At 45.6% G+C, this 70,815-nt stretch overlaps 6 protein-coding genes across 7 annotated transcripts; 3 read left to right on the top strand and 3 right to left on the bottom strand.

Moving 5' to 3' along the window:
- Positions 1-6,985: 6,985 nt before the first annotated feature.
- LOC125542333 (DExH-box ATP-dependent RNA helicase DExH3) lies at positions 6,986-16,647 on the bottom strand. The gene is made up of 19 exons (XM_048705325.2): positions 15,952-16,647; positions 14,926-15,083; positions 14,761-14,848; positions 14,427-14,672; positions 13,594-13,689; positions 12,859-13,047; positions 12,425-12,584; positions 12,216-12,346; positions 11,743-11,910; positions 11,396-11,668; positions 10,415-10,609; positions 10,019-10,222; positions 9,856-9,925; positions 9,598-9,746; positions 9,194-9,502; positions 8,814-8,873; positions 8,541-8,693; positions 8,353-8,463; positions 6,986-7,737 (listed from the first exon to the last, which is right to left on the bottom strand). The coding sequence occupies exons 1-19, from the start codon at positions 16,414-16,416 to the stop codon at positions 7,228-7,230; spliced, it is 3,735 nt and encodes a 1,244-aa protein (XP_048561282.1). The 5' UTR covers positions 16,417-16,647; the 3' UTR covers positions 6,986-7,227.
- Positions 16,648-19,677: 3,030 nt separating this feature from the next.
- On the top strand, positions 19,678-20,794 carry LOC125542334 (putative glutathione S-transferase GSTU6). Its single transcript, XM_048705326.2, has one exon. It carries the CDS (start codon positions 19,788-19,790, stop codon positions 20,505-20,507), a length of 720 nt encoding a protein of 239 aa, XP_048561283.2. The 5' UTR covers positions 19,678-19,787; the 3' UTR covers positions 20,508-20,794.
- Positions 20,795-24,833: 4,039 nt separating this feature from the next.
- Positions 24,834-27,156, top strand: LOC147977729 (uncharacterized). Its single transcript, XM_087514521.1, has 2 exons — positions 24,834-26,945; positions 26,992-27,156. The coding sequence occupies exons 1-2, from the start codon at positions 24,834-24,836 to the stop codon at positions 27,154-27,156; spliced, it is 2,277 nt and encodes a 758-aa protein (XP_087370647.1).
- A 22,843-nt stretch (positions 27,157-49,999) lies between these two features.
- On the bottom strand, positions 50,000-51,025 carry LOC125547571 (putative glutathione S-transferase GSTU6). Its single transcript, XM_048711393.2, has one exon. It carries the CDS (start codon positions 50,906-50,908, stop codon positions 50,192-50,194), a length of 717 nt encoding a protein of 238 aa, XP_048567350.2. The 5' UTR covers positions 50,909-51,025; the 3' UTR covers positions 50,000-50,191.
- Positions 51,026-54,201: 3,176 nt separating this feature from the next.
- On the top strand, positions 54,202-56,966 carry LOC147977728 (uncharacterized). The gene is made up of 4 exons (XM_087514520.1): positions 54,202-54,433; positions 54,515-55,131; positions 56,152-56,533; positions 56,814-56,966. Exons 1-4 carry the CDS (start codon positions 54,203-54,205, stop codon positions 56,964-56,966), a joined length of 1,383 nt encoding a protein of 460 aa, XP_087370646.1. The 5' UTR covers position 54,202.
- A 1,797-nt stretch (positions 56,967-58,763) lies between these two features.
- LOC125542332 (uncharacterized) lies at positions 58,764-60,478 on the bottom strand. Of its 2 annotated transcripts, XM_087516428.1 has the most exons (3): positions 60,216-60,478; positions 59,818-60,039; positions 58,765-59,748 (listed from the first exon to the last, which is right to left on the bottom strand). In XM_087516428.1, exons 1-3 carry the CDS (start codon positions 60,273-60,275, stop codon positions 59,011-59,013), a joined length of 1,020 nt encoding a protein of 339 aa, XP_087372554.1. In that variant the 5' UTR covers positions 60,276-60,478; the 3' UTR covers positions 58,765-59,010. The 2 variants fall into 2 exon arrangements, with proteins under 2 accessions (XP_048561277.2, XP_087372554.1); XM_048705320.2 differs by having other exon boundaries at positions 58,764-60,039.
- Between the last annotated feature and the right edge of the window lie 10,337 nt (positions 60,479-70,815).

Below are 70,815 nucleotides of genomic sequence, written 5' to 3'. Positions count from 1 at the left end.
CTGATGCTCTAGTTATTGCCTTGGCCTTCTTTAGTTCCGCCTCGGGCCTCTCCAGCTCCGCCTTCGTAACCTCTACCTCCGGAGCCCCGAAAAGTTAAGTTGTCCATCTCCACGTCACCGCCAAGTGGCTAATCGGCCGACGATGTTCGGCCCACCAAGTTTGGCTTCAATGGGAGCGGAAGAGTGGTGGCCTTCTTGGGCCCCGAGCGGCAGCGACCTACCATGCACTACTCTTCCTCGCTCGTCGACGGACCGCGGGCGTGCTAGCTTTGTGGTCGTGGCGGCGGGGCACGACTAGGGCAGAGCTGACGATGTCCTCCTCTTCATCGCTCTTGCCCCACACCTCATCCACCGCCTTGTCGAACTCCCTGTAGGCGGCCGCCAATTTCGCTTGATGGAGGCAGTGCTGCCAATGGTCATGGCGGGTGTCATGAGCGGGGTGATAGGAGTCGACTAGCGCCTCCTGCTCCGCCACGTCCATGTCCGGCACGATGGCCCTACCGGTGGCGAGTTGCTCCTCCGCACGCCGGTGTTCCTTGAGGAGGCCGAGGTTGTAGGACTGGTCGGCTTGCGCCTACCGAAACTTGGTCTCCTCCTCCTCCTCCCGTAGCATGTCCGTGTAGTGCGCACGGGCTTTGCCAATGGTGAGGTACGCACGCACCAGCGAGGATGGTGGCGTCGGCTCATCCTCCATTGGGGCATCAGCGGCCTCCGTCTGCTGGCTGGCCTGCCTGGCGACATCAATGGCGGCCATCTCCTTCTTCTGCTCCGAGGAGAGAGTGTCTCAGAGGGCTTTGGAGCACGAGGAGACCATGGCGGGCGTGGTGCGGAGAGGATAAAAAGACTAGAGGAGGATGACTACAGCTATGGCCGGGGCTGGAGTTTATATAGCGGACGGATGGCTGGGCTGCGGCGGTGAGGTTAATGGTGGATGGGAGACACACGGCGGGTGACGCCATAGTAGGTTCCTCAGCAACCACATATCAATAATATAGAGATAGTTGGATGGTATAACACATCTAGACATTGTGGTTCAGCCGGTTACGGGTGATTAAAGGGTCTGCGTTGGAGATGCCCTAACCAACCAGCTCGTCATTCGTTACAATGGAAAAATATACGGTCCTGCGAGAGTAGCACAACATGCACGCTGGTACTCTTAGGGCATCTCCAGCCGTTGGCCCCCCCAGGACGCATAAAAATCGCCCCCTGGGGGCGAGCCGGCGATACAATCGGTGCTGGGGTGTGCCCAGTCGTCGCCCCCAGCTCGCCTCCAGGCGCCAAAATTGGCCCACTTTGCAGCCCAATTTTGACGAATAAAGGGCCCATATGGGCGAGAATAGGCCCATATTCGGCGTGGTTTCGCCGTGTCTCGGCGTTCAATTATCAACACAATTATTTCTTATCACATATTTCATCACAGAAAAATCAAATATTTCAACAAAATAGTACAACAACAAATAGTTCAATACAAATTATATAGTTTAACAAATAAAAACTCGTATTTCATCACACGGTGCCCCCCTTGAGCCTCCATAGGTGCTCAATCAGATCTTTCTGCAGTTGATGATGCACCTGTGGGTCTCGGATCTCCTGACGCATACTGAGATAGGCAGTCCAAGTTGCCGGTAGCTGGTGATCAACTTCGGCTAGAGGACCCTGTCTGTAGTATGGTTCAGTGTTAAACACTGGGTCTTCTTGCTCGCTCTCGATGATCATGTTGTGCAAGATGCCACAGCAAGTCATAATCTCCCACATTTGATCTTTGGACCAGGTCTGAGCGGAGTACCGAACAACAGCAAATCGAGATTGGAGCACACCAAATGCCCGCTCGACATCCTTCCTGCAAGCCTCCTGAAGCTTCGCAAACCAGGCGTTCTTGCCTCCTGCCACAGGGTTTGAGATCGTCTTCAGAAATGTCGACCATCTCGGATAGATGCCATCAACTAGATAGTACCCCTTGTTGTATTGGTGCCCATTGATCTCGAAGTTCACCGGAGGAGAATGGCCCTCAACGAGCTTGGCAAAAACAGGAGAGCACTGCAGCACGTTGATGTCATTGTGAGTTTCTGGCATACCAAAGAAGGAGTGCCAAATCCAGAGGTCCTGTGTGGCTACCGCCTCAAGCACCACACTGCAACCGCCTTTGGCGCCTTTGTACATCCCCTGCCAACCAAATGGACAATTCTTCCATTTCCAATGTATGCAGTCGATGCTTCCAAGCATCCCAGAAAATCCTCTTGCTGCATTCTGAGCTAGGATCCGAGCAGTGTCTTCCGCATTGGGTGTTCTCAAGTATTGTGGCCCAAACACTGCCACCACTGCCCGACAGAACTTGTAGAAACACTCTATGCTGGTGGACTCGGCCATGCGCCCATAGTCGTCGAGTGAATCACTGGGAGCTCCATATGCAAGCATCCTTATCGCTATCGTGCACTTCTGGATGGAGGTGAATCCAAGAGCGCCAGTGCAATCCATCTTGCACTTGAAGTAGTTGTTGAACTCCCGGATGGAATTCGCAATCATGAGGAAGAGCTTTTGGCTCTTCCGATAACGGTGCCGAAATGTTCTCTCGCCATGAAGTGGAGCATCGACGAAGTAGTCGGAGTAGAGCATGCAGTAGCCTTGGAGACGATGCCGGTTCTTTGCTTTCATCCGCCCCGGCGCCGAGCCACCTCGCCGCGGCTTTTCATTGCTCGCCAGCAGCTGGGCGAGGGCGGCGAGCACCATGAGATGCTCTTCTTCCTGGACGTCGGCCGCGGCTTCCTCCTCCAACAGCGCGGCGAGCTCTTCCTCCTCATCCGAGTCCATCGCCGAGGCAGGCAAAACGCCGAACACCTTGCGCTCGGTGGGCGTGTACCCGCCGTTAAACCGCGCCTCCGCGGCCGAAAACGGCGGCCGGAAACGCCCAGCTGCTGTGGGAGGGGCTGCCGCGGCGAAGCGCTGCTATTTTCCGGCGGGGAATGGCTATCTAGCGGAGTAGGGCGGCGGCCATCGCCGGGATATAGCTAGTGGTGGCCGAGGGCGCGGGGGGTGCGAGGCGAGTCGGGGGAAGAAAACCTTAACTTTTCCCCTGTCGGTGTGGGCCAGGCGTGCTTTTCCCTAGCGCCGGAGCCCCCAACTGCTCCCCAGCGCGCCGGGTTCGGCCTATAACCGCCGGGCGGAAAAAAAGTCCGAACCGGCGATTTTCGGCGTCCTGGGGCGCGACTGGGCCGTTTTTTCGGCGCCGGCGCCGAAAAAATGGCCTGGGGGGCCCTGTTGGGGGCGCGGCTGGAGATGCCCTTACTCCGAGTGGTTAATTACGCCGGCGATGGAGGAAAAGATGACATCAAGATATACAAGAATAATCCTTAAAATAATATACAAGAATAATCCTTAAAATAATATACAAGAATAACGCACGCATTTGACTAGGCTAACTTGCATGTTCAATGAACGGCGGGAATATATAGCTAACTACTCTACAAGTATTTCGGTACAAAGAAAGTATTTCAGATCTCTCACGCATGCATGATGCACCAACATGCATGCATGCGTGGCGGCATATGATCCAAACTCCACGCGATGGGCATTAGTTTTTTTTTTGAGAAAACTTTCAAGCTATTCATCTTCTATCACGGTAGTATAACGAACACTAGAAATAATAAAAATTACATTTAGATTCGTAGACCATCTAGCGACGACTACAATCACTGAAACGAGCCGAAGGCACTAGTTAACAGGCAACCAGCACTCCATCACGTACTACCACAGTAAGTACATTTGACCTACCAATGGCGGCACACGCCATTGCCATGCAAGCAACGTAATTAAGCAAGCTAGCTAACAAGATTCCAATACGTTGCATGTTAAACACGCACTTAGCTGCCGACCGGAGGTACACATGAGAGCGTAGTATATGTGGAGATTACTCCAGCCATATCAATATGCGGAGATTACTCGGGAACATGGACTAATTGTTGGTGGTTCCTGAATGATCCAACGTGGAGCGGGAGTGACACCACTACGCCACATGTTTAGGTGCCCACTGCCAAGTGGGGGAGCCAATTCCAATTCAACGCTTATATAGGTCCATGTGTTCAATTTTTCTGAGGGTGGCAATAGAGGTACTTTCTCCATTTCACAATGTAGTGCTTCCTCTATTCCCGTGCTTTAACTTCGACCGTAAATTTAACTAACAAGACCAATTGTGGCGGGAGCAAAAATTATATCAGTGAATTCGTATTCGAAAGAAGTTTTCAATTATATAATTTTTTTCTCCCGCCGCAGTTGGTCTCGTTACTTAAATTTATGGTCAAAATTGGATCTCAGGAAGCGCGGGCGCACTATATTTTGGAATGGAGAGAGTAGATGTTTGTCTGCCAGGCTATACATCGCCTGGTCCGATGGTACCTTCCGTCTTGCCTGAAGCTTTTCCGCATCGACGCGCTACTGTGCCAGCCCATCATGGTTTCTTGCGGGCACGGGTTTTAGGCGTGGTTTTTTCCTTGCAGATTTTTTTTCTTCTGATTTTATATGTTCCATTAGCAGTTTTCTCAGTTCTTCCTTTTTATTTTATTTTATCTTTCTTTCGGGTTTCAATGCTTTTCTTTTGGGTCCAGATTTTCTATGTTATTTAACCATATTCTTTTTTTCTCTTTCTTTCTTTGAACACATGATTCACATAGGTTGTACATTTTTCCCCTACGTTTGGAACATTTTTTTTATCCATGTTTAACATTTTTCAGATACACGATTCTAATATTTCAAATATATGGTTTCATACCCCGCAAAAAATATATGGTGTCGTGTCTGCTTTTTTTCATACACATTCTACATTTTTTTTGTATACTTCTCAAACATTTTTCACACGCGTTTCACATTTTTTTAGTACATGGGTTTAAAAAAGGAGTATGTGTTAAAGAGTATATTACATATACACGTTGAATGATTCTTTTAAATGATAAGAAACACTTTTATTAAAACTACACATTTTCTTACATTTGTTTAACATCTTTTTAACATCATGAATATATTTTTGAAATGCACGAACACTTTTTTAAATTTCATGTACATTTTTTTAATAGTTTACAAGGCATTATTTATGAATTGCAGGAAATTTTATTTACATTGTTTATTTAGAAAACACGAGCATGTTTTGGAAATTTGTCATTTTTTCAAATGTCACACAACTCTTTTCATTCTATCAACATTTTAGAAAAATTACGCTAACAAATTTTGTACACTGTGTTAACATTTTTCAGTTTTACATTTTCTTTTCAAAATTTAAGTAAATATAACTTTCAACATAGATGTATTGTGTATTATTTTCAAAATATGATAAAAAAGCGAATGAAAATACGAATAAAAACGAACTAACCTGAAGCTAATTTCGGCAGCCCAACTGGACATCTATGTAGGTGACGCAATGGGGCTTAGCTATACACTGCTCGTAGCGATGCGAACCGTCGCGTCACCTAAAGAGAGGTTCTACTGGTCCGGGCCAGGTAGTTTCTCCTATTGTTCTTTCTGTATGTTTGTCTCGTCGTTCGTGTTTTGGCCTTTTTGGTTTTATTACTTTTATTTATATTTCTGAAATAAAGAATATCATAATTTTAATGTTCATAGTCGGTCAAAAAATGTTGACCTAGTGTGAAAACAAATTCTCACATAACTTGCAGAATATATCGATAACATTAAATAAAATCATGACATTAATAAATTGTTATATTATTTGAAACATGTTAAGAAAATGTCTTTGAAAAGATGATAATCATGTATTTGAAGAAGGTTAAAAAACGAGGGTTGGGGCTAGGGGTGTGGGGGCAAAGGCTAAATAATTCCCGTCCAATTAACTCCTCATAGATTGGTTCGAACATAGGAGGGGGGCATTGGCCCCCTCAGCTAAATAGCTCGGCCTCTACTAGTATGTTGGTATGTTATATTCATGGTGTAAACATTTTTTTATAGCAATTGGACCACCCTGACTCGAAATCCTGGCTACGCCACAGCTATGGATTGTATCAAACGCAAACTTGCTAAAACCTTCAAAAATCTCATGCAGCAGTAGTTATCGGCGCTATTGATGGTGGAACAACCGAGACCGATTCTAGAGAGGAGAGGAGATATGGTCTTCGACTGAAATCGTGCATCCAGCAATATCAGCAAATGCAGAGTTTATAGACATGTCGAGCAATGTCAAAAGGGAAAAAAGTGTGAAAGACGTCAAAAGATTGGCTCCGGTAGATGGCACACTTAAGAAAAATGAAAGTTAGCAGAAGAGCTGTCAAATACATTGATTAGAAAGATGTATTACAAACACACACTCAACGAAGGAATGCACTGCATAAAGGCAAATGCCAAAAAAGAAAAATAATGGGTGTTCGGCTTATTAAGGAAAACCGAACAAAATCGTAAGCGGTGCCTACTAGCTAGACTAGACCTAAAGCCCCACAACACATTAAATGCCGGCACTTAAATTCAATGTCGATGGCAAAAGTCCTATTCTAATCCTGAGCTCAAATGCACCTTTGTGAACTGTAAAATAAAAAAAAAACTTCTAATTTTTTGTTGTAGCTTTGACAAATGTTTTATATGCCTGCAAATTTTGAGCACGAAATGACATTCGTGAAAAATCTTAGAAAAAGAAAATCAATACTCCAAAATGGTTTTAAAACTAGCATTTTTAGAGCATCAAATATTATTTATTTATTTTGCGCCATGACTTCCACGGAAGTCATTTTGTGCTGAAATTTGACAAGCATACAGAACATATTTTGTTTTTGTTTTACTAATCACAAAAAAACAGAATTTTTTGAAATTTTTAACTATATTTTTTGTTTATGCTTTTTTCTGCAGTGGGAGAATCTTATACTCCCTCCATCCTGAATTACTTGTGGCTCAAAAGGACATATCTAGCACTAGCAGTGCTAGATACATCAATTTGAGCAATAAATAATTGAGGACGGAGGGAGTAGTTCCTCTGTTGCAGTTGTACCATCCCATGCTCTTCCATTATACGTAGTACTGGATAGTCTCTCACAGCACTGCACAATGAGTATCGAGGTCACCGTACGAACAGGATCTAAGAATGAAGACCAGGACAACCCCATCTTGGGCGATCGCAGCCAGTTTCAACAACTCGGGCATCATACCAAAAATCGCTGTGTTTCTCAAGCTAATCTACCGTATGTATTCTGTTTATCGCTCTTCGCCTGACTGAGTGCAACGAACAAAACCTTTCTGCGCTAATCAGCTCCTCCTATGGTGGTGCCGCCTCCTGCGTGGAGCCGGCTTCGTCAGCATGGACATGTGGTCGGCGTCCTGCCGGTCTCTCGCGTTGGCCGTCACCGGAGGAGCCTCCCCGCCCGTCAGCCAGCTAATCGCCTCCCCCGCCGCGTCCTTCTCCGCCAGCTTCTTGTTGGCGCACGGCTGCCCCACAAACTGCATGCCGTTGAACTCCACGGTCGACCTGAAGAGGGTGTTCTTGATCTGCTTCGTCTTGTAGGACGGGTTGTCGTGCCCCGCCCTTGTCAGGAGGGTCTGCAGCTGGTTCTTGGGGTTGTCCCCTCCGTGCCCGCCTCCGCCTCCGCGGTCCATGGAGGCCACCGAGGCGGAAGAGATCATCGTCTTTGCTTTCTTTGATCTTGGTTCTTGACGGCCGTAGACAAACCGACCGCTGCATGGGTCCTCCGTGACCAGCAGCCGTACGGCTGACAGCAGCTCCTCGCTGGTTTGGATGTCAATCCTTGGGTTTTGAAGCTGTCAAAAACAGAGAATTGGTTGGCCAATATTAGGTAGAGCATCAGAATAAATGAGGGAAAGTCCAATAAAAGTTGGCAAATGAACTGACAATGGTATAGAATTCAGTTCCTAAAGATTCCATCTTAATCCCCCAGCACTTTAGCAAGCAAACAGACCTAAAGGGGGGAAATCCCAAAAACTAGCTCATGCAAACAACTTCAACATCCACTTTCATGGGGAGAAGCATGCTCTGTCAGATAAAAACTATCTGATCAAGTCAGAAAAGATCGACTTCTGGGCGAAGCTGAAAGCGGACCAAACTTGAAAACCCAATATGCATAAGCGGAAACCACGATGAAATGTTTCAAACGGATGGTTACCACTGAAAGGTGCTAACTACCATTTTGGCAACCCAACAGCGTCCACATAGGAAAAGGCAGGGGAACCAATAGCATACAGCGTAATCTATCTAGTGCATATAGATAGACATGTTTATTCTGCTGTAGAAATAAAGTGTTTACAGGATATTTAATTGGAGGTCTGTTTTGAATGTCAGCAAGTAACTAAACAACACTAAAATGTAGAATGAGGAGTATTCATCTAGAATGATATATTTAAGATCAATAATTATACCTTGCAGTGGATTAAATTTTCAAGTTCACCCTTGAGATTCAAGTAAGTCGATGCAAGATCGCGACTCATGAAGAACTCCAGATATCCCCCGAGCATTTTCAAGTGTCCGTCCTGCAGCATGGAGTTTGAAGATATTCAATCTCCATTTACCAGACCAAAAGTCAAATAAGCAATGCAAAGGAACTTACCAAGCCTCCTTGTTGTATGTTTCCTCCAAAGAGCAGCAATATAGAATCAGATATCGCTGTTGAATCCCGGAGAAACACTGAATTCACCTTCACTTTCTCATTGAACACTAGCCAGGGGAATGGAATCTTGGCTTCTTTCCCATTCACTGAGCTCTGGAAACAACAACGAAGATCAAGATGAAACTTCAGCATGTACAGTCCCTGACCACCTGATCGAAGTAAAATGGCGACATGATCACAATCATGATAGATAGAATGAATGTACTAACTTACCGAGTAAAGCATAACCTGCCCATCCTCCATTGTCTTGAGAGAAACTGATTTCTCCTTGTTCTGAATTACCAAGAAGCACATTAGGATCCAGATCAGAGAATTATAAGTGCTCTAATAGTGTGGCTAAGAAGTTCACATGCAAAAAAAAATGGTCCAAACATGACCTTTGTCCTAGGCAAACCAAAGCTATACTACTACTCCCTCCGTCCGAAAAAACTTGTCCCAAGCTTGTCTCCCAAATGGATGCATCTAGCACTAACTTGGTGCTAGATACATTCATTTGAGGGACAAGCTTTTTCGGACGGAGGGAGTACTACAACAGAGCTACAGGTGAGTTAGATGCATAAAATGGAACAGAAATTTATATAGAAGCAACTCACCACAACAGACGAAACACCTGGGTATAAACCCGCACAAATGATTGCCCGAACAAGATTTTCATCGCGACTCCATTTATTGCACATAGTCATGTTTTCATCAATCAAGCCAGTGTCCTTTAAAAGAAAGAGGAACTGCCTCCGGAGAGAATCTAGGGCTTTCAAGGTTTGCGCTGACAGAAAATTTCTCCAGCAGTAGTCATAGCCATTGCGATCTCTTTCAGCATCTCTCCATCCATCATAAGCACGAACAATCGCAAGGTGGTCACTATAGTCACGGCATGAGAACTGCAACTTAGCAGACTCTGCAAGCTGCATGGAGGAAGGCAAAACGCTGAAGTTCAATACCAAGTATACAGCACAACAGACATATTTAGATGCATTAGAGATGGAAGAGGCATACTTACATCCTTCTTGTCAAATGGTGTCATGAATGGATCTCTTACGCTAAGTCCAGCAACAATGGTTAATATGGGATCAAGGCAATTAAATATAGCCCCAAAAATAAGCATCTTGCCTAATTTAGGCTCAACTGGAAGCATAGACAGGTGTTTTCCTGAGAGTGACAAACAGCAAGTATTATAGCACACAAGTTGCAAAAGTTCCAGAATGATGCAGTAAAGAGGTGGTAATTCACAGATAAATTTAAAGGGTGGATCTGGTACCTAGAACTGTTAACTCTTCATTCTGATCGAATGCTCCAATGACTTTGAGATATTCGATGGCATTTTGTACCTGAAAAAAATATTGGAATAAATTATCAGATCATCTGAAGGCCCGAAGGACAAGAATTGTGATTGTGGCAACAAAGAGTGAAAAGAAAGGTACCGATAGAGACTCAGGTGACTGCAAAGCTCTGGATAAAAATTCTGAGATGCTCCCAAGCCGCAAACTTTTTATTTGCAAACAAAGGGATTGGAGAGGAGTTCTCAAAAGTTCCGGCAACTGGTAGTCGGCGAACACATTATATACACACTGTGGATAGAGATGGAAACATTCCCCTGATTGAACACGGCCAGCTCTTCCTCGTCTCTAAATAACCGGACATTAAAATAACAAAACAGAAAGACATGATATAAGTGTGATGACCAAACACGCTACTGAAGGTAAATCACAAGTAGCTTGCTTAACATATCCACACACACAGAATTAATTATTTAATCAAAAGTGAGTTGCACTAAAAAAATAAAATTAATCATATTCCAATAAGATAGAAAATATTACTTGTCTAGCAGAAGCCTTGGAGATCCAGGTCGGAAGCAGACAGGGAGTATTGTTCAGTGCATCATAAGATGTCTCTTTTGCTTTTCCACAATCAACAACAAAAACTACGTCATTGATAGTAATACTAGTTTCAGCCAAATTGGTGGCAAGAACTATTTTCCTTACACCAGGCTCAGGTTTGTCAAATATTAGTTTCTGCACAACAAAGAATACAATATAAGAATAAAATCATTGATATATCAAAAGACATAAATCTGTACTGTTTGCTATCCATGGCTACAGCCTGTGAATAGCCTATATGGTCTATAGCAGAATTATGTATCATGTAATAAAACAATAGGAACACATCTGATTTTACACAAAACTGTAATAGATGATAACAAAACTGCAATAGATTCACAATTCAAAAAGGTCGCGGAAATTCATACTGTACATCTGCAGAACAGGGTAAATAAGTAATACTTGCTCCCTTCCTGTTTGTAAGGCCTACATGTATCCCTAAATCATCAATGTGACTAACGTAACACGAGTTATATATCGTAAAAATATACACCATTAGAAACTTCTAATAAAAATTCAACGGTATGCTCTTTGTGGCCTATAACTCATATTTCATTGGTCAAATTGACAACTTAGGGATACCCGCAAGATTTATCAACTGGAAGAGAGGGAGTAGGTGACTGGAGAAAGTTCTATGAATCAAAGGAGCATCGAAACACATAAATGGACAGAATAATGATTGCTTAAATATGTCAAATTTAACCAACACATCAGCCTAGAGAAGAATTCCCTCAAACTGCCAGCACTATCAAAATCGTGTATGATGTAGCAAGTACAAATTTAAATTACTTAACAAAGTAGACAGTAGTTCCAGTGTTACCAGCACAAGTAAATTGTAGGTATATGTATTAAACAAAAGAACTAACCATGGATGTGTTAGTAACTACAAAAGAGGAAATGGAAACATCTAAGAGGTAATACCTGCTCTGAGCTAGCCATTGAACCATGACATGCAAGCAGCAAAACTTTACTAGGGTCGCCAAGCAATGGGTTGGATTGTAGCTGATCTTTTAGCGTATTAATGTCATCCCACCCAGTCATAAATACAAGCACAGCACCATCTCTTTCCTTTTGACAAATATGGCACAAGACATTTTCTATCAAGTTAAAACCAATTGAATCAGGATTCCAGCAGGATAGAGAGTCACGAGTTTGTGGACTATAATCCCTTAGATCCGCAGCTTTAACTGCATCCTGTTAAAAAAAGAAGCTTAGAGACCAAAGCTTTAAGCAGAAAATAAATGGTTAAAAAATAGGGACTCTCGTACTTCCACAACAGAAGCAATTTGGCTCTTTCTCTTCCGTAGAGCTTGCTTTTGCATCTTCCAACTTTTCTCTTGGCCATAGTCATCAATCTGATTGTACGGAGTCAATCTGTGGCCAGTAACTTCAAGAATATCTTCTAGGAAACGACTCCGGACAGGGTATGTAAAACCCTACAATGAGATAGCATGCAGCTCATTTAGACCGCAAAGAACACCCAAGCAAGTTGCAGGTTTAGAGAGGAAAACAAGGTTAAAAGATTTCAGGCTAACTCAATATACACAAAGCACTAAATAATTGCAAGTGATTCAAAAGGCTATTCCTAAGATTGATAAGAGCAGCCATGCACAACATTGGTGTAATTCAGCTCATATTATGGATATACATTTGTGCTGATTCAAATGAAAGAATGACTTGATGAGCAGACTGATATGATAGCAAAATACAAGAGTGAAGAAGTCTTAATGAAATATCTTACAGGTATATGTATCATGGGTGCTCCACCAAAGTATGAAGAGAACATCTCAGCATTGAGGGTCGCACTCATCAATACAAGCCTTAGCTCCGGTCGGCGTGGAAGAAGGTCCTTTAGGACAATAAGGAGAAAATCTAGCACAGAGACCCAACAAAATTAACGCTATTTACCTCCTGGATACCCAGTTCAGAATTATTATGAGTGATGCAAACCTTCATTCATGCCCCGTTCATGAATTTCATCCACAATAACATGGGTGACACCTTTCAAGCTTCTGTCCACCAGCAATCTTCGCAACAGGACCCCAGTAGTGCAGAACAGAAGGCGTGTATCCCTTCCTCTCATTCCTTCCAACCGAACTTTGTAGCCAACCTAAGGTAACAATTCTTTTATCAAAATAAAAAAGAACAGAATAATCTCACCAAATTTGCACAAACTGTTTAGCATAGTGTAAACCCATTTCATCAGATAACCAAAGTAAAAGATGTTAAGAAAAGGTTCTACAGCAACTGGATTACTTGCCAGTCAGCAACCTATGGATGGACAACATCCAATGACTAAAATAACCATGAGTACCCATCGGCAACCACAAAATCGAAACCTCAGCATGGAAAACTTTCTCACTGTATAGGTGCAAGTAGCTCACCGATTCCCCAATTTTTTCACCTCTTTCAGCAGCAACTCTTTCAGAAACAGAAATAGCTGATATTCGTCTTGGTTGAGTACAAATGATACTGCAAGTAGCACCACGAGCGGCTTCTATTTCAGATTCCAAAATGTATTGTGGCAACTGTGTTGTCTTACCACAGCCAGTTTCACCTGAAACTACAACCACCTGTTCAATAAAGCAAAGCACCGTTAATACTTGATTATCTCAATATAGCTACTCACAAGTATTAGGCTTTTAACCCATGTGCTGAGTAGTAAAAACTATCAAATTTCTCAGATAGTTTGCAGAAACACTCTTAACTGAAAAAACGTTAGATAACGAAACAATTAGTAGTAACTTTCCCAGACAAATGGAGGATTACATATCTGAGAAATACAGAACTGAAAATCATAAATATGTGTGACACTTAAGAAACAAGGGGCATATCCATTTCTTGAATAGTTATTCAACATCCAGAGGTTGTGCACAACATAGCATTTTTTTCACATGAAAAGCACACAGGTTGGCTTTAGATCACTTAGTTTAATGATTGTTTTTCTATGTCATGATAAGATCACTTCATATTTGCTTTCACAAACAAATGAGTTGGGGTATTGCAAAAGCAAAAATAAACCATATTTAGCTTTGCTCTTAAATACTTGCCACAAATACCAAGAAAACCAAACATTACCAAACTGTGACCAAAATGCCCTGCAAGGAGAAGAACAGGACCTGATTCTGAGATATAGCTTCCAATAGTGATTGCCTTTCTTTCTGGGCAGGAAGACTTCGACGAAACTCCATCATGCTCTGACCATCATTTGATTCCTGAAACAGAGAAAATGTTAATCAACAGGGTGCAATAATCCGAAAAGGTCATTGATCCACTCAAAACTATATTAAAGCGCAAACATGAGTAAGAAAAGAAATATCAAATTGGCAGGACTAACAATTCAGAAGGCATCAAAGTCCTGCCCATTTGTCAAGTTAAAATTCTGGCCCTTAGGACCAACATGTTAGGCTAGTTATGCAACTACAGTCCTAAATTAGATGATCAATTCAATAATCAAACATTGAACATTGACACGGTATTACACAAAGTAAAGTATCATTTACCATGCAACATAATCCCGAAGAAAATTAGTAAGCAAATTAAAAGAACACCGTGAAACGGAGTGACATATGCAATCACAAACTCAATAGCGTATCTGCATAGGATGATGTACGTAAACAACTAATAATCCCTTCATTTCATGACATACCAATAGATTGGTTATATGAAGATAATATGATATATCAGTTATCTAAAGTACTTCCGCAAATACAATTTATTCCATTTACAACAGATGAGTGGAGATGATAGTTAGTGAAGTACAATACGAAACTGGGGGAAATTATACAAAACGATGATTGGCAAGGATATTGTGGTGAAGTTAAAAATGTGATACAAGTTTTGAGACTTAATATTAACATAATTTTCACTTCATGTGTATATCTTCAGTGTACTATAGAACTCCCAACCCACGGGGAAAAACAGACAAGTGGTCTACTGCATATAATCAAACCTGCCAAGCAGCTTGCTGGTTACGCAACTGTAAGCTTTTCCTTCTTTGGATTCTTTCCATCACAACATTGGTTGATGTCTGATTATCCTGCTGCTCATAGAAGCTTTCATCAGTCGCAAAACTGTCCGTGCTGCTTGACCTTGAGAAGGCAGCATTAGGAAAGTTCCCACTGTCTGTTCTCTTCCGCGCAAGATAGTCTGCAAGCAATGCATCAACTTCTCTTTGCAAGCCAGAAGGTATAGATACCTATAATGCAAATATTTCAGCCAACAAATGCGCAAGTCATACACACTTCAATCTTTAAGCTACTAGGACAATCAGCAGTTCAGCATACCTCTCTTTGAGGTCTTTTGTCATCAAGGTCTGATCTATAATTAGGCAAGGGGACCTTACTAAACACGATGATTCGGGAATACTGACGGCTGCCATAACATAAATTATCATCAGACAGGGGGCAAAGCATATGCAACACAATGATATTAGAGGGGCCATGAAGTACCTGTGCAAACCCATTCGATCTGCCAGTTGGGCAAGTTGATCAAAATCACGCCTGTCCTTTTTCTCCCTCGACATAATCTCTTGTTCATTGTCGTTACGGAGAAGCATGTGCAGTTTCCATTTCCATTCGTCAACATTCTCTAAAGTAGATGCACCCCCCTGGAATTTTTGTTCAGTATAACTATAAAGAACTTAACGTGACACAAAAAAAAACATGGCCAATAGATTGGTGTTTCATTGTTATGTGGGAACACCAAATGTTTCCTTATTTTAGTAATCATCAATTCTAAATAGAGTTGACCTCAAAACCAAAAGGAAGCTTAATTCTTTCCAGAAAAGAACTATATAGCAAATATTTTTGACAGGCAAAAAATTGCAGAAAAATGCCATCTCAAGATCCTTAACATAAAAGATATTTGCAGTTGCAATACTTTGTCAAGGTCTTCCTTCCTTCAGAAAAAACTAGTACTTCTCATTTTTAAAATGTTGCTGTTTAAAATTCCACATAAGCAGTACTACCTTTGTAGATATATTGAATTTTCACTTTAATACTCAAAACATTGCATTTTTTCAAACTTAACCAACAAAGGTCTTTGTAAAAAAAAATCCTTAAGTCTGACATTATACTCTCCAAATGGTACCAGAATCTCAGTAGAAGCCAAACACGCAAAATGTCTGAACTGAATACGCAGGGCATGACAATTTCATGTGATCCTCACAATTTTATGATCTTAAAATAATTCCATAGAGAAACCTACATTACTGCATGTTTGGAAGACAGAAATTGTGTGTAAACCGTTTCATTTCCTGCAGCATCAGTTAAAAAAACTCATGTTTCAACCGGAGTTTATTATTTCCCTGTCCATGGATGCACAGCACATAGATGCAGCAATCCTTGGTTCATCCATACTCAATTACTTATTGTACGAAGTCCTTCAGCACACCAAAGGACACAGCATACATGCAAGCTTAAGATATTCATCACACTAAAATACAACAAAAGCAGAGCATGGTAATGTATATCTACCTTGCTAGAAACTGACGTGCGGTCCATTTCCCGGTCCGACTCCTCCTCGGAGAAGTCGTCATAGGCGTACCGAGAATACCCAGCGGTCTGCTGGCGCAAGGGCTGCGTCTGGGGCGGCGGCGGCCGGGGCGGGAGGGCAGCCGTGCGGCGCTGCGGCTGAGGCGGCGACGGCGGGCTGAGGGAGCGCCCGTCGGCCCGCCACTCGGGCGTCCACGCGGGCTGCACAGCGGGCGGCGGCGCGAGGTTCCCGTTGGTGGACGCGATGACGGAGCGGAGCCGGCGCATCGGCGGCACGTAGACGCCGCTGGTGCTCATGGCGGAAGGCGAGGGGAGTTGGGGGCTCGCGCTGCTGCTGGTGCTGGGGCTAGGGTTTCGGGAGAGGAAGAGAGGGGAGGGCATGATCAGGGGCCGGGGCCGGCGGAGGGGGCGGAGGCGACCCCGCAGCACCGAGGAGGCCAGGAGCATCACCAGTTCACCGCCCGCGCCGCCGCCGCAGCAGGCTCCCGTATCTCATCAAACCCCCCGTCCGCGTCCCCTTCCGCGTCCGCTGTTCCACGGGCCCGAGGCTCCGGGCGGGATCGCCGAATCCGTCCGCGCGACGAGCTCCGGCTCCTGCTCCGGCTCCGGCGAGGGGGCGGCGGCGGCGGCGGCGGTGGAGAGGAGTGGGGCGGGGCGTGGCGGCTGTGCAGGGGTGGGGGGGGGGGGGGGAGGAGATGGGCTAGGGTGGAGTGGGTGCGAATGGCGGTGACAAAAGGAAAGGCAGCTGAAGCACTGGGAGTGACATGTGGGGTCGGCTCCTGAGGGTGTGTGACACTGAGCGGTGGGCCCGGTGTGCGGGCGCGCGTGCTCCCGTATCCGGAAGAGGGCGACGTGGCCGCAGCTGCGTCGTCGGTGGATGGACGGTTGTTTGGGCCCGCGGGGCCGCGACGTGGGGTGCTCTGGTTGGTTTAGCTGTGTGGGACCGTAAACAGTGCGCGAGATTTTTTAGCGCTTTTCAGCGGGCTCTTCGGCCCAGCTGCGTGGAGAATGAGCCTGAGCATTGTTAAGCGACAGCCCAAGCTGCTCATTAGGCCTAGTACAATGCAAGGTGTTTAGAGGAGGTGCTTAGAAAAGAAAATCAGTTTTTCTTAAGCATCGGTGTTTAGGATAGACGCTTAATTAGGCGTCTCTCATGTAGAAGGCACTGATGCTTCAGAAAAATCTGATTTATTTTTTAAAATACCTCCCTAAACATTTAGTATTGTACAAGGTCGTCTAAAAAAATTGCCCATAAGGCATTCCACCAGCTTTAAAAAATAATAAAAGAAGGGCCTCCCCTTCCGATCACCATTAACAGAAACAATATGGTTTAGTACCTAATACAATGTACTTCCTCCGTTCGAAATTATTTGTCTCAGAAATGGATGTATCTAGAACGGAGAAAGTAGGCAACTATTAAAACAAGCCATGCGATTTTTATTAAAGCATTTCAGCTATCGAATTATCTACATAGAGAAGTGTGTCGGAGCTATGCCTCGCTTACTGCAAGCCGTAGCCGGCTTGTCTCTCGTGCGTCTTTTTCTATCTATATGGAATTTTATTAAAAAGATACGGTTTGCATCAGTTTTTGTCTGGTCTTCTTCAGGTTTTTACTTTCATTTTTTGTTTTTTCTTTGATTTTCTTTGTTTCTTTCCTTGGTTTCACCAACTTTCTTTACTTTTTCCTTTTTATTTTCTTTTCTTATTTCAACATTGTCTATATTTTCATACATATTGTATATTTTTCGTATACATCAGAAATATTTTATGCATATTTAACTTTTTTAAATATATGTAAATATCTTTTCTATGCATGAATTTTTTTTATGAATCATTCACCACTGGCAACAAAAAGTCAATCAAGACAATGACTAGAGCTTTGGGCTCATATCATTCAGCCTCCGAATCACGAGGGTAGAGGAGTCCTACTAACGCGCGCGTAGGGCGTGGCGGTGCCGGGAGGAGGGACCTGCAACCCCACGCATGCTTTGGCCCAACCCACATGTGCCCTTTTTATGGTTTTTCCTTTTCTTTTAAACATAAAAAAACATTCACAGATTTCTTTTATTGTGATTTCATTAACGTTCTAGATTTAAAAAATGTTCGAATTTTTTAAAATGGTCCAAGATAGAAAAAAATGTTTTTAATTTTAAAAAATATTTATGAATTTTGTCTTGAATTACAAGAATGGTTCATAGACATAAAAACTATTCGTAATTTTGAACCGTATTTTTCTCAAATATGGAAAATGTTCTTAAATTTTAAAAACAGTACAAATTATAAAAAACTTTAAAATTTTCAAAAAAAATCACGAAAAAAATCAAAAGAAAAAAGCAGGAAAAAAGAAGGCCCGAATAAAGTAAATGAAACCGAAAGAAAAGAAACACATGAAAAAGGGAAAGCTGACTCGAAAAAGGCTCTGTAATATTCGCAAAGCCGATGAGAAGGAAAAAAATGTCCAACTCATGTAGCAGCGTGACTCTAGCAGGGTGTGTGCTTGCATGGTATTCATCGCATTTTGGGGAGATAGGACAAAAATGGCCAGCTCATGAAGCAGCGCAAACTCTAGCCTGGTGTGTGTTTGTGTGGTATTTGTCGCGTTATGGGGGAATAGGACCCACCGCATCTAACATTTTTTCCAGCCCTGCTTCTCTGAACAGATCTTCGACTCGCTTATAGCGAGACAATGGTCCACCTCACCTTAGGGAACGCGCTAAGTGCAGCCGGCCCATTAATGTTAGTTCACTAGGTTTGCTCTTTTTTTTTGTTTATAGTTTGAGACATCTAAATACATGTACTTCAAAAAACAAGTTACTTAATTTACTTTGAGAAGTAAAAAAAAATGTGAACACAGTGTAAAAAGTTGTCACTTCCTCCGACCTTGTGCTAGATACAACCATTTGAGCATTAATTAATATGGAACAAATGGAGTAGCTTAATTTTTTAAACAAAATTATAGCATTAATTTTTTTATGAGATTTAAAATTTTCACATGTTTCAAAAAATGAACATATAATTTAAAATATATATTTATAATAAATATTTGTGCTGTTAAATAAAATTTTCACATCGTTCAAAAAAATGCTCGCAAGTTTCAAAAATATGTTGTTATTTTAAAAAAATGTGCACATAGTTTAAATAATGTTTACCCCTCAGAAAGTATTTCAATGTGTATTTAAAACATGTTAAATATTTTTTAGAAAAGCATTCAAAAACAACTGTTTTGAATAATGTTAACGATGTATTTGGAAAACAAGGCTGCCTATAAATCGGCGGTTCAGCAATCTGCCTTGCAAAGGAGCATGTCCCAGCGGCGGGGTCGTTGATCTTAGATTCCCACCGGGTGGTCGACTCAAGAGACTATCAAAAAGATTTGAGGTTAGTTCGACGTGTTCAGGTTTGGTCTTTCGCGGTTCACCAGTGTTTTGGAGAAATGTCCAAATGCAAACGATGAAGTTAGAGATGACAGCTTTGAAGGTATTCTGTCTTATTTTTATTAGAAAGTCATCGATGTTCGTATGTGTTTCATTCAAGTATACATGAACTGATCTATTATAGTTTAGCCTATTACTAAAATCAGATCGTCTGGTCAAACGTTGAACGTGCCATGTGATCATCAGCACATACGTAATGGTGTGCGCTGATGCTCTCTTAGAGTCTAACAGCTGGGGCCGTCAGCTAGCGTGTTTAATCTTTCTTCTTCCGAAGAGAGAGCCGGCAAGAAGATTCATCCATAAGCAAACGATGTCAACTACAAGCATAACTCAAGCACCGCGCCGTACACCACGAGCACATAGCCAGATAGCCTGAGATCGACGATGGCCGGAGACGGCGGCGAGGTGACGCTGCTGGGCCACTGGGGGAGCCCGTTCGTGACGCGGGTGCGGCTGGCGCTGCGCCTCAAGGGCGTGCGCTACGAGTACGTGGAGGAGGACCTGCGCAGCAAGAGCGACCTCCTCCTCCGCTGCAACCCCGTCCACCGCTCCGTGCCGGTCCTCATCCACGACGGCCGCCCCGTCTGCGAGTCGCGGGTCATCCTGCAGTACGTCGACGAGGCCTTCGGCTCCCCCGGCGACGCCCTCCTCCCCGCCGACCCGCACGAGCGCGCCGTGGCGAGGTTCTGGGCGGCATACTTCGACGAGGAGATGGGCGCGCCGTGGGACCGGGCGCTCAGGGCCGGGAGCGAGGAGGAGCGGGCCGCGTGGATGCAGAAGGTGGTGGACGCGGCAGACGGGCTGGAGCGCGGGCTGAGCGAGTGCACAGGCGGCGGCAGGAAGGGCTGCTTCTTCGGTGGCGAGCGTGTCGGGTACGTCGACGTCGTGGTGGGCGGCGTGGTCTCGTACGTGCACGCCACCGCGAGGGTCTCCGGCGAGAGGGTGTTCCAGGATGAAGCCAGGACGCCGCTGCTGGCGGCGTGGCTGCGGCGCTTCGGCGAGCTCGACGTCGCCAGGGAGCTGCTCCAGGACGTGGACCGGGTCGTGGACTACGTCAGGTTCATACACGCCAAGAACGCTGGCAAGGCACCTCCTGCGAATTAACCACGGCTCCATGTATCAGCACGCGCGCGTCCATGGACTGTCGACGGCGAAATGAGGAACTGAATGTTATGTGCACTTGCAGCAGAGAAAGTTGATTGGTTTGCAACTCTACCTGTAGCGTGATTTGTAATAAGGGCGTGGCTACGTCTCGGTCGACAGGTGACATATAGCATGAAAGGTAAGAAAGAAAAAGAAAAGCCTTTAGGAAAAAAATTGCACGAATCTTAATGTATGAGCTTATGAATATGGGTGTGGCTAGGTCTCAATCGACTGAGACTTAACCAAGTCTCAGTCAAATGGTATAGGATATATCCGGCAAAAAAAAGTGATATAGGATATAAGAAGAAAAAGAAAAGCTGAAAATAATTTTTTTTACGAATCACCATGCAAACTCAAAGGAAAATGGCATCGATTGAGACACAACAAAGTCTTAATCGATTGAGACCTAGCAAAACTATATGAATATAGCATTGATTGGGACATAACTAAGTCTCAATCGACCGAGACTTAACAAAATGGCAGTAAAAAGCACTTGTTTTGTTGGATTGAAGCTTCAACTTTTTCGGTGCTTCCAATCTCCGTGTTATGCACCCGGTCAGATTTCCTCGAGTCCATAATGCGTGGGACGCGAAGGCGCGAGCATGCTTTGGGCCACCTCTATATGGTGTTTTTCATTGGGCACGCGTCGTCCGCTGCTATGCCGCCATGTAACTGTGGTGATCGGTCCTATGTGCACATTCAGCACACAAAGTTGATTGGTCTGCAGGTCTGTGTACCGCGACTTGTAATAAGCACTTGTTTCTTTGGATGGGAGCTTGAGCTTTTTTTGGTGCTTCCTATCTCCGCGGGCGCCCTGCACCAGGCCCGTATTACTCGAAAAAAAAACAAGCATTGATTTTGCTTTTTTTTATCATGACTTACACAATGTCATTTTATGATGAAAATTTACAAGCATATAAAACATTCGTTAAATATTGCCATAAATTTTTTCATTTTTTTAAATTTTACTGTTCACAGCTCATATGAGCTCGAGCTCAGTTTATCCACATCCGCCTTGTTGGCGTCTTTTTGAAAACGACAAAGCTAAAATCCTGCCGGTCGGAAATTAGTGTCATATCTGGACGACCCGCCAACCATTTGATCTTCATCCGACGGATCTGGCTTAGGGACCCGATAAAAGTTCAAACCCATTGCACGTCGTTCGATCCGGATCGAGCGGTGGCGATTTTAGGAAAGACCAACTGTACGTCCAAGGCGCTTACGCGGAAACAACCTCTATTCCCTTTGTCCTCGCCAGAAATCACGCCAAACACTTGCCTTTTTTAGCATCTACTAAAAATCGCAGGAAAAAAGGGGCAAAATGGGAATCAAACTTGGTACGTCACAGGACAATGTCAAACAGGGTGATGCACTAACCACTCAAGCACCCTTCATTTTTTGTTCTGTAGTATGAAGCTAAAGTTTTTGGCCCTGGTTTTCACTACTACATTACTAACCACTCAAGCATGCTTCGCAGTTTACATATGTCGATTTTTATCATGAGTTTTTTCTCTAGTGCACTGTTGTGGTTCCACTTTATCACGGAAGTAGGTATATCTGCCAATGCTTAGATGATGATGACGGCGATGTTGGTGATGCAATCAATGAGGCTTCTACATGATATGTTGTCCTAGAGATAGTAGATGTTGGCGAAGGGTAGGTGGCAGGTCATCTCGAAAGGATGGGATTTTACCCACCGCAAGCATGATTGCTTTATGTACAAACATCATGATAACTTTGGCTTGAGACGAAAGAAGTTTTTGAAACATACCGCCTGATAACTTACATGTGAATAGCGTGATAATTTAAGTACCATAGACCTGATAAATTACATGCAAACACCACCGAAACTTTTGATCCTAGTTTTTTTTGATAAAATATAGCCCAGATAACTTATGTGTGAATAACATGATAATTTCCTCATCGCAGATCTGCTAGCTTACGTGCAAACACCCTGGTAACTTTTAGCCCAGATTTTTCTTAATAAAATATACCCGCGGTAACTACTTCGTGAATAGCATGGTAATTTAGGCATCGTAGACCTGATAACTTACGCGCCAACACCACAGTAACCATTTTTGACGAGAAAAAAAGTTGATGAAATATACCCCCAATAACTTCTGTGTGAATAACATGGTAATTTACACGTCACATGCCTGATAACATATGTATCCTCGTGTCTGGTAACTTTGATGGGAGCAGAGTTTGTTGAAACATACAACGGTAAATTATGTGTAATTAGCACTCTAATTTACAAACCACTGATCTGATAACTTAGGTACTCTAGGCATGGTAATTTTGTCCCGGGAGAAAAGTTGTTGGGACATACCCCGGTAACTTCCTTGTAAACATCATGGTGATTTTGCACCGCGTTCCTGATAACTCAAGTACAAATATCATGAAAACTTTTGACCTAGGAGAAAAAGTTGTCAAAATACCCGTATTATTTTTTGTGCAAATAGCGGTAATTTACGCATCACAGACATGATAATTTACATAATCAACACTGTGCTAACCCTTACCCAAGGGTGGGGTGGTGGGGGAGTTGTTGAAACATACCCCGGTAACTTCTAAGAAAACTTTTATGGTGGAGGAGGGGGGTGGTAAGTTGTTGAAACATACCCCCATAACTTATGTGTAAATTTTATGATGATTTTACGCACTGCATCCCTAATAACTTGCATCCAAACATCATGGAAAAATTGACGGGGAGGAAAAAGTTATTAAAACATCCCGTGCTAAGTTCAGTTTAAATTTCATGATAATTTACGCATCGCAGACCTGATAACTTACGGAATAAACACCTGGTAACTTTTACCCATGGGAGAAGTCATTGTAACAAACCTCAGTAAATTCCGTGTCAATATCATGGTATTTTATGCGTTGAAGACATGATAATTATGTACAAACTCCAAACTCCATGGTAACTTGGGCCCAGAAGAAAAAAGTTGTTAAAACGTACCTCCGGTACCTTCTACGTAAATAGCATGGTATTTTACAGACTACCAACATGTTAACTTACGTACAAAACTTCCCGCAAAAAACACACCATAATAACTCGTTCAAACTTGATGCGAGAAAGTACAACACACATACACGTAAGCACACTCCGTAAAGCCACATGTCCTAAAGAACCCTAACACGAAAAAGTCATAGAGAATCTTACATTTTTAAGAAGTTGATCCCCACTCCAACCAATTCTCTTAACATGCACATTTACCACATCAGCGTCATGCCACGTAAGCGTTCAGTTTGCAAAGATCCCCACTACTTCAATTTTCTCAACATGCAGCCTTCCACGTCATCAAATTTGCCATGTCATAATTTTATTCTCAATCCTTTACTTCTAAGGTGAGGTTCCAACCTCTGGCCACCTTGAGGTTTTCTTTTTTGGAATTGTTTGGGTTGCTTACCATATGTGTCACATGGTTGGCCACCTTGAGTTAATTACTCCTTATAGTACACATCAATTTGTCTTCATAACCATCGAGTCTAACTCCAAGACGTGTCGTTCCTCGAGTTGCGAACCATCTCACTGTGTGTATCGTGTTCTGTTTGAGCCCACAGGCATGTACAACCATCCCATTGTGTATGCATGCGTTACTCAAAAAAAAATCTGTATATGCATGCACCGTCTATGTTGTATCGCTCGCTGGAGTCGTTTTGCACCGAAAGATTTTCCCAACATGTCCCTTCCTTTCTTCTTCAAGCCACCATCCATCAATCAATTGTGTCCTTCCGTTTCATCCTCCACTGTCTCACATGTTTAATCCAAAAGATTAACCGACGAAGCAGTCGAAGATGAAACATTGGAGGGGACCGTTGCCAAAGGATGGGCCGTCGGCCATCACTTTGTCAGATTTTTTCCGTCCCGAGTGTTGGACGAGAGTGACTCGGCGAAAGAAGAAAGGTGGTCCTATGGTGTCACAGAGATCGCCGGCGGTTGCCGTGCCGTGTGACATTCGGGCGGCCAGATCTAAGCGTTTGAATGCTTTATTGGGCTCGGTTGGGCTGCCTGTGGGAGCCTGCGACGTAAGCTTGGGCAGTATTGGGCTTCAGGCCCAGGGGGTTGGCCAGGCAAATGACGCAGCGGGGGCGAGCGACGTGCATGAGGAGGCCTCGGTTCGGTCGCCTCTACATGCACGTGCTTCCTCTCTCCCTCCGCCTGTCTCTGCTAGGGTTCGGCGCCGCGGGCGTGTTGGATTCCCATCTGCCCCCTCGCACCGTTCTTTCCCGGGCTTTGCCGGAGCCGGCCGGCGCCCGCCTCCTGCCTCGGGTCGGCTGGCCATGCCGCCCAAACCGCCTCCACCGCGGGTGCCCCCAGTGGCGAGAAACCAGACCGGGGTCGCGGGCGGCTCGGCCACGCCGGCTGCGGGTGCTGCTGCACCGGGCCCCGCGCGTGCGGCCCATCCGCCACGGGCGGTTCCACCGCCGCCTCGGGGGGCACTTGCGCCGCCGCCGGCTAGGGCTCTCCCTCCGCCGCCACAGCAGCCTAGGGCTGATCCGCCGCCCCCGCCTAGGGCGGAGCCGCAGCCGACCCAAAGGCCTTGGCCGCGGCAAATGGCGGGCGGCCGCGGTGGCCCTGGCCAAGGCTTGCTCGGCCGCGGGGCGGGTGCGTCAGCGGGAGATGACCGGAATCCTTCGCGTGGTCATTGGGGCGACGATGGGTATGACGCTTATGGTGCCGGGCTGCATCGGGGTTCGTCATCTTCCGGCGGTGGCCGTGGATATGCTTGGACGGACAACGGCAATGCCAACCGGGGTTTTCAGGGTCCACCCGGTAACTTTGTGGAGGGGGCGGTCGCTCCTAATAACCGCTCTTTCCGGGGCCGTTTTCGCGGAGGTCGGGGCGGGAACAGGAGAAACTTTCCGCCTAGGCATCCGAAGACTACAGTTGAGACTGAGGTGGTGGCCGACGGAGGATCAGTTCTACCGCAGGTGGCGGTGGAGACGGTTCAGGCCCTCGCCGAAGTCACGTTGCCGGAACCCATGCAGACTGGTGATTCTGCTTCTGAGCAAGGTTTGGATAAATCTGAGGCTGACAAGTTGTCCAAGTGGGCGGCAAAGAAGAAGAAGCTCACTTGTTTCCGCTGTGGTGACATGGGACACTTTATGGCTGAATGCACTGCAGAATTATGTGACCTATGCCGGAAACCTAAACATACCGCTGCCGAGTGTCCTCTTATGCTTGGGCCTAAGCCTACTATTCAGATATACGGGGTCTGCTGCTCAGAGTTGATGTTCTTCGAGTCTCCCAGTGTGGCACCTGTGGCACCAGCGGTAGAGACTTCTTTCCCCGGGGTGGTGAAGGTAGTTCATGGACCGTTGACCGAGGCGCAAATTATTCAGCAGCTGAAGGAACTCGCTCCGGGTAATTTTCAGTGGTCGTTGCTCAAGCTAAATGATACATCCTACAAAGTTGATTTCCCATCTAAGGAGGATCAATTGCGAATCCTCAAGTTCGGTATGAGTAGGGTCACAGGCACTAGTTTTGTGTTACAGTTTGATGAGTGGAAAAAGAAGGAGCCGCAGGGCACGCCGTTGAGGCAGATTTGGGTTCGTTTCTCCGGGGCGCCATCTGATCCACTGGATAGCTTCTTGGTGACGTGGAGCTTGAGGTCTTTGATTGGCAAGACTGAGCAGGTGGATATGCCCTTCACTCGGGCTAATGGGGTGGCGCGTTTACTTGTCAGTGTTGCTAATATTGAGTTCTTGCCGAACGTGGTGCCTTCGTATGAAGGTGTTCTGTATCAGCTAGACGTTCTGTATGAGGATCCTAATTTGTTTGATGAGTTTGAGGATGATAATCCTATGGACACGTCTGAGGGAGGAGGAGCCCCGGGGAACCAGGATGATTCGGCTAAGGGTGATGATGATGTGGCCAAGGAGCCGGCGGGTCCGTCGGATTCTAGTGACATTGCTCCTGGTCGGTCATCTGGTGTGGCTCCGACGTCCACTTTGCAACTTGGGTCCTTGGGATCGTTCTCTGCTCCGCCTCGTCTTCGGAGTGTCTATCCGGGTTCCGTGGATCCTGTGGCTCCCATTCGTGCGCCGGCGGTTCTTGAGTTGGGAGATACCGAGGGGCAGGTGGCCCTTTACACGTCTCCTACCCCGTTTTTGACTACCGTGGATGGCGATGCGCTTGTGGCCATGGATCGAGGTGCCGGGCAGGAGGCCCGGTCCCCTGGGATGCTGACGCCGGCGACACCCACGGCGGGCGTGGCGTTCATCTCCACGTCACCGCGCGCGGGCGGGGGTGTGGCCGTGCAGGAGGCTGCCGGCCCACCGGGCCCCGTTGTGGTGGGAGGGCCGGGTGACGCGGCCGTCTCACCGGCTTCCTCCCCGGAGCACCGCGCGAGGGTTTCCCCGGACCCTACTGTTGGCGGGTCGCCCGTGGACAGGCAGCGGGCGACGTCGCCGCTTTGTTCTCCTGCCCCGGTGGCTACGACCCGGGGCGCCGCTGTTGGGGGACGGGCAGGAGGCCTTTCCCCTAGCAGAGCTTCATGCGAGGAGGTCATCGCCTTTGACGGTATCCCGGATCCTGTCTCCCAGGGGAGGCGGGTCAGCGGGAGGCTGCAGGAGCAGCCTGACGTTGATGACATGCAGCTGAGGTGTGCTTTGAGGGCTGCCAAGTTGCGTGACGTCGAGATCTCCACTGGTATGTCTGTTAATAAGTCGAATTCCATTTTGCATTTTACTGATGATGAAATTATTCATAATGAAAATCAAATAGGAGTTTCACTTGGTAATAATGATTTTGAGATATCCAAGTCGGTTAACGACATTCTTGATTTGGAAGCTGAACGTGCGGTAGATATGATTCGTCACATTGCTGCTATTAAACCAATGAACGACTCGGAGATAGATGCGCTTGGGGTTAAGGTTCTTGATGGCTTGTGTGACGATCTTGACCCTGCATTACCTGAGACGGAGGAGGACACCAATCCTGAGACGTCTCTTCATGTAGATGAGCCCTTGGTGCTAGAAGCAGAGAATGAGTGCGGTGATCAGGCTGATGGTCACATAAAGCCAAAACGGATGTGGAAACGAAAGGTCTATCCAGTCTCGGCAGCACGTAGGAGTGCTAGGATCCGTACTGCCAAAAAAATTCATGATGAATTATGAGTGGCATTTTCTGGAATAGCAGAGGTCTTAGAGACTTGGCTAAAAGAAGATTTCTAGCGGATGCTTCTCTTGAACATCATTTAGATTTTATTGCTTTGTCTGAGAGTTTGCTGTCAAGTTTCGAGTTATAACTAAGGCAGATGGGTTTGATTGGGCATTGGTGGCGGTTTACGGAGCTGCGCAACCAGAGCTCAAGCCAGATTTTTTGGCGGATCTGGTTCGTATTTGTGGTAACGAACAGCTCCCTCTCTTAGGGGGGGGGATTTTAACATTATCCGAAGAAAAGAGGAAAAGAATAATGACAATTTTGACGGCCGATGGTCGTTTATGTTCAACACTATTATCGAAAGCTTGGATCTCAGAGAGATAGAGCTCTCGGGTAGGAAATTCACTTGGGCTAATTCGTTACCGGTTCCGACATTTGAGAAGCTTGACCATGTTCTAGCAAGTGTTGAATGGGAACAGAAGTTTCCTTTAGTAACTGTGCAGGCATTGACACGAGGTGTCTCGGATCATACACCGTTACTAGTCGACTCCGGAGTTCAAACTTTTGTGGGCAACAAGAACATTTTCTCGTTTGAACTTGCCTGGTTTGAAAGAGAAGGGTTCCTTGAGTTGTTAGCTCGGGACTGGGCTAAAGACTCAGGAGGAAGGACGCCTATCGAGCGATGGCAATGCAAGATTCGTCATCTCCGAAGGTTCCTTCGTGGTTGGGCTAAGCACACACATGGAATTTATAAGGCGGAGAAGGAGAGACTTCTTCTACTTATTCAAAACCTTGAAGTTAAAGCAGAAACTTCTATCTTGGATTCCAGTGAGTTGGAAACAAAGATAGAGGCGGAGATGCGACTTAAAAGCTTCTTCGCGAGAAGGAATTGAAGTGGGCGTTGCGAGCTAAGGTTCACAAAATAGTACAAGGCGAGGATAATACTCAATTCTTTCATATGATTGTTAATGGGAAGCATCGTAAAAAGAGAATTTTCCAACTAGAACAAGACGAAGGGACGATAGTTGGTCAAGACAATCTGAAAGTTTACATTACCAATTATTATAAGCAGTTGTTTAGTCCCCCGGAAGAGAATTTTGTGTCGTTAGATGAGTCTAGGGTTGAGGATGTTCCTCAACTTGAGACTGCCAAGAATGAGCTCCTGTCTGCTCCTTTCTCGGAGAAAGAGGTGTTTGAGGCCATTGCACAAATGGAGAATAATAAGGCTCCAGGACCGGATGGGTTTTCGGCGGAGTTCTACAAAAAGTGCTGGCATTTTATCAAGGGAAATTTGATGCCCATGTTTCAGGAGTTTTTTGAGGGACAACTTCAGTTGTTTAAGCTGAATTTTGGGACGATAACTCTTCTTCCTAAGAAGATAGAGGTTGTTCGCATTGAGCAGTTCAGGCCTATATGTCTGCTTAATGTGAGTTTCAAAATCTTCACCAAGGTCGGGACGAACAGACTTACGCAGATTGCGCACTCTGCAGTTCATCCATCCCAGACTGCTTTCATGCCTGATAGAAACATCCTTGAAGGGGTTGTTGTCTTGCATGAAACGCTCCATGAGATCCACTCAAAAAAACTTGATGGCGTAGTTTTTAAAGTGGATTTTGAAAAAGCATATGATAAAGTTAAATGGCCTTTCCTTTAACAAGCTTTGCGTATGAAAGGTTTTGATCCGGTCTGGAGAAACCAGATTGATTGCTTTACGCAAAAAGGGAGTGTCGGGATTAAGGTGAATGACGACATAGGACACTATTTCCAAACACACAAGGGGCTAAGGCAAGGAGACCCGATGTCACCGATCCTGTTTAACATAGTGGCTGATATGCTGACTATTTTAATAGGTCGGGCAAAGGATGCAGGGCAAGTAGGTGGCCTGGTTCCACATCTAGTTGACGGCGGGATTTCCATTCTTCAGTATGCTGATGATACTATCATCTTTATGGAGTACGACTTGGCGAAAGCAAGAAACATGAAGCTGTTGTTATGCTTATTTGAACAATTGTCTGGGCTCAAAATCAACTTCCACAAGAGCGAATTGTTTTGCTTCGAAAGAGCAAATGATGACCAGGAGACGTATAAACAATTGTTCGGATGTGAATTGGGCTCATTACCGTTTACGTACTTAGGTATACCCATTCATCATCGTAAGCAGACTAACATTGAGTGGAAATGCATCGAGGATCGTTTTGAAAAGAAACTGAGCTGTTGGAAAGGGAAGCTCATGTCATACGGAGGACGATTGATTCTGATTAATTCGGTCCTTACCAGTATGCCTATGTTTCTCTTGTCCTTTTTCCTGGTTCCGGTGGGTGTCAGGAAAAGGTTAGATTTCTACCGATCTCGATTCTTTTGGCAAAGTGATGAGCTTAAATGAAAGTATAGGCTTGCTACGTGGGATATAATCTGTAGGCCGAAGGACCAAGGAGGTCTAGGTATTGAAAATCTGGAAGTCAAAAACATATGTCTCCTTAGCAAGTGGCTATTTAAACTGTCGTCTGAGACGGAGGCTACTTGGGCACAGATTTTGCATAATAAGTATCTTTATGCTAAAGCTTTGGCCCAGGTGAATGTGAAGCCTTCTGACTCACCTTTTTGGAAGGGTTTGATGAGAGTCAAACAACTCTTTTTCAACAAGACAAAATTTATTGTCGGGAATGGTGCCACTACGAGGTTTTGGGAGGATATGTGGCTTGGGGAGACCCACCTTGCACTTCAATATCCTACTTTGTACAACATTGTCCGACGTAGAGAAGCCTACGTTGCAACTGTTTTACAATCCACTCCCTCAATATTAGTTTTCGGCGGACGCTAGTTGGAAATCGTTGGGAGGCCTGGCTCCATCTTGTTAGACGTTTAATGGAAGTCCGTGTTGGGGAACGTTGCAGAAAACAAAAAATTTCCTACTCGTTTCACCAAGATCCATCTAGGAGTTCATCTAGCAATGAGTCATCGGATGCATCTACATACCTTTGTAGATCGCGCACGGAAGCGTTCAAAGAACGGTGATGATGTAGTCGAACAGGACGTGATCCAAATCACCGATGACCAAGCGCCGAACGGACGGCACCTCCGCGTTCAACACGCGTACGGGATGGGAGACGTCTCCTCCTTCTTGATCCAGCAAGGGGGAAGGAGAGGTTGATGAAGATCCAGCAGCACGACGGCGTGGTGGTGGATGCAGGGCGTCACAGTAGCAGGGCTTCGCCTATACTACGAGAGAGAGACGTAACGGGGAGAGAGGGAGGCGCCAGGGGCTGGGGTCTGAAGTCCCTCCTCTCCCCCACTATATATAGGGGTGCCAAGGGGGGGCGCCGGCCCTAGTAGATGGATCTACTAGGGGGGGCGGCGGCCAAGGGTGGGGGGCTTGCCCCCCAAGCAAGGGGGCGCCCCCTCTAGGGTTTCCCCTCAACCCTAGGCGCATGGGCCCTTGGGGGGTGGCGCCCCAGCCCACTTTGGGCTGGGTTCCCTCCTACTTCAGCCCATGGGGCCCCCCGGGATAGGTGGCCCCACCCGGTGGACCCCCGGGACCCTTCCGGTGGTCCCGGTACAATACTGGTGACCCCGAAACTTGTCCCGATGGCCGAAACAGCACTTCCTATATATAATTCTTTACCTCCGGAACATTCCGGAACTCCTCGTGACGTCCGGGATCTCATCCGGGACTCCGAACAACATTCGGGTTACTGCATATACATATCTTCACAACCCTAGCGTCACCGAACCTTAAGTGTGTAGACCCTACGGGTTCGGGAGACAAGCAGACATGACCGAGACGGCTCTCCGGTCAATAACCAACAGCGGGATCTGGATACCCATGTTGGCTCCCACATGCTCCACGATGATCTCATCGGATGAACCACGATGTCGAGGATTCAATCAACCCCGTATGCAATTCCCTTTGTCAATCGATATGTTACTTGCCCGAGATTCGATCGTCGGTATCCCAATACCTCGTTCAATCTCGTTACCGGCAAGTCACTTTACTCGTACCGTAATGCATGATCCCGTGACCAGACACTTGGTCACTTTGAGCTCATTATGATGATGCATTACCGAGTGGGCCCGGTGATACCTCTCCGTCATACGGAGTGACAAATCCCAGTCTTGATCCGTGTCAACCCAACAGACACTTTCGGAGATACCCGTAGTCTACCTTTATAGTCACCCAGTTACGTTGTGACGTTTGGTATACCCAAAGCACTCCTACGGTATCCGGGAGTTACACGATCTCATGGTCTAAGGAAAATATACTTGACATTGGAAAACTCTAGCAAACGAACTATACGATCTTGTGCTATGTTTAGGATTGGGTCTTGTCCATCACATCATTCTCCTAGTGATGTGATCTCGTTATCAATGACATCCAATGTCCATAGTCAGGAAACCATGACTATCTGTTGATCAACGAGCTAGTCAACTAGAGGCTTACTAGGGACATGTTGGTGTCTGTTATTCACACATGTATTACGATTTCCGGATAACACAATTATAGCATGAATAAAGACAATTATCATGAACAAGGAAATATAATAATAATGCTTTTATTATTGCCTCTAGGGCATATTTCCAACAGTCCGGCTGTCCCAGCAGCCAGATCAGCCGCATTGGAAACTTACTAAGAACGGTGTGTTCTCGGTCAAATCAATGTATCTGGATGTCATTAACTCTAGCGTCATCCCTTCCTCGATACACGTTTGGAAAGTTAAGGTACCCTTGCGAATTAAAGTGTTTATGTGGTTTGTGCATAAACAAGTCATTTTGACTAAGGATAACCTTGCAAAATGCAACTGGGTGGGCTCGTCTAGGTGTAGCTTTTGCGATCATAACGAAAATATCAAACACCTCTTTCTCGATTGTCCGTTGGCTAAGATTCTGTGGCGGTCGATTCATATTGCGTTTAATATTAATCAGCCCACCTCTATCAACATGTTATTTGGAACATGGCTTGATGGGGTTGATTCTGATACTGCAAGACACATTTGTGTTGGCGTTTGTGCTTTAGTTTGGGCAGTATGGAACTGCAGAAATGATTTAGTCTTTAACAGATCAACAAACATTCACTTTTTGTAGGTTATCTTCAGGGCCATGGCGTTCATCCGTATATGGTCGCTACTCACTCCGACGAAGGCCAGGGAGCGTTTGGTTACTGCGTCTACCCGATGGGAGATGGTAGCTCGGGATATTTTCAACCGGTTTGGATGGCGGTCATGTAATAGGATAGGCATGTAGTGCTCCTATTGTATTTGCCAGCCGATTGTGGCTTTGGGTCTTAGCTCTTTTGAGCTGTTGTTTATTTTCGCACTACGACCTTTGGAGACTTTGTTACTAGATTATCTTTTTAATAATATGAGCCGTATGCATATTTCTGATGCAGAGGCTGGGGTAAACCCCCTTTTTGAAAAAAAAATCAATATTGAATCACTAATTTTTTTTGAGATAAGGTTCATAAGTTGCTAGCTCTATGAACAATTGGCCAACCAGTACAAATACACGGACAATAGCACTTTCATGTTGTTTTAGCGGGACACTACTACCAGGAAAATATCAAATGTGTTCTCAATTTTTTAACACACTAAGTATTGTTTTTCATATGAAACAATCTTAATGTTCTTCACCACTTATATAGCATCATTCTATCTAAAAATAAATGTTTGGAATCCCGCAGCAACGCGCGGGGTATCTTCTAGTTCCCTCTATAGATTCGTACTTACACTACATTTTCAGTTGGAAAAAAAATCAGAAAAATACTTCTCTATGTACTAAGACTGTATCAAAAACAGTTTTAAAAGATTTGTTTTCCATTTGTTTAGCAACAATGGAGGACTGGTGCATTGGTAGTTGGCCTTGGAAAGGCGTGGTCTTTTCAACTTGACCCGGGTTCGAGTCCCATGTAGGCTTATTTCTCTCAATTTGCATTTGTTTTTTGTTACCCTGTGAAAAGTCAATCGGCAGAAGAACGTCTGGAAGTTAATCGACTCCTTTTGAAAATCTTTATTCCTAATGGACGACTTGGTGAATAGTCTATGCGGTTTAATTTCACTGGTTTTTTTCGTCATCCTCCCACCTCCGTTAACTCGCAACCGTCCCGCGAAAAAAAACCTTGCGATTCTCCGCCGTACCTCCTGACCTAGCGATTCCTCCAGATCCCTCAAAAAAAAAGCCCTCGACCTCCTCCCCGGCGGCCGCCCCATCTCCTCCCCAGATCCTGGCTCGCCCCGCCCCCACCTTCTCCCTCACTCCCGGCGCCGCCCGACCCCAACCTCCCTGGATCCCGGCGCCCCGCCGCCCCCACCTCCTCCCTCGCTCCTGGCCGTCCATGCCCTCCCGGCCTCCTCCCGGCGCACATGCCACCGCCCCTGCTCCTCCCTCCTCCAGGAGGGAGCACCGCCGCCCCTGTTCTTCATTCCCCCTGCCGGCATGCGCGTCGCCGCCCCTCTGGCCGTCGTTGGCATCCTTCTCGAGCCCGTGGGCCCGAGAAAGATGGAGACGATGGATGATGGGAAGGAGCAGCGGCTGCCTCGTGATGACCTCATGGGAGCAGACGGTGACAAAGACGATCAACGAGGCTGCTACTGGTATGTGCTTGATTTACAAATTGTGAGGAATTGAGGTTGAATACCAATATACACACATACAGCAGCAATGGTTGATGATAACAACGGCCTTGTAGCTTCAGGTATGAGATTAAGAAGACTCACAATTTTTGCCTAATTGTAGTTTAATGCCGAAGGGTTCATTAGCTGTGTGGAGACCTTTTATTATGGTGATGATGGCAAACAAGATCAAGCTGTCAATTTTGAATTAAAGAAGGATCATTTGCAAAGAAGCTTGCGAGGAGTTGTCAAAATTTTGATTATAATGCAGGTATGCATTCTGATTTTGTGAAGTCTAATTTATTCAATATATATTCAGAATTTATGCAATACATTGTTAACTTGATTCTTTGCTTTAATTCATAGCATCTTGGTGTACCACATTGTCTTTCTAACCTGCTATGGTACAAAGTCTTATCCTTTTTATCACCACATTGTCTTTCTAACCTGCTATGGTACAAAACCTACCCAAATAATTATCCTCCTAACCTGCTACCGTACGCAACGCCTTGGGCCTCCTAGGCTACGCCTAGGCAAGCAAGGCGCTAGGCAGAGGGTCACCGCCCGCCTACCGCTTAGCGCTTTTTCCAACCTTGGTTTATGGTACCCTTTTTCTTATGTTCACGTGTACAAGCAACTTCACAACAAAATTTATATGTGTGGTTTGTTTTGCCTTCTTTGATTTTGCTAAGGAGTGGAGCATGGAGGAGGGCTCTGGGTGACGGCGGCGCATGACAAAGGGCTCTGGATTGTGGCGGGGAAGGAGCGGAGGAACTGTGCATCCGGGAATGTCGTGACCGCTGATCCTATCTGTTGGTATACTGTCTGACAGGTGCCACAACGGCCTTGTAGCTTCAGGTATGAGACTAAGAAGGTTCACAAGTTTTGCCTAATTGTAGTTTATGGTACCCCTTTTTCTTATGTTCACGTGTAGAAGCAACTTCACAACAAGATTTATATGAGTGGTTCATTTTGACTTCTTAGATTTACAAATTGCTACGGAGCGGAGTGTTGGGGGACGTAGTAATTTCAAAAAATTTCCTACGCACACGCAAGATCATGGTGATGCATAGCAACGAGAGGGGAGAGTGTGATCTACGTACCCTTGTAGATCGACAACGGAAGCGTTTGGTTGATGTAGTCGTACGTCTCCACGGCCCGACCGATCAAGCACCGAAACTACGGCACCTCCGAGTTCTAGCACACGTTTAGCTCGATGACGATCCCCGGACTCCGATCCAGCAAAGTGTCGGGGAAGAGTTCCGTCAGCACGACGGCGTGGTGACGATCTTGATGCACTACCGTCGCAGGGCTGCGCCTAAGCACCGCTACAATATTATCTAGGACTATGGTGGAAGGGGGCACCGCACACGGCTAAGAATATGATCACGTGGATCAACTTGTGTCTCTAGGGGTGCCCCCTGCCCCTGTATATAAAGGAGCAAGGGGAGGAGGCCGGCCGGCCCTATAGGCGCGCCAAGGAGGAGTCCTCCTCCTAGTAGGAGTAGGACTCCTACTAGGAGGGGGAAAGAAGTGGGGAGGGAAAGGGAAAAGGGGGGGCGCCGCCCCCCTCTCCTAGTCCAATTCGGACCAGGGGGAGGAAGCGCGCGGCCCACCTTTGGCTGCCCCTCTCTCTCTCTCTCCACTAAGGCCCATATGGCCCATTACTTCTCCCGGGGGGGTTCCGGTAACCCTCCGGTACTCCGGTTTTCTCCGAAATCACCCGGAACACTTCCGGTGTCTGAATATAGCCGTCCAATATATCAATCTTTATGTCTCGACCATTTCGAGACTCCTCGTCATGTCCGTGATCACATCCCGGACTCCGAACTAACTTCGGTACATCAAAACTCATAAACTCATAATATAACTGTCATCGAAACCTTAAGCGTGCGGACCCTACGGGTTCGAGAACAATGTAGACATGACCGAGACACGTCTCCGGTCAATAACCAATAGCGGAACCTGGATGCTCATATTGGCTCCTACATATTCTACGAAGATCTTTATCGGTCAGACCGCATAACAACATACGTTGTTCCCTTTGTCATCGGTATGTTACTTGCCCGAGATTCGATCGTCGGTATCTCAATACCTAGTTCAATCTCGTTACCGGCAAGTCTCTTTAGTCGTTCCGTAATACATCATCTCGCAACTAACTCATTAGTTGCAATGCTTTCAAGGCTTATGTGATGTGCATTACCGAGAGGGCCCAGAGATACCTCTCCGACAATCGGAGTGACAAATCCTAATCTCGAAATACGCCAACCCAACATGTACCTTTGGAGACACCTGTAGAGCACCTTTATAATCACCCATTTACGTTGTGACGTTTGGTAGCACACAAAGTGTTCCTCCAGCCAACGGGAGTTGCATAATCTCATAGTCATAGGAACATGTATAAGTCATGAAGAAAGCAATAGCAACATACTAAACGATCGGGTGCTAAGCTAATGGAATGGGTCATGTCAATCAGATCATTCACCTAATGATGTGATCCCGTTAATCAAATAACAACTCCTTGTTCATGGTTAGGAAACATAACCATCTTTGATTAACGAGCTAGTCAAGTAGAGGCATACTAGTGACACTTTGTTTGTCTATGTATTCACACATGTATTATGTTTCCGGTTAATACAATTCTAGCATGAATAATAAACATTTATCATGATATAAGGAAATAAATAATAACTTTATTATTGCCTCTAGGGCATATTTCCTTCAGTCTCCCACTTGCACTAGAGTCAATAATCTAGATTACACAGTAATGATTCTAACACCCATGGAGCCTTGGTGCTGATCATGTTTTGCTCGTGGAAGAGGCTTAGTCAACGGGTCTGCAACATTCAGATCCGTATGTATCTTGCAAATCTCTAAGTCTCCCACCTGGACTAGATCCCGGATGGAATTGAAGCGTCTCTTGATGTGCTTGGTTCTCTTGTGAAATCTGGATTCCTTTGCCAAGGCAATTGCACCAGTATTGTCACAAAAGATTTTCATTGGACCCGATGCACTAGGTATGACACCTAGATCGGATATGAACTCCTTCATCTAGACTCCTTCATTTGCTGCTTCCGAAGCAGCTATGTACTCCGCTTCATATGTAGATCCCGCTACAACGCTTTGTTTAGAACTGCACCAACTGACAGCTCCACCGTTTAATGTAAACACGTATCCGGTTTGCGATTTAGAATCGTCCGGATCAGTGTCAAAGCTTGCATCAACGTAACCTTTTACGATGAGCTCTTTGTCACCTCCATATATGAGAAACATATCCTTAGTCCTTTTCAGGTATTTCAGGATGTTCTTGACCGCTGTCCAGTGATCCACTCCTGGATCACTTTGGTACCTCCTTGCTAGACTTATGGAAAGGCACACATCATGTCTGGTACACAGCATTGCATACATGATAGAGCCTATGGCTGAAACATAGGGAACATCTTTCATTTTCTCTCTATCTTCTGCAGTGGTCGGGCATTGAGTCTTACTCAATTTCACACCTTGTAACACAGGCAAGAACCCTTTCTTTGCTTGATCCATTTTGAACTTCTTCAAAACTTTGTCAAGGTATGTGCTTTGTGAAAGTCCAATTAAGCGTCTTGATCTATCTCTATAGATCTTAATGCTTAATATGTAAGCAGCTTCACCGAGGTCTTTCATTGAAAAACTCTTATTCAAGTATCCCTTTATGCTATCCAGAAATTCTATATCATTTCCAATTAGTAATATGTCATCCATATATAATATCAGAAATGCTACAGAGCTCCCACTCACTTTCTTGTAAATACAGGCTTCTCCAAAAGTCTGTATAAAACCAAATGCTTTGATCACACTATCAAAGCATTTATTCCAACTCCGAGAGGCTTGCATCTGTCCATAAATGGATCGCTGGAGCTTGCACACTTTGTTAGCTCCCTTTGGATCGACAAAACCTTCTGGTTGCATCATATACAACTCTTCTTCCAGAAATCCATTCAGGAATGCAGTTTTGACATCCATCTGCCAAATTTCATAATCATAAAATGCGGCAATTGCTAACATGATTTGGACAGACTTAAGCATCGCTACGGGTGAGAAGGTCTCATCGTAGTCAATCCCTTGAACTTGCCAAAAACCTTTTGCGACAAGTCGAGCTTTGTAGACAGTAATATTACCGTCAGCGTCAGTCTTCTTCTTAAAGATCCATTTATTCTCAATTGCTTGCCGATTATCGGGCAAGTCAACCAAAGTCCATACTTTGTTCTCATACATGGATCCCATCTCAGATTTCATGGCTTCAAGCCATTTTGCGGAATCTGGGCTCACCATCACTTCTTCATAGTTCGTAGGTTCATCATGATCTAGTAGCATGACTTCCAGAACAGGATTACCATACCACTCTGGCGCGGATCTCACTCTGGTTGATCTACGAGGTTCAGTAGTATCTTGTTCTGAAGTTTCATGACCATCATCATTAGCTTCCTCACTAACTGGTGTAGGTGTCACAGAAACAGGTTTTTGTGATGTACTACTTTCCAATAAGGGAGTAGGTACAGTTACCTCGTCAAGTTCTACTTTCCTCCCACTCACTTCTTTCAAGAGAAACTCCTTCTCCAGAAAGTTTCCGAACTTAGCAACAAAAGTCTTGCCTTCGGATCTGTGATAGAAGGTGTATCCAATAGTCTCCTTTGGATATCCTATGAAGACACATTTCTTCGATTTGGGTTCGAGCTTATCAGGTTGAAGCTTTTTCACATAAGCATCGCAGCCCCAAACTTTCAGAAACGATAACTTTGGTTTCTTGCTAAACCATAGTTCATAAGGCGTCGTCTCAACGGATTTTGATGGTGCCCTATTTAACGTGAATGCGGCCGTCTCCAAAGCATAACCCCAAAACGATAGCGGTAAATCAGTAAGAGACATCATAGATGGCACCATATCTAGTAAAGTACGATTATGACGTTCGGACACACCATTACGCTGTGGTGTTCCGGGTGGCGTGAGTTGCGAAACTATTCCATAATTTTTCAAATGTACACCAAACTCGTAACTCAAATATTCTCCTCCACGATCAGATTGTAGAAACTTTATTTTCTTGTTACGATGATTTTCAACTTCACTCTGAAATTCTTTGAACTTTTCAAACGTTTCAGACTTATGTTTCATTAAGTAGATATACCCATATCTGCTTAAGTCATCTGTGAAGGTGAGAAAAATAATGATATCCGCCACGAGCCTCAATATTCATCGGACCACATACATCTGTATGTATGATTTCCAACAAATCTGTTGCTCTCTCCATAGTACCGGAGAACGGTGTTTTAGTCATCTTGCCCATGAGGCACGGTTCGCAAGTACCAAGTGATTCATAATCAAGTGGTTCCAAAAGTCCATCAGTATGGAGTTTCTTCATGCGCTTTACACCGATATGACCTAAACGGCAGTGCCACAAATAAGTTGCACTATCATTATCAACTCTGCATCTTTTGGCTTCAACACTATGAATATGTGTGTCACTACTATCGAGATTCAACAAAAATAGACCACTCTTTAAGGGTGCATGACCATAAAAGATATTACTCATATAAATAGAACAACCATTATTCTCAGATTTAAATGAATAACCGTCTCGCATCAAACAAGATCCAGATATAATGTTCATGCTTAACGCTGGCACCAAATAACAATTATTTAGGTCTAATATTAATCCCGAAGGTAGATGTAGAGGTAGCGTGCCGACTGCGATCACATCGACTTTGGAACCATTTCCCACGCGCATCGTCACCTCGTCCTTAGCCAATCTTCGCTTAATCTGTAGTCCCTGTTTCGAGTTGCAAATATTAGCAACAGAACCAGTATCAAATACCCAGGTGCTACTGCGAGCATTAGTAAGGTACACATCAATAACATGTATATCACATATACCTTTGTTCACCTTGCCATCCTTCTTATCCGCCAAATACTTGGGGCGGTTCCGCTTCTAGTGACCAGTCTGCTTGCAGTAGAAGCACTCAGTTTCAGGCTTAGGTCCAGGTTTGGGTTTCTTCTCTTGAGTAGCAACTTGCTTGCCGTTCTTTTTGAAGTTCCCCTTCTTCTTTCCTTTGCCCTTTTTCTTGAAACTAGTGGTCTTGTTGACCATCAACACTTGATGCTCCTTCTTGATTTCTACCTCCGCAGCTTTCAGCATTGCGAAGAGCTCGGGAATAGTCTTATTCATCCCTTGCATATTATAGTTCATCATGAAGCTCTTGTAGCTTGGTGGCAGTGATTGGAGAATTCTGTCAATGACGCAATCATCTGGAAGATTAACTCCCAATTGAATCAAGTGATTATTATACCCAGACATTTTGAGTATATGCTCACTGACAGAACTGTTCTCCTCCATCTTGCAGCTATAGAACTTATTGGAGACTTCATATCTCTCAATCCGGGCATTTGCTTGAAATATTAACTTCAACTCCTGGAACATCTCATATGCTCCATGACGTTCAAAACATCGTTGAAGTCCTGATTCTAAGCCGTAAAGCATGGCACACTGAACCATCGAGTAGTCATCAGATTTTCTCTGCCAGACGTTCATAACATCTGGTTTGCTCCAGCAGCAGGCCTGGCACCCAGCGGTGCTTCCAGGACGTAATTCTTCTGTGCAGCAATGAGGATAATCCTCAAGTTACGGACCCAGTCCGTGTAATTGCTACCATCATCTTTCAACTTTGCTTTCTCAAGGAACGCATTAAAATTCAACGTAACAACAGCATGAGCCATCTATCTACAATCAAGCATAAACAAGCAAGATACTATCAGGTACTAAGTTTCATGATAAATTTAGGTTCAATTAATTTACTTAAAGAACTCCCACTTAGATAGACATCCCTCTAATCCTCTAAGTGATTACGTGATCCAAATCAACTAAACCATGTCCGATCATCACGTGAGATGGAGTAGTTTCATTGGTGAACATCACTATGTTGATCATATCTACTATATGATTCACGCTCGACCTTTCGGTCTCCGTGTTCCGAGGCCATATCTGTATATGCTTGGCTCGTCAAGTATAACCTGAGTATTCCGCGTGGGCAACTGTTTTGCACCCGTTGTATTTGAACGTAGAGCCTATCACACCCGATCATCACGTGGTGTCTCAGCACGAAGAACTTTCGCAACGGTGCATACTCAGGGAGAACACTTCTTGATAATTAGTGAGAGATCATCTTATAATGCTACCGTCAATCAAAGCAAGATAAGATGCATAAAAGATAAACATCACATGCAATCAATATAAGTGATATGATATGGCCATCATCATCTTGTGCTTGTGATCTCCATCTTCGAAGCACCGTCGTGATCACCATCGTCACCGGCGCGACACCTTGATCTCCATCGTAGCATCGTTGTCGTCTCGCCAATCTTATGCTTCCACGACTATCGCTACCGCTTAGTGATAAAGTAAAGCATTATAGCGCGATTGCATTGCATACAATAAAGCGACAACCATATGGCTCATGCCAGTTGCCGATGACTCGGTTACAAAACATGATCATCTCATACAATAAAATTTAGCATCATGTCTTGACCATATCACATCACAACATGCCCTGCAAAAACAAGTTAGACGTCCTCTACTTTGTTGTTGCAAGTTTTACGTGGCTGCTACGGGCTTAAGCAAGAACCAATCTTACCTACGCATCAAAACCACAACGATAGTTTGTCAAGTTGGTGCTGTTTTAACCTTCGCAAGGACCGGGCGTAGCCACACTCGGTTCAACTAAAGTTGGAGAAACTGTCACCCGCAAGCCACCTATGTGCAAAGCACGTCGGGAGAACCGGTCTTGCGTAAGCGTACGCGTAATGTCGGTCCGGGCCGCTTCGTCCAACAATACTGCCGAACCAAAGTATGACATGCTGGTAAGCAGTATGACTTATATCGCACACAACTCACTTGTGTTCTACTCGTGCATATAACACCAACATATGAAACCTAGGCTCGGATGCCACTGTTGGGGAACGTAGTAATTTCAAAAAAATTCCTACGCACACGCAAGATCATGGTGATGCATAGCAACGAGAGGGGAGAGTGTGATCTACGTACCCTTGTAGATCGACAACGGAAGCGTTTGGTTGATGTAGTCGTACGTCTCCACGGCCCGACCGATCAAGCACCGAAACTACGGCACCTCCGAGTTCTAGCACACGTTTAGCTCGATGACGATCCCCGGACTCCGATCCAGCAAAGTGTCGGGGAAGAGTTCCGTCAGCACGACGGCGTGGTGACGATCTTGATGCACTACCGTCGCAGGGCTTCGCCTAAGCACCGCTACAATATTATCGAGGACTATGGTGGAAGGGGGCACCGCACACGGCTAAGAATATGATCACGTGGATCAACTTGTGTCTCTAGGGGTGCCCCCTGCCCCTGTATATAAAGGAGCAAGGGGAGGAGGCCGGCCGGCCCTATAGGCGCGCCAAGGAGGAGTCCTCCTCCTAGTAGGAGTAGGACTCCTACTAGGAGGGGGAAAGAAGTGGGGAGGGAGAGGGAAAAGGGGGGGCGCCGCCCCCCTCTCCTAGTCCAATTCGGACCAGGGGGAGGAAGCGCGCGGCCCACCTTTGGCTGCCCCTCTCTCTCTCCACTAAGGCCCATATGGCCCATTACTTCTCCCGGGGGGGTTCCGGTAACCCTCCGGTACTCCGGTTTTCTCCGAAATCACCCGGAACACTTCCGGTGTCTGAATATAGCCGTCCAATATATCAATCTTTATGTCTCGACCATTTCGAGACTCCTCGTCATGTCCGTGATCACATCCCGGACTCTGAACTAACTTCGGTACATCAAAACTCATAAACTCATAATATAACTGTCATCGAAACCTTAAGCGTGCGGACCCTACGGGTTCGAGAACAATGTAGACATGACCGAGACACGTCTCCGGTCAATAACCAATAGCGGAACCTGGATGCTCATATTGGCTCCTACATATTCTACGAAGATCTTTATCGGTCAGACCGCATAACAACATACGTTGTTCCCTTTGTCATCGGTATGTTACTTGCCCGAGATTCGATCGTCGGTATCTCAATACCTAGTTCAATCTCGTTACCGGCAAGTCTCTTTACTCATTCCGTAATACATCATCTCGCAACTAACTCATTAGTTGCAATGCTTGCAAGGCTTATGTGATGTGCATTACCGAGAGGGCCCAGAGATACCTCTCCGACAATCGGAGTGACAAATCCTAATCTCAAAATACGCCAACCCAACATGTACCTTTGGAGACACCTGTAGAGCACCTTTATAATCACCCATTTATGTTGTGACGTTTGGTAGCACACAAAGTGTTCCTCCGGCAAACGGGAGTTGCATAATCTCATAGTCATAGGAACATGTATAAGTCATGAAGAAAGCAATAGCAACATACTAAACGATCGGGTGCTAAGCTAATGGAATGGGTCATGTCAATCAGATCATTCACCTAATGATGTGATCCCGTTAATCAAATAACAACTCCTTGTTCATGGTTAGGAAACATAACCATCTTTGATTAACGAGCTAGTCAAGTAGAGGCATACTAGTGACACTTTGTTTGTCTATGTATTCACACATGTATTATGTTTCCGGTTAATACAATTCTAGCATGAATAATAAACATTTATCATGATATAAGGAAATAAATAATAACTTTATTATTGCCTCTAGGGCATATTTCCTTCACGGAGCATGGAGGAGGGCTCTGAGTCGTGATAGGGCATGGCGGAGGGCTCTGGGTTGTGGCGGGCAAGGACCGGAGGAACTGTGCATCCGGGGATGGCGTGACCGCCGATCCTATCCTTTACACTGTTGTCTGACAGGTCACATGATCACCAAGGCATGTGATAGCATCTTCAGGCCCAACTCTCACTCTGTTGTCGCCCATTCAGCGCACTCGTCGAGGCTAGGGGTGGATGGTTCTCTGATGCTGGCACAACTGGAGACAGCAAGAAGCAGATGGAGGGAGGGCTATCATGTTGAAGAAGACGCCGGCACCCCAACAACGGAAATGCGGTTTCTCGGAGCTAGCGGGAAGGAGGCCGATGGCTTTCCGTTGTAGTAACGCGATGCTGAAGCAACAACACACCAGGTTCTATTCTTTTTTTAAGATCACACCACGTTCTATTTGTAAACCATTTTTTCACTACCAGTAATTACTAGAGTATGTGAACAAAATCTGGTGTGAACAAAATCTGAACTGTAATTTGTGATATTTGAGATGTCTATAAGTGTACAAATAGAAAGGCGCCAATTCAATTGATTGTCAGATTCAGAAAAGTATGTCTGCAGTGGCTTCTATCTCAATTTTTTATGTTGTTTGTGTTTGAATTAATTAGGACTTTGACCATCGTGTTTATTCAGCCTGCAAGGTGGTTAGCACTCAGCAAACTATTAGTATTCTGTTGGTACCTCGTTTTTCTCAAGCTCTGAAGACATGCACAAGAATAGGTATGGCTACATGCTTTCTATATCTGTCAGCTTCATAAAGCATTTTGAAGGGGTGCATCTTGTTGGAGAGGTCTGGTATGCATATTTAATAAAAGAAAACATAAGTCTTTTTATGTAATAAAGATTTATGAAAATTTGGACTTTATATTGTATCAGGGACAATTTTCATGATAAATTACACGAAGTTTGTATCTTGGGACATCTTCCTGCCGACTTACGTTCAATATTAGGATATGTCCGCTCATGTGCCAGTTTTGAGGTTTTGTTAGAAGTTCACGGTCTGTTCTTAGTTCCTGCATGTTTTTTCACCTTTCTGTAGAGATTTGAGTATAACTTAAAGTTCTAGATGTATATAAGCTTGTGAGTTAACTAAAGCTCACTTGATGGCTCTAACTAAATTCTGCAAAAATATGACAATGACAGAAAGAGAAATGGAGGTTTAGAGGCAGAGTGGATGCCTGCACCAACAACTTTATAGATTGAACTACATTTTGCTAGATGACTCAAATTTTAGAACGCGAGCATTATTTTTTGTAGAATTTATTTAACAATAGAATCAAGTCAAGCTTAAAATAAGAGATCTACTCTCCGATATTGAATTTAATCCCTTTCTTGCAGAAGCACCAGAGATGAGTGAGGAGGTTATTCAATATTGAATTTAATTCCTTTCTTGTACCCATGATCGATCTACTTCCATACTGCAAGCTTGCACCTGATTAGGTTTCTAACTTAATTCAGTTTTGTTAGATCTATCGATGATGTAAACAACATATTTGAAGATACGATGGTTGGTACTTCCAGTTTTGCTGTACTCTGTCATTTGTAGTTGTGGAAACGATAATGCTCTATTTGCTTATTTAAGATCATGGTGATCATCTTTGCTAGCAAATGTGTATTTTAATTTTCTCCCCTTATTGTTGCAGGTTAGAGTGCAGCTTTCAGATAATTTTCTTCCCTCGAGATATTTGAAGACTGTTTGTTACCCATCAAGTTCAGGAAAACCAAGGGTATCATATGAATTGGATTACGTAAAAGACAAAGAGATAAAAGGTACGTGGTTGCATTCATATAGACACTGATTTATCCTTACTAGGGCTTAATCAGGTCATGTATGGTTCATGAGTCTGCTATTGATTTACAATTTTTTAGAAGTTTCTAGAAAATAGGTCCAGCATGTTCGATTAGGAGGTTTGCATTGCTCTGAATGTATGAATTAAGGATGCCCCGATGTTTTGAGTTTAGATATGATAATTTAATTTCAAAAAAATTCATAGATTTGTGCAGTAGTAGCATAGTTGTGATGCCTCTATAACAATTCTAGAATTGAAGGGTATTTTATTTACTATCTCCTCTAACTAAATTATTTTGTGATTTGCCTAAAAAAATTATGGAGTTTTTTTTCAGAATTTGTTATCTATTTTGCGCCAAATTAACCACTTCTTTCTGAACTGTAGAGTCCACTATGGTTAATTTTATTATCATAGAAAAAGAAATCCAGTTTAATCATGATATCATGACCATGTGAACTAGGTATGCAAGGTTATTTCTCTGACTACTATGCTGTCAAACAGGAAGCTACACCAGTTGTTTCTTTGGCAATTACAAATCAGCATCCATCATCTACAGACACCAGAGGAATATGTTGTTGGAGAAGGTGCAGCATTGCGGTGAGCAGCAGGTTGTGTCGTCATGGTGGTCACCCTCGGCTACGATGGTGTGCAGTCCTTGGCACCGGGAATCGGCCTGGGATGTCGTGGAGGGGAGAGGAGGGGGCGTGGCGCTGAGAGCAAGGTGCGAGCTAAATGACATGGTGTCGAGGGGAGGCGACAAGGAGAAGCCGTGGTGGGCAGAGCACGCCAGGGAATTGAGATGTGAGTGTGACCGTTGCATCGTGCGATGAGTGAGAGGGTGAATTGTTTTTTTAAGGTAAGAAGAGAAGGATCGGTTGTTTGCTTTCAAGGAAAAATCGGTTGTTTGCTATGAGAGAAATGTCATATACTTCGGTATATAGAGAAAAATCTCACAAAGCCTAACAAGTCATTTCTAGCAGCTCACTAGCAAGTCATTCAGTTAAACAACTATCTACCACATTGTCTAATTTGGGGTTTACCCGGTGCCAAGTGTACTATATTGCCAGATTTAATTTAACCGATGTGTTGCTCCGTATGTATCTCGGCATAAATGGTTCATCAGGATTTAATATAGTGATCTTACATCTGTTGCTTCTTGGTGAATATAAATTATATTGTGTTTTCATGGAATCAGGAACCCCGTAGTTGTATAGCGGGTCGCGGAAGAGGCAGACGGCGAGTGTGGGCTGGATGGGAATGTGATGTCTGCAATTGCAACCATGCCGACGGCAGGGAAGGGTCTACGGTGGCCGTCATGGTGTTTTCGAGGGAGAGCAAGGCATCCACCATCGCACAGCCGAAGAAGACGAAGCCTGCATCGAGGTTGGCCACCGTGGCCGGCGTGAAAGCTGACGGACCTTATGGCCGGTGACGGGTCCGCCACTGCCGCACTGTCTCTGAACTTGGTGGAGACGTGGAAGGAGAGCAGTGGCGCCGTGAAGACCTCGGCGTCTGCTGCCGTGACCACGACCATGACCATTGCATCAGTAAGAAAGTTACTAAATGTATACATATCCCTAGGTTCAGAAACATTTTGATCTAGAAAAATTGTGAACCTGAGTTGTACTTTGTCTGCAACGATGTACGTAGAGCGGTTACTGCTACACTTATCAAGCCAGCGATATTGAGAAGCACATTGAGAGATTTTCCCAGAAATGACATGCCGTGAAGGGTTCCGATGCGAAGTTGCTGAAAGGGACCGCAAACATAACGCACGCCTTTTTTCTTGCTTTTCAGAAGACAAGGAACATGACACAGTATTTTTCTGGATTTCCACAAGACAAGGATCAGGACCACAGCAAACATCCCGTACTGTGCTTGCCATGTTAAAATTTATTCTAGAGTCTTTTTTATCAGATTGACTATGTATTTGGTACTGCTGGTTTGATTTCAAGAGATGTCCTATTGTACAGGAGTTGGAAGACAAAAGTACTGATGCAGCCATGGAAGGGGTGGAAGGTAAAGCCATTCTGAGGGATATATGAACAACAAAGAACTTATTAACCTTTTTTTTATAAAACTTGATGATGAATTGGTTACTATAGTCCCGTCAAAATAATTACCATATGTGAAGAATATTTGAAAGAGACATTTTGGAAGTGTGCTTATTTTGGAAGTATCATTAAGAATTTGGTGGCAAGATACGTTTAATAAATTCTTTTTTATATGTGGCAGTGGTGTTTTCCTGCATCACACTGTTGAAGCATGTCTTTATGTACTGATTCTGGATATACCATGATGAATAGTTTCTAATTTCTTTCAAAAGTTGCTTTCAGGGAAAATATTTGACGATGGTTTTTTCTCCCAACCTGGCAAGGTATTTTACTACCTATATTAATTACTGGAAGGTGTGATTTTGCTGGAAGGTTCTACTTGGTACTGATTGCCATACCTACACTGGGGGATCCTTTGCCCAATTTGCAACTAAAACGTGAAACATTCGGAAGGTATGCAAACATGTATCATTGTTTCATGGGAAATGGTATAACCATGGAACAATAGTGCATATATTGAGTGTTGTATCATATTAGCACCCTTTCCATTCTAGACACCTGTCTCTTTGTCATAACGTGGATATAGTATGATGCCTATGGGAAGAAGTGGTGCTTTGATTTTTTTAGGAGCCCCCAACTATCAGGTACTAAATGGAGAAAAGTCCAGAATATTTGAACATGCGATGGTTGTATGATATGTGTGTAATCCCTTCATAAACTGTGTATAAACTTCAAATAATACCTATATCCGCAATGATCTCGTCGACGACTCCTCAACGGGGATCGGCGCCGGCTCAGGTTATCGGCGTGCGGCTACTGAAGGGGATCGTCCTCGGATCCTGGACGTGATCGGCGGCTGGTCCTCAAAGGGATCAGCGCCAGATCAGGGGATCGTCGCCGGATCCTGAACGTGATCGGCGGCGGGTCCTAAACGGATCGGTGGCGTCTCCTGAAGCAGATCGTCCGATGGAGGGCGGCGGCGAACGAGGGCAGAGAGTCGTGCGTGCGAGTGGTTCTCGCTCGAGGGCAGGAGACCTCGCTCGTACCTGCGCACGATTGGGTTTGGTTTTTTTCGCTGGTTAATTTTCGTAGGTTTTTTTTGGGTGCGACGGGAGGTTAGCCCCTGGACTGCGTGGGGGCATCGCTACGAGGTTTTTTGGTTCGCGGTTGGCCACCGTGGCCGGCGTGAAAGCTGACGGACCTTAAGGCCGGTGACGGGTCCGCCACTGCAGCACTGTCTCTGAACTTGGTGGAGATGTGGAAGGAGAGCGGTGGCGCTGTGAAGACCTCGACGTCTGCTGCCGCGACCACAACCATGACCATTGCATCGGTAAGAAAGTTGCTAACTGTATACATATCCCTAGGTTCAGAAAATTAGATCTAGAAAAATTGTGAACCTGAGTTATACTTTGTCTGCAACGATGTACATAGAGCGGTTACTGCTACACTTACCAAGCCAATGATATCGAGAAGCACATTGAGAGATTTTCCCAGAAATCACATGTCGTGAAGGGTTCTGATGCGAAGTTGCTGAAAGGGACCGTAAATTCACCGAGTGTTTTTACAACAATATGATGTCAAAGCGATGATATCTCATAACAAACCAAAAAAGATGCCAATTTAAATGTTATCACACAAGGTTATTTTTCAATGTTATTATCAATATTTTCTTTATGAAATTGCCTTTTGTATTCAATTAATTTGGCTCATTTTGTTGTCTAAGTTGGCTCACTTTTTTATGATGTCGACAGACTATGTTTGTACCTCTAGAGATATTTCAGTCATCGAATCAATCATGTCTGCCCCCAAGAAAACCTTGTTCGTGGACATTGAAGATGCCTTGTTATCAGTCGACGATTTGGAATGCCTTTTGAAAGACGATATGTCCTTACACGATGGTGTAAGGCTAATTGCATAAACTTTGTAATTAATAATTGCAATGAAATTATATATATATAATCTAAATGTTGACTACAAGTGATATGTTCTTACACGACGGTGTAAGACCAATTTAACATATAACTCTTGTAAACTTTTTTAAGAGCCCGCAGCAACGCACGGGCACCTACTAGTAGTACTAGTAATAAACTTTTTCTATTTTCCTCTGCCATTAACTCATTGCAACGTAGATATGCACACCTACAAATTTTATTTTATTTTGCGTAATAGCACCGACAACTTGTTTTGCAAGTTCATTACAAATCACAAAATGAAACCAGATCATTAAAAATGTGACAGACCACACATAAAAAAATTATACTAAGCACCAAGCCCAATCACCCACAGCGCGCGACCCGCCTGGCCAGCTAGCTATAACTGCATCGCCTCGTCTCCATGCCGGCTTGTATAATGGCGTTGTCAATTCGCAGGAGCCTTGACGACGTTCTTCGCGTGTATCATCCTGACGTACTCCACGACCCGGTCGACGTCCGGCAGGAGAGCCTTGGCGGCGTCGAGCTCGCCGAAGCGCTGCAGCCAGGCGGCCAGCAGCGGGGTCCTGCCGGCGTCGCCGAAGAGCCTGTCCCCGGAGATCTCCACGGTGGCGTGCACCAGCGGCACCACGCCGCCCAGCACGACGTCAACGTACCCGACCCGTTCGCCGCCGAAGAAGCAGTCCTTCCTGGCCCCATCGGTGCAGTCGCTCAGCCCCCGCTCCAGCGCGTCCGTGGCCGCCACCACCCGCCTCATCCACCCGGCCCGCTCCTCCTCGGTGCCGGCCCTGTACGCCTTCTCCCACGGCGCCCCCAGCACGTCGTCGGCGTAGGCCGCCCAGAACCGGGCGACGGCGCGCTCGTGGGGGTCGGCGGGGAGCAGGGCTGGGGGCCCGAAGGCCTCGTCGATGTACTGGAGGATGACCTGCGACTCGCAGACGGGGCGGCCGTCGTGGATGAGCACGGGCACGGCGCGGTGGACGGGGTTGCAGCGGAGGAGGAGGTCGCTCTTGCTGCGCAGGTCCTCCTCCACGTAAGAGTAGCTCACGCCCTTGAGGTGCAGCGCCAGCCGCACCCGCGTCACGTACGCGCTCCCCCAGTGGCCCAGCAGCGTCACCTTCTCGTCTCCTCCGCCGCCGGCCATCGACCTCCGACGACTCTGAGTCGTGCACAACTGCGAGTAATGTTCGGGGCTTGGGCTGGGGTGGTGTATACGTCTGCACGCCCTTGAGGTGCACGGCGCGGTGGAGTATGTATGTAGTATGTGTGACTGTGTGAGGGGAGTCAGAGTTTGCTTAGGGATGAATATTCTTCGTCCATGGGAAATGGCTCTTTTTTCTGGAGAAAAATAGTTAAAGAATGTTATCTCCACGCCATCTGATCGAGCTGTCGACCTGCACCGCATTACATATCAGCACGCAGGTACACGACGAGTTCAACGTTTGACTATATATGTGGTTGCCTTGGATACCAAGCCTAGCTACGAGTCTCCCAGCAACGCCGACCTCTTCGGTTTTTTGTCGCTAAAATACCGGTGTTGGTACATATTGATTGATTATTTCAATGGCTGCGTGCATGCATTGTAGCTCAAAGTAAAACTATGGAAGAAACCTTGTTAGTATTTACAGGTCTAATCATCCCTCTTAACTGCTCAAGTGTGGATCACTCATTTCTAATCGTCTAACTTTCCGGCCGGTCACCCATCCTGAACACGCTTAGCTTCGAAATTCTATTCCCCCTAGTTTTCAAGTCTACACTTGTTGTTTTGCTGACAATAGTAACCTTCGGGAGTTTAGCTTGAGCATTAGGTCACACGTTTCACCGTTTGAATTTGAAACTATTATTCTAAAAAAAAATTATGTAGTAACACTAATATTTCTTGAATAAGTAGTTTGACCACAGTTTAACCATAGTTTGACCAGATTTGACCAAAATTCAAAAAACTAAAATAATTATTTAATATCACTAATATTCTTGAATAATTATTTAGTAACACTAATATTTCTTGGATAAGTAGTTTGACCATAGTCTGACCAAAATTCAAAAAAAACTGAAATTTGAGCATATCTTTTTTTTTTCCTATTAGAATTTAAGGATTCTAAAAATTTGCAAACAGTCCTATGGCTGTCAAAATCGGATGCAGATTTTCATGCCGAACATTTTGATATATTATACGATATTTTTCGACATCGTATGCAAAAGATATAGTCGTTTTACTTTTTCATTACACTTTTTTGCAAAACATGTCCAAATTTAAGTTTTTAAATTTTCCTAACTAGTAGATGTAGTAACGTAACTACATCTCGAAGGATTTTAATTTTTGAAGTTTTTATCATTTCCTTTTGTTTTTTTCAAAACTGAAATGGCGATACACGCGGAGGGGGGGGGGAGTTTGAAAAGTGTCGGTTAAGACTCCTTTACTGCCGGTTTGTGACACAAACCGGTACTAAAGGAGCTCGTGGGGCCCCGGTCTAACGTCAGCCTGCCACCACCCCTTTAGTACCAGTTCGTGGCACGAACCGTACTGAAGGTTCAACACGAACCAGCACTAATGCATAGCCGTTCGAACCGACACTAATGGTTACATTAGTACCGGTTCAGTTACAAACCGGGACTAATATGCTTCACATTAAGTCCTTTTTCTACTAGTGAGAGAACACTTCTTGCTTCCCTGCCAATTGCGGCGACCGAGGTTGTACTTTGTTAGCCAACACGTACCACATGAAAATCTTACTCCATCCATTCACAAATATAAGATGTTACGTAATATTGGTGGCATAATGGATTGTCACCAAGGCACGTGTCTTCCTATAAGTAATTGTTAGTAGTAATTGACAAACCGCCCTTGGTTGGGAAATTCTCTTTAACGCTCATCATCCTCTTTCAGAAAGGCGTGTCATTGGTGTTGTAGTATCAAAATAAAGAAGACAGAAGAAACACAAATAATCCTTTTAGATCTATTGCAATGTGGGAGACCCACTTATATACATGTTGAAGGGGTGTGTTGGAAGACATCTCTTCCCCAACAGACACCTTCTGGAAGGCATCCCTCCCATATAATTGATCACATGTTTTTATTTCTCAACACCCCCCTTGATCAATTCGTCATATGTATATTGCAAACTGAAAACTTCTTCAAAAACCCTATGCGAAAAATTGAGGAGAAACCTTATAATAATATGCCATCGAAAACTCCTTTAAAACTCAGTGGGAAAATATAAGGAGAAACCAATATGACATATATCCGCACTTGTATTTATATTGTCTCGTTAAAAACCTTATTTGAGAAACCATCATGGAAAACTCATAAAGGAAAAAAGAGTACAATATAAGTGATTTGAGGATCACCAACGGGTTATAACTTGGGATTTTCTCCCCCTGAACTTTGCAAACCGCAAGAATATCTCATACCAATTCGGCAAACCTAGTTATGGAATATAAACATTGATAGAGATATTGTGAATATCATAATAATCTGTTTGCATATTATCCTCTTACATTTCTGTAATTCACAAGGATAAATATAACCCATAAGCAATACAAGTGACATTATCTTGGTAGATAATGATAATCTCCACATGATATCACATGTGGCCAATCATTCTATGAAGTCATCCACATTTTCTGATGCTTCAAATAAAATAGAATGATCACTGGAAGGACTCATTTAGAGTCTATTATGAATATTTCCTTCAAAATACTCTTCCAGCAAACCTAGCCTTTGATATGGCATTGTGGGATCAGATAATTAGCCACTATCAATATATCAAACCATGGTCCCATCTTGATTTTCCGAATAAAATTGATCATGACCCTTTGTTCCCTGGATATATTCGAGGATATTTCTTACACAAATGTTATACTTTTCGGGGAATTGCACTCTCAGTAAACTGCCAAAAACTATAGTGTCGGGCCTGACATATTTTGCAAGATATATATGAGTGCTTCGATGGTATTTAGATATGGCAATTTATGCCCCACTATCACTTCACCATCTCCCCTATGTCTCAAGGATTTGTATCCCATATTAGGTATAATATGACCATATGTGTTATTGATATAATATATCCATATTGAACTTCTCCAATACTTCTGGATATATGAAGACCGATATATTAGGGGTATATGCTCAGGTCATAAACTTAGCATAATTTTTTTTAACCCAAAAATCCCGAAGTATGGGCCGTCCCACTGTGCGAACGATTGGGGGAGAGGGTACGCGCGGTCGCTCCACAGTGAACTATGCGCCAAATAGGATCCGCTGACGCATCAACTCGACAGGCACGCGCGTCGCGATCAACGTTCAGGGGGAGAAAAGATTATCACTCGTGTGATTAGGAGAGGACCTCAACCAAAAGATTATCTTCTTCTTCTTCTTCTTCATCTTCTTCAGTGTGTATCCTCCTCCATCCCGCGGTTGCGTCACTGTCAGTGGTTCATGAGGATGAGGCAGGCTGCTGCTTGCTCTGCCTCTGCTGGACGGGACAGGGGTTCGCCGGCGACGGTGGGCAAACTAGCTATGCACGAAGCAACTGGAGCCGGAGGAGGAGGAGGAAGTGGCGGCTCGGTCGTCGTGCCGGCGGTAGGCGCCTGGCGAGCCGTAAAGATGGACATGCGCGTGCTCCAGTGCCCCCTCTGCACCCTCCCCCTCAAGCCGCCCGTCTTGCAGGTTCCTTTCTTTTCTTCTCGACGCTCGATCGATCTTCTGGCCGGTCCACCCCACCCGTACAAATTTCTCCGGTCTGTGCAGTGCAAGGGCGGGCACGTGGCCTGCGGCGTCTGCCTCGCCGAGCCGTGTCGGAGGTGCGAGCACGGCGGCGGCTTCGACGTCCGCAGCACGGCGATGGACGCCGTCGTCTCCGCGGCCAGGGTCGAGTGCCCCCACGACGGCTGCCGGACCTACGTCGCCTACCACGAGCTCGGCGACCACCGGAGCGCGTGCCCGCGCGCGCCCTGCTCCTGCCCGGAGCCCGGCTGCAGCTTCGCCGCCCCACCGCGGGCGCTCCTCGTCCATCTCTTCGTCCTGCACTCGATGCCGGCGCACAAGTTCCAGTACGGCGAGGACTTCCGGCTCCTGGTGCCGGCGTCGGAGCCGTCACGGCGGCTGCTCATCGGCGGAGACGACGGCCGCGCGTTCCTCCTCTCCACGGGCGCGCTCGGCGCGGCCACCGCGGTGTCGGTCGTGTGCGTCCGTGCCAGCGCCGTCCTGCGGCCTGAGTACTCGTGCAAGATGTGGTCGATCATGCCGCCCAGCCAGGACCTCGTCATGGTGAAAACCAAGGTGACGAGCAGCGTATCTCCCGGCGCGGTGGCCGCCGCGTCGTTCTTGACGGTGCCGCCGAGGTACTATCGGTGCCGCCTCTCAATGTCCGCATTGACAAGATTTAACACTCTTCGCTCGATCCAAATCTATAGATGTAGTTTAATGTATGTCCGAACGAATTATTGTTTTGGTGATCAATAGTAGTAGTACTATTTTGGTGATCCAGCGATGAGTAGCTAGCTGACCTAAAAATGCTGTCTGGCTGTTTATGAAGGCAATGTCGACTCTCTGATAATGTTGTCTTGTTATTTGTTATTTCAAGCCCACCAGTTCCAAAAGACTTGAGTGAAAATACACCCAAAAAAGGGAGAAATCATGAAGTCTTATTAAGAAAATATTCTTGTTAATCCAAAAAGTCTATTTTGAATAAGCATTTCCAGCGACTCTTTTGATGTTTATTATGTTGAGTATGCATTTCCATCGAGTCTTTTCATGTTTATTTCTACAATCGAAGGGTGTTGTGCAGTGGATTGTAACTCTGCGAATTGAGGCAGTTCCAGTTTTGATTTGCCGAAAGGTTGGCTGATTTTCCAATTCACTACTCAAACCATCCAAAAATATGAAATTCAGACGGGTACAACAAGCCAGGGCTACGCTGAAAAAATTATAAGGAAACAAACATAGTTATGTGGTATATGTTGACAAATCTTTTCAATAAAATAGGTCATCATAGAATAGAATGTGATACGCTGTAGTGCTACTGCAATTTTGAAAACGAACACGCAAATATTTTCTTTCTTTCTAATTGGATATCCAAGAGCGAGACATAGGAGATTCATCTCGTCCAAAACTGATATATATTTACCAAACATGTCATATTTTTAAATATGCAATCCAATCTACAACTTTAGATATTTTTTCGATAGCTCTACCATTTCATTTGCATTTCTTGCTATTGTTACTTAGAAGATGATAATAAATGAAAAAAAATATCAGGTTGAAAATTCTATAAACTAGAGCAAAAAATACAAAAAACAAACCCGAAAGTTTTACACGATTAAAAGATCTAATTTAGGCCGGAGTTCACCAGGCCAAAAGGGGTGTTTGACCGTGAAACGCTAAAGCGACCCTACAACACTTGTGGGCAACACAACTGGATGGAGGGTGTCGGCCTCAGCTTCCTCCTCCATCAGAGCCGCGGACGCCTCCTCGTCGTCGGAGTCCATCGCCGAACAGGCAAATCGCCTAACACCTCGCGGGCGTGGTGGGTGGGCAGCCACCGGTATCCTCGCCTGCGTGGTCGGAGTCCTGGAAAGCTTGGCCAGGAGCGGGATGGAAGTTGTCGCGGCGAAACCCTCTCTTTCCTATGGAGGAATGGCCTTTCTAGCGATGGAGCAGCGGCTGTGGGCAGAGGAGTGGCGCATGACGGCGAAAGGGGAGGTAGCGTTCTGCCGCGCGTGGGTCGAATCTGGGCAGGGAAAAGACGTTTCTCGCCTGACAATGATGGTTCACGCGCCACTTTTTCTTCCGCCAGAGCCCCAAAGTGCCCCCAATATGCTGGGTTCGGTCTGGGATCACCGGGCTAAAAAATGACGCAAACAAGCGAAATTCGGTCCCAAAACATGACTAGATGAAATTTTTTTGCGCCGGCGGAAAAAAGGCGTTTTCGAGGGGTGTTGGGGCTGCGGCTGGAGATGCTCTTATCCACTACGTTTGGCCCTGCAACAATTCTTATAGTCCAGCTGGTTCTCCTGTTGAACAAACAACTGTACCGTACTCAACGCAGCGTGAAAGTCATACACAGTCCCCCTTGAAAGGCTATGGCTGCTCGGTGCAGCTATGCAATGCCATGTCCCGTCGCTCGTCGGGAACCGTCGTGCTGCAACTTCAGCCGGTGGCAGGCACGCCTTGCGACGCACGCCCTGCATTGAAGGTCTAGAAGTAATTGTACAAGAAGGTAAACAAAATCTGTCAGTATTCCATCATCCATCTATTCCAATCCAACCGTTAAACTCCGCGACAACGGCCCATTAGTTTTAGTTAGTTGAGGCTTAAATAACTCAAAAATATCCAAACATGATGAGTCAGTTTGGATTAGTTGGATTTAACGTACCAAAAAACTAGCCCACACTAGAGGAGTTTATTTAGGTTAGTCTTTCTGGACCCACTAAAAAAATAGTAAAAAAAGTTACCTCGCCCATTCAAATAGGGTCCAAAGTAGTCAAATTATTAAGAAATAATATTTATTGTCAATCTAACCCTACCATCCAAACATCTCTTTGGTTAAAATTAGTTTAAAGTTAGTTTAGGATTAAAATATAACTCTAACCTCTAACTTAGTTAGAGTATTCAAACAGGTCCGTGACACTATTTTCTGCAGTAACGAGCACTTCATGCTCGATCAATTCTCGTGATCCGTTACTTTGATTGGCAGATCTTATTTTGCTTCCGTTGAATTGTTCTATCTAATGATGTGTCCACATAAATTTTACGCACACGCACCGAAGGGAGGGGTGCGACCCATACCTCATAGGTGGAGGAAATTTCACAAGCTGGAATCATGCACGCCCAAAAGAGTAGTCATGTGGAATTCAGCCCGCAAGGAGGCCGTGGCAACAGAAGAGGATGGGATAATGGCCAAGATCAAGATAATATAATCTACTCCTTCCATCTAGAATTATTTGTCACTTAAATTGATGTCTGGTGGTCATATTCAATTAATACTCATCACCTTCAACAGCAAGCATCAAGGCACCGTAACAAAAATCAAAGCAAATTTATTAGTTTGGCAAATTTCCTTAATTGCACATTGAGTGTGTCAAAAATGATTGAAGTAGAAGATCGGATCCATGTAAAAATTGGGCTTAGAAATGGAATGTATACCAAATTGATAACATCGCAATAAGATTATTTTTCTTTTTGAAAAAAATGAAACTTTATAGAAAACATATGGATGGACTAAATCTTCAAAGTTGACATGAACCTAATACTCTCTTCATTTTTATATACAAGGCCACTATGAAATATACATTTTGCATCTATATAAGGCCACCAACAGTAATCGAGGTAAAATTAATGATATTTTCTCGTACTAAGAATCTGTTTAATACTTGCATGCATGCATGCGGAGTATTAATCCCGGTAAACAAGAAGAAAAGTTGACTTGGGGGGGGGGGGGGGGGGGCACCCTACGCCGTGAACCTTCCAGTGGTCTAGGACTTTGACAAGTATTGAGAGCATGCTCATCATCAAATGACATCGAGCTGGGCATGAGGAAGATCTGAAACAAGTGTTGGGAGGTACTACAATGCATTACTGCTGTCTGAACTTTATTACAAAAGAAAACAACTATATCTATACCTTCAGACTTTGGAACCATGGGAGCACATACTATGATATTCGAAAACAGCCATGTCTATTCTTGTCAACTGGTTCACTCAACATGTTGTGTGGTTGATTGGGTGAGCGTCAGGAGGCGCAAGTCTGGCCCTAGAGGTCCTCAGCAAGATAAGGATACCATTATGCAAGGATCAAGGTTGGGTTTTTGGTAACCATTTTCAAATTTCAGGCTCTATGGAGCTTAGCAATTTCCGCGGCTCTTTTGGATTTTCATGTGAGGTTGATTGTGTTTGGCTTGCATGAGCCTTAATCAGTTTCAATAACCTGCACTTCTGATTTTATTTGATTTTGAAATTAGTCGGAAGATACTCCCTTCGTCGTCGCACAAGTAGTATGAAAAACATGGAGTAGTCTATTATCTTACACACTTGCATCCGAGAGATGATTCATCATTGCATCTACATGCTTTACATCCAAACATGCATCAAAACATACCATGGAGTAGTTGGTTGCTACTCACTCCATTCCGAATTACTTGTCGCAGGTATGGATGTATCTAGACGTTACATCCATTTCTACGATGAGTAATTTGGAACGGAGGGAGTAGTTACTTAAACCATTATCAACAATGTAATTAAACTAAATCAGCGGCGGGATTGGATTAGTCCGTCGGGGTGTCGGCGGCACTTGTCGATGCGGACGCGGAGACGAACGCTTCCTCCGGGCTGCATGTCCATGGTCGGCACGGTCAAGTACCTGCCACCCAGCTCCACGGCCGCCTCCTCGGAGATGACCGCGCAGCTCCTCGCCCAGTCCTCCATTATCAACACAGGACTCCTGCCGCCGTTCTCCGGATCCATGGGCGGGATCGTCCACAGCTTGCACCAGTTCATCCATGGACCCGCCCCCGCGCTCCCCCGAACGCACACCACCTTGACGGCCCGCTCTCCCCCGGCGCGCTCGCTGGCGACGAGGAGGAACAGGTGCTCCCCCTCGTCCGGGTCCTCCGCAGCCAGAAGGCGGCGCCGCTCCGTGGCCTGCATCTCCAGCGGGTGCGCCTTGCCGAATGTGATGGTGGTGACGAGCCAGTGGTGGTGCAAGGCGAGGTGGTCGGAGAGCGCCGGCGGGGAGCCGAGGAATAAGCAGTCCGGCTCGGGGCAGCGGCATGGCGCGTGCGGGCACTCCAGCTGGTGGTCGGCGGCCTGGCAGTAGGCCACCCGGGTCCGGCAGCCGTACGCCGCGTAGGGGCACGGCACCTTCATCGCCAGGACATACGGGTCCAGCCAGTGGATGTGCTCGTACACGCCGCCGTGGACGCACAGCTGACAGTTGTTGGAGTGACCGGCGGCGCAGCTGCCGCACGCCGCGTGCTTAGCCCCGCACTGCAAAAAAATCATCGAACTAATACCACGCATCGCATCGCATGGAGGAGAAGATGGACGGACGAATACCTGGTACACGGGAGGTTTCAAGGGTGAGAAGCAGAGTGGGCAGTCAAGAAGGGGCTTGTCGATCTCGACGGCCACCTTGGGTCTGGCGGCGTCGCCGGCCGCGGCCACTACCATCGCTGTCGCTCCGCTGGTTTCTCGTCCCGCCGAGGCTTCTTGCTTGACTTGCAGGATGTCGCTGTCAGTGTCGGTGAACCTCGCCTTCTTGCCGCCGTGATCCATCTTCTTCTCTTGTTGGGTCAGCAGGGCAACAAAAACCACATCAATCAAAGCCAGCTCTTGATTTCGAAGTAGAGTAGCACAGATACTAGTGGCAGCCACCCCTGGGCACAAGAAAGAAAGAGGAAAAAAGCAGAACAAGAACTAGTGAGAGACCTGGAGGGGATGATAAAGGAGCAAACCTCTCGACTCGGGTGAGCTTGCTGCGAGGATGGATGGAGATGGAGAGAGTTTGAGTGCATCCTCCTTGCAGCCCTGGGCAACGATGAGAGGGGAGGGGAGGCAAGAGGAGGAGATCTTCCTTCCTTTACACCACACAATGAAGATGAAGGCCAAGCCAAGGCAGAAAGCTAGTAGGCAGTAGGAGTAGTACTGTGCTCCTCTCCAGCCAGCCAGTCTGCACACCGATCGAAGCTCTTTCCCCAGATGGTCCAACACCTTTCCTTGCTTTACTGCCAAGGCCAAGCAAGCAAGCAAGCACGCCACGCCACGCCACATTTATTCATTGTGCTTCATTTTGCTGTTCACCGGTGCAGCTTGGTGCCATCGTGTCAGGGACATTTGGTGGACAGGGAAACACGTCCGACTCACCCAAGTCATATTTCAGTAGGCAGTGAAGCTTTGGCTATTTTTTATATAAATGAAATTGGCTCAAATGAAGCTCAAATAAGAATAGCCAACACCAACCCACGAAAAAAAAAATATTGGCAAACAGCAAGGTTATACTCTATAAGACTAAAGCTATGCCTAAGCGAGAGAAAAAACCCGAAAGTGATCAAATCCGCAGTCGACAACTACAATAGTGATCAAATCCGCATCCTCCATCTCATGGCATTACAAGGATAACAAGGTTTTTCAATAGAAACGCCTTCAAGAAGGGAGTTATGCTCAAGCGCCGTCGTCACCGAATCCAACCACCATAGGTCAGAATCTAGGTTTTCAACCTGAAGAACTATTCGGAGCATATCCGAACAATACCTTCAAAAAGATAAAGACGCAAAAACATCATCATTGTCAGATATAACCAACTCGAGTCAGACCAAGGTTTTCAGCCTAAAACCCGAGACTGGGTGCTCAAGAAGCATCGTCATTAGAGTAAATCATGTATTTTCGGCACCACTTTTTCGCAATCCTAGCAGCTTCATGAGTTGGGTTAGAAAACCGATCGCCGCTGCTGCACAACCATATCCTATGCGGAAGCCGCCGTCCATAGATTGTATCTCACCGTTGAGACAACCACCAGTTCTCACTAGTAGAAAACGGAGTTTTAAAACCGGTTCGTAAGGGCCTTTAGTGCCGGCTCAAGTGTGGATCACTCATTCCAAATCATCTATCTTCCCGACCGGTCACCCATCCCTCTCACTACTACAGCCCAAGCACGCTTAACTTTTGGATTCTATTCTCCTTCGTTTCCAAGTCTGCACTTGTTGTTTTCCTGACAATAGTAAGATGTCAATCCTATTAACCCTCAGGAGTTTAGCTTGAGCATGAAGTCACACATTTCACTGTTTGAGTTTGAAACTATTATTCTAAAAAACAGTAATTATTTAGTAATACTAATATTTCTTGAATAAGTTTGACCATAGTTTGACCACAGTTTGATCATAGTTTGAACAGATTTGACCAAAATTCAAAAAATTGAAATAATTATTTAGTAACACTAATATTCTTGAATAATTATGTAGTCAAATTAATACTTCTTGAATAAGTAGTTTGACCAGATTTAACAATTTTTTTAAAAAAAACTTAAATTTGACCATATCTTTTTTTCCTTTTGGATTTTGAGGATTCTAAAAAATTGCAAACAAGCCGTAGGCAGTCTTCATCGGATGCGGATTTTCGTGCTGAATTTTTTGATATATTATACGTTTTTTTCCGACATCATATGCAAAAGTTATAGCCGTTTTACATTTTCCCTACACTTTTTGCAAAACATGTCCAAATTTAAGTTTTCAAATTTTCCTAACGTGTAGATGTAGTAATATAACAACCTCTCGAAGGATTTTATTTTTTGAAGTTTTTATCATTTTCTTTTGATTTTTTCAAAACTGAAATGGCGATACACGGGGGGGGGGGGGGAGTAGAGTTTGAAAATTGCCCTATAGTGCTGGTTTGTGTCTTCAACCGGGACTATAGGTTAAGACTCTATAGTGCCGGTTGGTGACACAAACCGGTACTATAGGTTAGACCGTTAGTACCGGTTTGTGTCACAAACCGTCACTAAAGGTGCTCGTGGGGCCCTGGCCTGACGCCAGCCTGCCACCACCCCTTTAGTACCGGTTTGTGGCACGAACCGGTACTAAAGGTTCATTACGAACCGGCACTAATGCATAGCCATTTGAACCGGCACTATTGATCACATTAGTGCCGGGTTTTTTACAAACCGACACTAATGTGCTTCACGTTTGACCTTTTTTCTACTAGTGTCTCGAAGGAGCAGCCCTCGCGAGGACCTTCTGATATCACCAAAACACGTAGGAAGGTCGCTGTCGGGATGGAGTGGTCACCATTCGGACCAACACGAACAATGAAGCACATCACTGACTGCAATCTCATCAGAAAATAGCACACATCAATCTACGTTGCGGCAACCCAACTGCCCGTAGAACCCACGCTGGATCCATCTGGAGCGGGCAGGAGGCCAGGATCCGGCATGGATGCCGGGGCAATCCAGACATGCCAAGCAGCAGGCGCTTACATTCCCGAATGGCTGCATATGATGCCCAAGTCGTTGGCACCCCACTTGATTCAGGACTTGGAGGCTATGAGTCATGGCGGCGGGACCTTTGATCTGAACGAGAGGTTGGAGTTGAAGGCGCCAAGGAGAGGTTGTGCATGTCCTCCGCGCCCGTGGCAGATCTTAGCACGACGGATATGTTCTCTATTCTTGTTCGAAAGCTACTAGTTTTTGCTTGTGTTTCACTTTTCTCTGATTTCGGGTGCCGCGTCCCCTTTCTATCCTTGCCGCTAGTCCTGGCCATGGGCCGCCCGGCCCGACGCTGCTCCCGGGCCGAGCCTGGGCCTAGGTTTTGAGCCTGAAGACTAGGTCGGGCCAGGCCTGGGCCCGCTGTTTACGCCATTTACTGAAGAGGCCCGACCCGAGGCCCGAGGCCCGACGTGTTTTTTGCTGTGATGGGCCGGGCTCGGGCCTGAGTTTTCTACCTCGGGCTTGGTCAGGCCCGGCCCGAAGCCCGGCCCGGCCCCGGAGGATGGCCAGGTCTACTTGCCGCATGTGGCCTAGGAATGTTAGTTGATCTAAATTTGAACTAGTAAGGTTGGTAATTCCCTCTTAAAGGGTTAGTCATTTAGGGGACTGAAAAAACTTGCTATCTGAACTTGTTCCCGTGCATTGGTTTCGCTAATGAAATCGGAGGGGAGTCCACCCCCTCTTTAGCTCAAGAAAAAACAGTGAGGAAGAGTATTGGTGGTGGTGGTGGCCTGTAGAAGTGTATGTGTGCGCCAAAGTGTCCAACCAATACATTGCATATGATATCATAAAATATTAAATCAAATAATATAACTTATGAGTGGCATACAGGACTTCGTAAGGGGGCATGATTACATGATTAAATAACGAGAAAGAAGTAACTTAAACATAGCTGATGTTCCATGGTTGCATGCTCAGAAAATTTAGATAGTACTAGTAGGTTGCATGAAAAAAAGTAACTTATGATTGACATGCACACGTGTTGATGTGGCATGGCTGCACGCTTAAAAAAAGTTTGGAATGAGTTACAACAATTCAGGATTAGAGGAATACTTGATTTAAGTTCGCGAAACATAGCGATAGATTTTATCATTTGATGTACATGGACTCTCTCTGATCTATATTATTTGTCGTTCCAATGAATATATCTAAATGTATTGTGCTAGATAAACAAGAAGTAAGTAATATATTTTATCCAAGACGTAGCTGGTTTATCCACGCCGTTTTTTTTGCCAGAAACATATGGGAATTTTATTGACTTAGTAGCATGTAATTACAATCAGCCCTAAGGCTGTTAACTAGGAAATGAGGGCAGTCCTTCAGCCAACACTCCGAAACCAATAAGGCGGAAGCCTTCTTGGCACACTGATCGGCCAAAGTATTCACCTCTCTGGACACATGCCTAAGCGAAAAGGAAATAAAAGACAAAGACTTTTCCCGAATTTCATCTAAGATAGACGCGACAATTGATCTTGAACTATTACGCGAAGATCAGAGGTTGACAGCCTCTAAACAGTCCACCTCCATCCCTACGTGTGAGAAACCATTTCAGATATCCACGCCGTTTGACGCTGCAACCATTTCAGATATTCCAGCTGGTTCTACTAGTATTAGTGCACAAACAATTGTATTCTACTGTACCGTACTCCTTCCCCCACGAGACTATGGCTAGGCGGTGCAGCTATGGCCATGCCATGTCCCATCGCGCCTTGGGAACCGTCGGTCGGTGGCATGGCTAGGGTAAATTTGTGATTGACTGTTCAGACCAAAGATATCAGCCGCAACCTAAATTTGCTGCATAATTTATGATTTGAACAAAAAGGTCTGCTATATTTTTAGCTCCGGTCAACCACGATCCAGTCCTTTTGAGGTCTCCCTGCTGGTAAAAAGAAACAGCAGAAGATTTAGAGACACGGTAAGCTAGGCCGGCCGAAACAAGCATACTAGTACACCAAGTAGAGTACTATATGGTAGTTCATTTTGCTGTGGGCTGTTGCAGCTTTGCTGTGGACATTGGGAGGACGAGAGGGGATTTGGCTGCCCCCATGAGGCCAACTCCATCGCGTGACCTATTTTTATTTCAAATTGTCCGTTTCTGTTTGTTTGGGGTAAAATAGACAAACCGAACGACCCAACGCATGGGAGCATACGGACGTTTCGTCCGGTTTGTGTCCGCTTTTGCCCCATTTTCAGACCAAAGTTGCTCTCGGTTTGGGGTCAAAGCGGACAGAAAGCGGACGTCTTCGCGTCCTCCTCGTCCGTCTGTGTCCGCCGTCGACCCCACCTGTCATACTCTCCTTTTATATACCTGGCCCACCACGCGCACCCACCACCACTCCCTGCGCGCGGGACGGCGACAAGCGCGCGGGACGGCGGCGGCCTGCACGCGGGAGGGCGCGGCAGCGCGTGGGACGACGAGGCAGCGGCGAGCGCGCGGGAGGGCGCGGCAGCGGCGAGCGCGCGGCACGGCGAACGCGTGGGAGGGCGGCGAACGCGCGGGACGGCGGCGAGCGAGGCAGCGGCAAGCGCGCGGCGCGGCGAACGCGCGGGACGGCTGTGGTGTGCGCGCGGGAGGGCGCGGCGAGCGCGGCAGCAGCGAGCGCGCGGGGCAGCGGCAAGCGCGCGGGAGGGCGCGGCGAGCGCGGCAGCAGCGAGCGCGCGGGACGGCGGCGGCGAGCGGGCGGGGCAGCGGCGAGCACGGCGGCGGCGAGCGGGCGGGGCAGCAGTGAGCGCGCGGGACGGCAGCGGCGAGCGCGCGGGACGCGGACGCCGCGAGTCGGACGCAGGGCCGGTGGTGGGTCGCCGGGCGGCCGTGGAAGACGCGTGCGACGAGGAGGTGCGGGGGTGCGGCCGTGCGGGCGGCGGCGAGCTTGGGCGGACGAGGCGGACACGGCGGGAGCGAAGGCACAAGCACGGCGACGCGTCGGGCGCGAGGGCGTGCATGCGGTCGCGACGGAAGCGAGGGCGTGCATGAGCAGGAGCGGCCGCGACGGCGAGTTCGCTATGCTTACTACCTGTTTGAAGAAATGACAAGGACGGACGGGTGAAATGAAGTGAAAATAAGGTAAACAGTGCTGTGTGGAGTGAGTCTGTTCGGCCTCTATCCGGTATTTGTTCTCCTTATCTCTACTCCATATAAACAAAATTCGGACAAAATTCGCTATGGCTGCACGATGCAGCTAGGCTCGGAGTCGTGGGAGGACCTATCACCTATGGCATGTACCGTCGGTCCGTCGCGCGTCGGGAGCCGTCATCCGGTGGCAGGCACGCCAGCGGCGCACGGCACATTTTGACCCTCGGCCCTTGACCAATGACTGATGTCCATCAATCAATCAATCAACCAATCAATCAAAGTACAAATTGACTCAGCTGATTGCTTCGTTTACTGGCCATGCAGCTGGAGCTACCCAGTGGCCCTGTGAAGCAATAATGCCGTAGCCCAAGGAAGAAGAGGTGGTGATAAAATTATACTTTTCGATTCTTGAATTAAAGCATCTCTAGCAAACATCGTATAAGTGATCAAACTCGTAAAATAATCGCTTTTTTACAATTGTAGTTGAAAGAAACAGACGAACATACCTTTTAAAATCATCCGACATCTTAATTTTTTTTAAGGGGCATGTGAACATATGCCCGAGACGCGTGTATCTTAAGTTTTGGAGGCAAATTTGTCAGGGCCCCGAATACCAGTCAACGCTAGCAGTTTGAAGAATTTCAGCACCCGCCAACGTCTTGAAGCTCGCCGCCTGCAGCGACCGCACCGTCGCCGCTCGTCCGCCAGGCCACGGTCCGTTGATGCGAGCAAGCTAGCTAGCGAGCTACGGGCGCGCTAGCTGAATCGATGTGAGCAAGCGGCTAGCTAGCTAGCTAGCTATGGCCGCGCTAGCTAGCTGAGTCCGGCCGCCGCCCGCGCGTCGTGGCCGTCCCACGTCTCCCTCGTCCGTCCGTTCGCCGGCCTTCGCTCTGGCCGCGTCTTCCTCGTCTGCACGTCGGTCGGCGGTCGATTTCAAATTGACATGAGGAAGACGTATATTCAGAGAATATTTCTTTTTACGGGTTGATTATACAGGATCTATTCAGCCGCCGTTCGCGCCAGCCCATAAAACCGTTTTCTCGTGAACTGTAAAAGCGATATAAGGGTCCACGATATAAGGGGTCTGCTAGAGATGCTCTTATCTGGCCCACTATCCGCCGGTCATTTAAACTCCAGCCTCGGACATAGCTGCATACATCCTCCTTGGCTCCATTTCTTTTTCTTCACACCACACTCGCCATGGCCTTTTTGAGCTCCAAAGCCATTTGGGACAGCCTCTTGTCCGAGCAGAAGACGAAAATCGACGCCATTGCTACCAGCTGGCAGACCGACAGGTAGCCGGAGGCGGATGTGATGGGGAATGTAGTAATTTCAAAAATTTCCTACGCACACGCAAAATCATGGTGATGCATAGCAACGAGGGGAGAGTGTGATCTACGTACCCTTGTAGATCGACAACGGAAGCGTTTGGTTGATGTAGTCGTACGTCTTCACGGCCCGACCGATCAAGCACCGAAACTACGGCACCTCCGAGTTTTAGCACACGTTCAGCTCGATGACGATCCCCGGACTCCGATCCAGCAAAGTGTCGGGGAAGAGTTCCGTCAGCACGACGGCGTGGTGACGATCTTGATGTACTACTGTCGTAGGGCTTCGCCTAAGCACCGCTACAATATTATCGAGGACTATGGTGGCTGGGGGCGCCGCACACGGCTAAGAATAAGATCACGTGGATCAACTTGTGTGTCTCTGGGGTTCCCCTGTCTCAGTATATAAAGGATCAAGGGGGGGTGCGGCCGGCCTAGGAGAGGCGCGTCAGGAGAGTCCTACTCCCTCTGGGAGTAGGATTCCCCCCAATCCTAGTTGGAATAGGATTCGCGGAGGGGGAAAAAGAGAGAGGGTGGCCGCCCCCCTCTCCTTGTCCTATTCGGACCAAGGGAGGGGAGGGGCGCGCGGCCCACTTTGGGCAGCCCCTTCTCTTTTCCACTAAGGCCCACTATGGCCCATATAGCTCCCGGGGGGTTCCGGTAACCCTCCGGTACTCCGGTAAAATCCCGATTTCACCCGGAACACTTCTGATATCCAAACATAGGCTTCCAATATATCAATCTTTATGTCTCGACCATTTCGAGACTCCTCGTCATGTCCGTGATCACATCCGAGACTCCGAACAAACTTCGGTACATCAAAATGCATAAACTCATAATATAATTGTCATCGTAACCTTAAGCGTGCGGACCCTACGGGTTCGAGAACAATGTAGACATGACCGAGACACGTCTCCGGTCAATAACCAATAGCGGAACCTGGATGCTCATATTGGCTCCTACATATTCTACGAAGATCTTTATCGGCCAGACCGCATAACAACATACGTTGTTCCCTTTGTCATCGGTATGTTACTTGCCCGAGATTCGATCGTCGGTACTCCAATACCTAGTTCAATCTCGTTACCGGCAAGTCTCTTTACTCGTTCTGTAATACATCATCCCGCAACTAACTCATTAGTTGCAATGCTTGCAAGGCTTAAGTGATGTGCATTACCGAGAGGGCCCAGAGATACCTCTCCGACAATCGGAGTGACAAATCCTAATCTCGAAATACGCCAACCCAACATGTACCTTTGGGGACACCTGTAGAGCTCCTTTATAATCACCCAGTTACGTTGTGACGTTTGGTAGCACACAAAGTGTTCCTCCGACAAACGGGAGTTGCATAATCTCATAGTCATAGGAACATGTATAAATTATGAAGAAAGCAATAGCAACATACTAAACGATCGGGTGCTAAGCTAATGGAATGGGTCATGTCAATCAGATCATTCACTTAATGATGTGATCCCGTTAATCAAATAACAACTCATTGTTCATGGTTAGGAAACATAACCATCTTTGATTAACGAGCTAGTCAAGTAGAGGCATACTAGTGACACTCTGTTTGTCTATGTATTCACACATGTATTATGTTTCTGGTTAATACAATTCTAGCATGAATAATAAACATTTATCATGATATAAGGAAATAAATAATAACTTTATTATTGCCTCTAGGGCATATTTCCTTCAGTCTCCCACTTGCACTAGAGTCAATAATCTAGTTCACATCGCCATGTGATTTAACAACAATAGTTCACATCACCATGTGATTAACACCCATAGTTCACATCGATATGTGATAAACACCCAAAGGGTTTATTAGAGTCAATAATCTAGTTCACATCGCTATGTGATTAACACCCAAAGAGTACTAAGGTGTGATCATGTTTTGCTTGTGAGATAATTTTAGTCAACGGGTCTGTCACATTCAGATCCGTAAGTATTTTGCGAATTTCTATGTCAACAATGCTCTACACGGAGCTACTCTAGCTTATTGCTCCCACTTTCAATATGTATCTAGATCGAGACTTAGAGTCATCCAGATCTGTGTCAAAACTTGCATCGACGTAACCTTTTACGACGAACCTTTTTGTCACCTCCATAATTGAGAAATATTTCCTTATTCCACTAAGGATAATTTTGACCGCTGTCCAGTGATCTACTCTTAGATCACTATTGTACTCCCTTGCTTAACACAGTGTAGGGTATACAATAGATCTGGTACACAGCATGGCATACTTTATAGAACCTATGGCTGAGGCATAGGGAATGACTTTCATTCTCTTTCTATCTTCTGCCGTGGTCGGGCTTTGAGTCTTACTCAACTTCACACCTTGTAACACAGGCAAGAAACTTTTTCTTTGACTGTTCCATTTTGAACTACTTCAAAATCTTGTCAAGGTATGTACTCATTGAAAAACTTATCAAGCGTCTTGATCTATCTCTATAGATCTTGATACTCAATATGTAAGCAGCTTTACCGAGGTCTTTCTTTAAAAAACTCCTTTCAAACACTCCTTTATGCTTTGCAGAATAATTCTACATTATTTCCGATCAACAATATGTCATACACATATACTTATCAGAAATGATGTAGTGCTCCCACTCACTTTCTTGTAAATACAGACTTCACCGCAAGTCTGTATAAAACTTATATGCTTTGATCAACTTATCAAAGTGTATATTCCAACTCTGATATGCTTGCACCAGTCCATAGATGGATCGCTGGAGCTTGCATATTTTGTTAGCACCTTTAGGATTGACAAAACCTTCTGGTTGTATCATATACAACTCTTCTTTAATAAATCTATTAAGGAATGCAGTTTTGTTTATCCATTTGCCAGATTTCATAAAATGCGGCAATTGATAACATGATTCGGACAGACTTAAGCATAGATACGAGTGAGAAACTCTCATTGTAGTCAACACCTTGAACTTTGTCGAAAACCTTTTGCGACAATTCTAGCTTTGTAGATAGTAACACTACTATCAGCGTCCGTCTTCCTCTTGAAGATCCATTTATTTTCTATGGCTTGCCGATCATCGGGCAAATCCATCAAAGTCCATACTTTGTTCTCATACATGGATCATATCTCAGATTTCATGGCCTCAAACCATTTCGCGGAATCTGGGCTCATCATCGCTTCCTCATAGTTCGCAAGTTCGTCATGGTCTAGTAACATGACTTCCAGAACAGGATTACCGTACCACTCTGGTGCGGATCTCACTCTGGTTTACCTACGAAATTTGGTAGTAACTTGATCTGAAGTTACATGATCATCATCATTAGCTTCCTCACTAATTGGTGTAGTAGTCACAGGAACAGATTTCTGTGATGAACTACTTTCCAATAAGGGAGCAGGTACAGTTACCTCATCAAGTTCTACTTTCCTCCCACTAACTTCTTTCGAGAGAAACTCCTTCTCTAGAAAAACTCCGAATTTAGCAACAAAAGTCTTGCCCTCGGATTTATGATAGAAGGTGTACCCAACAGTCTCCTTTGGGTATCCTATGAAGACATATTTCTCCGATTTGGGTTTGAGCTTATTAGGATGAAACTTTTTCATATAAGCATCACAACCCCAAACTTTAAGAAACGACAACTTTGGTTTCTTGCCAAACCACAGTTCAGATTGTGTCGTCTCAACGGACTTAGATGGTGCCCT

The sequence above is a fragment of the Triticum urartu genome, chromosome 3A (assembly GCF_056163025.1).
Source record: "Triticum urartu cultivar PI428250 chromosome 3A, HENAU_Tu73, whole genome shotgun sequence".
In the NCBI taxonomy this organism is placed as follows: domain Eukaryota; kingdom Viridiplantae; phylum Streptophyta; class Magnoliopsida; order Poales; family Poaceae; genus Triticum; species Triticum urartu.
Note: the sequence above shows the minus strand (reverse complement) of the source record. Positions and strands in the feature narration are given on the sequence as shown.

Bases quoted from the DNA above. Each gene is read 5' to 3' on its own strand.
- LOC147977729 (XM_087514521.1), top strand. From the start codon at position 24,834: ATGCCGCCCAAACCGCCTCCACCGCGGGTGCCCCCAGTGGCGAGAAAC. The intron at 26,946-26,991 runs AGGCAGCGGGCG...CCCCGGTGGCTA, and splicing joins TTGGCGGGTCGCCCGTGGAC to CGACCCGGGGCGCCGCTGTT.
- LOC125542333 (XM_048705325.2), bottom strand. From the start codon at position 16,416: ATGCTCCTGGCCTCCTCGGTGCTGCGGGGTCGCCTCCGCCCCCTCCGC. The intron at 8,874-9,193 runs GTGAGTTGCTTC...TTGGTAATTCAG, and splicing joins CAGGTGTTTCGTCTGTTGTG to AACAAGGAGAAATCAGTTTC. The intron at 8,694-8,813 runs GTAAGTTAGTAC...TGTTGTTTCCAG, and splicing joins GGCAGGTTATGCTTTACTCG to AGCTCAGTGAATGGGAAAGA.
- LOC125542332 (XM_048705320.2), bottom strand. From the start codon at position 60,275: ATGCACTCAAACTCTCTCCATCTCCATCCATCCTCGCAGCAAGCTCAC. The intron at 60,040-60,215 runs GTTTGCTCCTTT...CAACAAGAGAAG, and splicing joins AAGCTCACCCGAGTCGAGAG to AAGATGGATCACGGCGGCAA.
- LOC125542334 (XM_048705326.2), top strand. From the start codon at position 19,788: ATGGCCGGAGACGGCGGCGAGGTGACGCTGCTGGGCCACTGGGGGAGC.
- LOC125547571 (XM_048711393.2), bottom strand. From the start codon at position 50,908: ATGGCCGGCGGCGGAGGAGACGAGAAGGTGACGCTGCTGGGCCACTGG.
- LOC147977728 (XM_087514520.1), top strand. From the start codon at position 54,203: ATGAGGATGAGGCAGGCTGCTGCTTGCTCTGCCTCTGCTGGACGGGAC. The intron at 55,132-56,151 runs GTCCGCATTGAC...GAAACGCTAAAG, and splicing joins TATCGGTGCCGCCTCTCAAT to CGACCCTACAACACTTGTGG. The intron at 56,534-56,813 runs GTTCACGCGCCA...TACTCAACGCAG, and splicing joins TTTCTCGCCTGACAATGATG to CGTGAAAGTCATACACAGTC.